This window comes from Erpetoichthys calabaricus, chromosome 7 (assembly GCF_900747795.2).
Source record: "Erpetoichthys calabaricus chromosome 7, fErpCal1.3, whole genome shotgun sequence".
NCBI lineage: Eukaryota > Metazoa > Chordata > Cladistia > Polypteriformes > Polypteridae > Erpetoichthys > Erpetoichthys calabaricus.
Window position 1 is genome coordinate 156,671,060 of NC_041400.2, and position 72,089 is coordinate 156,743,148.

The following is a 72,089-nucleotide window of genomic DNA, read 5'->3' on the forward strand; positions in this document are numbered from 1 at the left end:
AAAGAGCAGATGTGACTGCAGTAGATTGTCCTGCAGTAGGGTCAAATTGTGTAGGAGATGTGAACAGAGTCACTGACAATTCACATTGCTTTAAGGAAAGGAGTCTGGAGCCTGCCGCACACTGGTTGGGAATTGTTGGTGGCATTATATCTGCCCGTAGCTTCAGCAGCAGTTTGATTGGCAGATCTGAAGCAATCTCTTGGACTAATCTAATGTGCCAGTCTGCAATGGTGAGGTCACTTGGGGCAACCAGATCTTCTTAAACACTGCAGTTGAGATTCAGTGGAGATGCTCAATCCATAGTCTTGCAACCTTGGCACAGTTTGCTTGCCAATGACCCTCTCCCTTGCTTGTGGTTACACCTGAGGCCTTGTGGAGTGTGGCCTTTGTCTCCCTGTGACCCAAGCTTTGAATTTAGGCCTTTTTAAAAGTGACCCGATCAGGCTTGCTTGACTTGGACCTTGTTGGGAAAAGTTTACCTTAGCAAGCTTTTGTGCATGAAGTGATGCTTTTCATTTTTTCCATCAACATTTATACAGGAAACCAATCTGGCAAAAATAATGAGCTTCTGAACACTTGGTATCAAATTTGATATCTATAGTGGCAGTTTCTGAATATATAAATTCCTTTTGGAAATAGGCTTGAATATATAAAATGTAATGTAATGTAATTTATTTGGAGTCATCATACCTTATATATAGTACATGCAGTATTACTGTATATGCAGAATGTAATGTAAAGAGCACAGTTTCTCCACCAAGGTTCTGCCAACCATGCCACAATCTTTTGTGGAATTCTACCTTTATCTCTGTTTTCTTGTATCAGATTTAGTAGATTAAGAAATGAATGATACCAGCCAGCCTTATCATATAGCCAGTAGGGAATAATAATACAGTAATCCCTCCTCGATCGTGGGGGTTGCGTTCCAGACCCCCCTGCGAAAGGTGAAAATCCGCGAAGTAGAAACCATATGTTTATATGGTTATTTTTATATTGTCATGCTTGGGTCACAGATTTGCACAGAAACACAGGAGGTTGTAGAGAGACAGGAACGTTATTCAAACACTGCAAACAAACATTTGTCTCTTTTTCAAAAGTTTAAACTGTGCTCCATGACAAGACAGAGATGACAGTTCCGTCTCACAATTGAAAGAATGCAAACATATCTTCCTTTTCAAAGGAGTGCGCGTCAGGAGCAGATAATGGCAGAGAGAGAGAAAAGCAAACAATCAAAAATCAATAGGGCTGTTTCGCTTTTAAGTATGCGAAGCACCGCTGGACAAAGCAGCTGCATGGAAGGGAGCAATATGAAGGTAGCCTTTCAGCATTTTTTAGAGGAGCGTCCGTATCCTCTAGGCCAGTGTGCGAACAGCCCCTCTGCTCATACCCCCTCCGTCAGGAGCAGAGAATGTCAGAGAGAGTGAGAGAGAGAGAGAAAAATAAATAATCAAAAATCAATACGTGCCGTTCGAGCTTTTAAGTATGTGAAGCACCGTGCGGGAAGCATGTCGCTTGACAAAGCAGCTGCACGGAAGGGAGCAATGTGAAGATAATCTTTCAGCATTTTTAGATGAGTGTCCTTATCGTCTAGGGGTGTGAACAGCCCCCCTTCTCACACCCCCTCCGTCAGGAGCAGAGAATGTCAGAGCAAGAGAGAGAGAGAAAAGCAAACAATCAAAATTCAATACGTGCTGTTTGATCTTTTAAGTATGCGAAGCACCGTGCGGGAAGCATATCGCTTGACAAAGCAGCCACATGTAAGCCCAGCAAGGAAGGGAGCAATGTGAAGGTAATCTTTCATCGTTTTTTGAGGAGCGGCCGTATCCTCTAGGGGTGCAAACAGCCCCCGTGCTCACAATATATTTGAGGAGTTTTATTTAATACGTAATACGCGCTCTGGTTGGGTAGCTTCTCAGCCATCTGCCAATAGCGTCTCTTGTATGAAATCAACTGGGCAAACCAACTGAGGAAGCATGTACCAGAAATTAAAAGACCCATTGTCCGCAGAAATCCGCAAACCAGCAAAAAATCCGCGATATAAATTTAAATATGCTTACATATAAAATCTGCAATAGAGTGAAGCCGCGAAAGTCGAAGCGCGATATAGCGAGGGATTACTGTATTTAAGAAACTTAAATACAATGTAAGAATAACAGCCTATTTTATAAATGATATTTTTAGTATTACTGCAACTGCTTACACACTTTTCTTCAAACTCACTATGAAAAAAAAAAACACATTTTAAAAACATTTTTTCACTCTTTTATTTACAAAAAAATTCTTCTTGCATCTACACAACTTATAAAGGCTTCCTCTAAGCAGTCCAGACAAATGAAACGCGTAACACTATGCACAAAACATAAGAAAGTATTTACACAGAAAACACAATATATTATGACATTATTATTTCTCAAGAAAAAATTCTTAAGCTTTAAGTCACATGTTAATAATGAAGTCTGACTTCGTTTCAAGTACCACAACATGACTGATGGCATTAAAAAAATAAAATAAAAAGCTAAACCTAATCAAATTTGCCAATTACTCTGTCAATCATAAATATATACTTTTTAAATTTTGCCTTTTTTTGTTTTGTTTTGTTTCAAATCAAAATGCTGGTGTTTTTCCAGGTTGAAACAAATAAGAAAAAAAAATGGAATCACCTGGCATGTACAGTATTTTCAGGAAATCAATTTACTGTCATATCTAGAATTTGTGTGGTTTTACTGGTAAATAAAATATGAACTATATTTACATTTTGTACTTAGTACAAACCCATATTTTTAGAACCAAAAAAACAGTCTAGAAAATCATCTATGTTTATATTGGCACACGGTACATCTGTGGGCAACAGGCCCTTTCTAAAAAAATACAATACAAAAAAGCCATCCATTAATTTCAGAAAAGCTGCCACTGATCACGACTGTGAGGGCAAAGGCTGTTAAAGTAAGCTGAGGAAATACCCACCAACGTGAGAATTCATGCTCAATCCTTCATGACATAACATTTTTTGAATTATGAAACTGGGAAAAAACGATACTAGATATATACAAAATTAAAAGAAGGATTCCGTCTTTTATATATTACTTTATAATAATTCTCAAAGCTTGAGAGTTTAGTGTTTAAAAGAAAGATGTCTGAATGTATTTGATGAGTCATTTCTCAAAGTGCTTGGATTTATTTTAGGTTTGTGTATACGCAGCAGGGTTCTCTTTTCAAAGATAATTTTGTGTTGTGTATAGATTGTACAGTCTTTTAAATTATATTAGTGACTTTATAAATGTGGATTTTGGGTATAATATATTATTGTGGTTACTGTTATTTCCATATTTTTTTTAAATTTGATATTACAAATTGGTATAAATTGTTTTTAATCCATAACGGTTTAACATAACATGTTTCAACAGTAATCACATGTAAAAAATACAAAAGAAAAGACAAAATGAAAATAGTTCAAATAAATTCAAATGTGTTCCAGTTACTCGAGTCACACGGTGCTTTCCACCAATACAATCACTGTTCACTTTGAAGAAAGTTTACAAATATGTAATGCAGAGTTGGCCATCCAGCAGCAAACTTGCAATTAAATAGAAAGAAAAGTCAAAAGTCTGACAACATTGTTGAACAGCGTAGCAGCCACAAAGCACTGGTCTGTAATACTGTTTGGCGTGACGAACACTCCTGCAGTCTCAGGTTTCCTAAGGGAATATGGTCATCTTGAAGCTTCTAGGGCTCATGGCTCAATGTGTTTCTATTTGATGATAAATACAGAAATAGATTTCTGTAAACTCCAGCCAGGGAAAGAATGAAAAAAAAAAACAAAACCATTGCTTTAGCAAAATGGAAAGGAGCCACAATCATCACCAATCCGCTTTTTGCAGTTGAGCAAAATAGCCAGCAGTTAGCTTTTCAGCACAGGACAGATGGTAAGTCATCCACGTCATCAAGAAGAACCACATTGTTCCTTGGTCCCATCAATCACACAGCAGTTTGTACAAAGTTGGTCACGCAGTTCTCCATTTTCTTGGATTTGTATTTTTGTTAGCTCACACTCTACTAAGCAGAGTAGACCTGTAAAATGAATAAAGAAAGAAAAGTTGCTAAATGTGAGGAAGATAAAAAGATTCATACATATTGTTTTGTCATTGCCTTAAGTATCTTTATTACAGATGCACATCTCTGTCCAAACAGGTTTAAGTAAGATGTTTTCCATTTTCAACATCAAAATAAAAAATGTCTTTGCGAATATCAAGTAAGAAGCTGGTGTACTTCAGCACAATCATTAATGGGAGGTGAAGAAGAAGACACCGAGCCAAACCTGCTTTTGTCTTTGCTCACAATGATTAACTTACATACTTGCTAAGCTTTATCCCAAGTAAGATACGTCTTTCACATAAATCAGTCCAAATTCAATATGAGATTTCACATTTCATCGTTGGAAACACAAGCAGTGGTAACATCTGAGTTGGATGGAGTATGTTTAAAACATGATTTGTTCATCAGTGCAGAGAAGTGGCAAGTTCAAGCATTGTATTGTGGCAGTAAACTAAAGCAATGTATTATATTATAGTTAATGTAAGCTTTCTTTACATTGAGTTGACAGTGCAGGCAGCAGCACAGGGCAAGCCTCTGACAAAGCAGAATGCTGGCGTTAACATTAAGACTTAAAAATGGCTGCTTAACGATTAGCTACTGATAAGCATTTTAGTGGAATGCTTCTGATTACAGTGTTTTGATCTACTCCTTAATGTGAATACCATCATTGACAACTTTGTTTGGTCCGCGTGATCCATGGTCCATATTTATAAATAGCAAAACCAACACCACTGATTACTTGACAGAAGTAAACATGAAATAACCACCAGTGGTGAACTACAGGAGGCTAAGGTGGATGAGCTATTGCTAAGTGGACATATTAGATATCACATTTGGTAATCTGATGATATCCAAAATTATTCAGGATCAGATTATCCATTTACAGGGTTTTCACGCCAGAGTCACAAACACAAACAAACAGATCGATGAATGTATTTGGACCTGGACATCATACTCGAGGTGTCAAGTCATGTTTCAATCATTCAAATCTGTTGAATACTCAAAGCTGTAATTTTAATCCAATCACAATACCTTCTTCTACTTGATGGCAAGTGAAAAACAAACACTACATTATTCTGGCATTTTTCCCTTAGTTTTGCACATCCTGTATTTTGTTCCACCACTATCAGTTACAACGTATTTGGACAGAATACATTCCTTTTTAAATTTAGAGCACCTGTGTATAATTATTTTAATTTCTGTCAAATTAAATAGTAGACATTGCAGGAATAAACAGAAGATAGAAACGATGCATGACACAAGACTTTATTCATTATGCGTCTGGCTACTACCAATGAAATGATCAATTATATACCTTAGAGTCTTCCATCTGTCTTTCTCAATGTGGTTTTCAGGACCCTCACTTTCATACGAGGCTAAGTAAAGTGCTAAAATGAGAAAAAAAAGATGACTTTAAACCTCTAAGAGAGTTCCATTTTAAAAAAAGGGGAATCAAATCTGTTGAGCACCACCCATAACTTTTGTTTTGTAGAAGTAGAAATATACAGTATACAGGATTTGTTAGCACATTTTAGTAGCTAGTTTTGAAATTATGATAAATGGAGCTTTTTATCTGTGAGTTTCATTACGTGAAGATCTGCATATACCTATTCAGCCACCAAAAATTAATTTGCAAACTGAAAAGAAAAAAAATCATCAAGAATAAAGTACATACTTTGTTCTTACTATACATACTGCCTTCATTCATCAACGTTCACCACAAATGGTAATAATGTACAATCGCAATGTCTAGGCTGCCACAGTCTGTTTGACAGTATAGATTGTGTATCCCTAATTCAAAATGCCTGGGACCAGAAGCACTTTTTGCAATATTTACATATACATAATACAATATCATGGGGACTCCCTTGATCAAGTAGGGAAAGGCTGCCAAACTAACCAAATATAACATATTACACCTCAAAAGTGACGAATATGATGAACACACAGCATTTCAGTTCCCTTTTAAGAGGGCCAATGCTGCGTATTTGCTCTAAAGAACTGTTTTCAGATTTTGTCCGTCTTTATCAGCTATCTGTTGTCACTTCTCAGGGAACTGGCTGACAGGTCAGGAATAGCTCAGCCAATCTTCACTCATCACGCCCACTGTGCTGGAAACCATTAAAAGACTGACAAGGCAGTACATTCAGTTTTTGTATGATGTGGGTGTAAATACATATAACCTCTGTTTTTGCCAGTATGAACAGGCAATCTGCAGCAGTGTCTGGTTTTTCTAACGTAATTGGAGCAATTAAATTAACTCATATTGCAACAAGGACACTTAGCGAAAATAAAGCTGCTTTTACTAACTGTAAGTAGTGACATTTTATTAATGTACAAGTCATATGCAATTTTATTGGGGTGGTGCAGCACTTCTGAACTGCCTCACATATGTTATTGTGACACTTCACAGGGGACAAAGCTTGTTGACTGTGTTTTGTTGCTTAGTGGTGTTTGATGCTTCTAGGGGTGCAGCCCCCTCACATTCAACCCCCACTCCCCAACATTAACCAGTTGTCAATCATGTGTTATTTCTTCACATCGCGATACTTTGCCAGACACCAGAGTGTCGATCATGTGTTATTGCTTCATGGAGGATTCCCCACATCCCCATCCCACTCTGAAAGAATGAATCCAATTTGAATTTGCACATATGTTATTCACATTCAGTTTTTGGTGTATATCTATTTTCATACTCTAATCCAAGCAAAGTTTTATAGAAGAGAACCCTGGTGTGGAATTTTACACTTGTGGCATCATATTGGTGCACAGAAAAGTTTCAGATTTTATAATTTCAAATTACGGGTACTCAACCTGCATTACAGAAAAGTAGAAACAATTTGTACTTCCTCTATACGAGACAAATAACTCACCATCTTCACTGAAGACAGGTGCTGTCAACAGATACTGCAGGATTTTCCGGTCTCTCTCAAAGGGACACTCAACCAGCTTCCATGTCATGAATTCACTGACCTGTTTAGCCAGTTCCCAAAATTTCTGTAGAAAAATAAAATCAATCATAATCAGTGGGATGCAAAATTAAAAAAAAACATTTATTTGCCACTGCAAATGCTGAATTATTGCTGCCTTACTGTTGTATAAAAGAGAAGCTATTCTAAAAATAAGCACAAACAGTACAGTTGAACTTGAGACATTACCAATCACGGAAACATAAATATTGGCTCTGTTGTCACAAGTTATCATCTTTGAGTAGATCTCAAACAATGAGGAAAACACTATAAAACCTTATGCTTGACGTAAAATGAACAACTTTACCTCAAAATTGACATGTCCGTTGGGAAGTCGATTTGCACAGCCTTCATTTAAAAAATAAATATCCTTGATTAACAGGCTGAAGAAGGGAATGACAATCTGCAAAAACAGAAAACAATTGGAAATATTTTGTTAACATACCTTACATCATGAGTTAAAATAAATCAATTTTCTGTTTAGATTTTTACTACTGAAACACTTCAGACATAACAACTAAAGAAAATCTGTCAAATACCAAATGGTATACAATCGTGCACAATAGAAATTATTTTTCCTTTGAAATATCAAAATACATATATTTTTACATACAGTAATATATTTTACATATAGTGAATTTATAGGTATATTTAAATGTACACTCCTGGTTTTTATTGGATTATATACTGTATACCACTCAAAGGGCAGCGCAGAGTTGCTAGTGCTGTCTTCCTCTCAGTATAGTGCTGCTTTACTAAACATGACACAGATCTACAGTAAAATGATATAGCACACCTTGAAATACCTCAATTAGGAAAGATTAACACATAGTTTAGTAAATGCACGATAAATAGATGTGGGTTATTTAGTGGTTTTAGCTCATGTCCAGATGGCAGATGTCAGGACTCAGATCTGACATAAGAGAAATTAATTCAGGAAGGCCAGGCCAAAGCATTAACAGAAGCTTTAAGAGAAATAGATACTGTATAATGTGAAATATTTTCTGTGTGAGGTTTTCATCATGATTCTGAACACACATCTGCTTAGGGAATGGCATAGCCCTGCACTGACATACTGTATAAACTTTCTTGTTTCTATTTTTTCTGTACCACCTTAGTCCCATCCAGTGTTGCATAGCCCAGATAGTGGATGGAATCAGATGCAAGGCAGGATAATAATATGTGAGCAAGGCCAATTTGTGGCGGAGTATTCTCTCACAAAGTTTCAAACAACTAAAATGGGTCAGTAGAAACAATATCATCAAATTTACATGCTTCTGTTTTTTAAGTATGTAACTGAGGAGTAATTTATTCTTACAGCTACGTAAAACAATATGTGTACCCAAAAACTCTTATTTTGCCAATTATCGGTAAACATCATTATTAAGGGGATGCACAGTGGTTACCTGGAAGCATTGTATTTAAAGCAGGAGTAGAACCTAGATTAAATTTTAGTTAACTGAAGGGCGCAAGTCAGTCTGGGCCAGGTGGTTCTAAACATAATCTACATGCCTTTGGAAGGAAACAGAAGTGCTCAGATATAAGATGTGCAATGTGGTGCAGTTGCTAGGGCAAGGCCAGTTCAAACTTCACCTCCAACTTACAGTATAAACATAAGCAAACAACTTAACCTGTCTGTGACCCAACTGAAAGAAAGAAAACAGTCTTCCACATATACTCTAAAAAGATAAACACAAGGACTATGCTAATTCAACCAAGGTATTGGTTTAGATGCAGACTGAACCCTGATCTTTGGAGGAATGAGGACACAACATTAACCCTGTGACAACCTAGGCTAAGTGTATAAAAATATTTTTAAGATCTCTTATACTCAAAGACCCTGGAAATAAAGTAATGCTAACAAAACATTTTAAATAGATACCTGCTTTTTCTGTCTTAGCATTCTTTATGCTCCATAAAAATAAGTAGCTTGGTAAGTATAAATCTTTAAAAGGGTAATTTTTAATTGTATATGTTTTCAGGTAAAGTATAATTCAGTCTTGCAAAGTACTCTTTATAGATTCCCCAAAGCCAGTGTGGGAGGGAGGCCCAAAAACAGAAACTGGATGCTGGCCCATTTTCTCCAAGGACTTTTATAAAGAACTGAAAATAAAACAGAAGCCCTTCTGACCTGTGAGATCTTCCTCTTCTGGGAACATTTTGTTCTCAATTAAATACTGTAAGTAATGTACAAGACTGAGCCTCCCAATAAAATAAAAAGCGTATCTGTTCAGAAGTTAAAACATTACTGACTTCTATTGCACAGACTCTCTTTGTCATTCAAATAATAAGATTCCCAAATGCATAATCTCATCTTTATTTATAGAAATATTTACAAAATGATTTCATGGTAGCTCAGTGGTTGGCATTGCTGCCTCTTATCTTCAGAGTCCTAAGTTTGAATCTTAGCCTGATGATGAAGTGTGTGGAGTTTGCACGTCTTCCCTGGGTGGTGTAGTAGGAAGGCACTGTGATGTAGTGGCTGAATCATTGGGCTTAAAATTCCAAAGACTGCTGATTGAATCACCTCCACTCACTTACTGTGTGACCCCTAGCAAGTCACGTACCACATCTGTGTCTAAAATTAATGTAAAGCATGTTAGGAATATGCTACATTTCTACAGGCACTCCAATTCTGACCCATATCCCAAATATGGGCAAGTTAAGTTAACTGTCAATTCTAAATTTTCCCAGTATGAGTGAATGCAAATGTCAGCTGAAATGGACTAATGAGTGTTAAAGAGTTAGTTCCTGCCTTGTGCACACTGCAGCCATGATTGATATTAACTACTCCATGACATTGAAATGTAAGGAGTGAATATTTATAAACAGATGACATAATGTTCAGTTACCCCTTAGGGGCAGTAAAACACCCCTTTATTCCTTTGAAAGAGTCCTTACATATCATTTCAGGATCTGCCACAAACTATCATGGAAGGATTAGATTTAAGGTAACCAACCCCCCGGAGCATTAGAGGCATCTACAATATAATGCTGAATTGTAAAAATACAGATGTTGCTTCTCAAGCCTGCATACAGGCGTGCCCCTGTCCTATCCTAACGATATAAAAATGTGACCATTCCATCTCACTAAATGAAGGTCAGTATTACGGGAGGTTGTAGCCTATCCCAGTAACAACAGGTGCAGGGCAGGGGTCAACCCTGGACCGAGTGCCAATCTACATATAACCGATATTAATGTGAACATATTGTTTGGTTAAAAAAAATACTGAAATATATTTAAAAGGCAAAATGGTAGTGCTTATGTGATTACTATTGCATGAAATGATGAACCTGAAGAAAAAGAGTAAGTACTTGGTATCCTACTATTAAACAGTATATTTGATTAATGTTTTTATGCTAGGTGACTTACACGATCAGGATGCATTACAACTTTTAATAGTTATTTTTACAGTTGGAATACAGGTAGTCTAGATAACTTCCAAATGGTCACAGAGAGCCAAGAACAATGCCTGCCTCTACTTCTGCACAGTTACACAAACCACGCACATATAGAGCCTCAAAACCTTCAACTAATCTGCTCAAATGTGACACCTGTAGAGTTTGTAAAGTTCGGAAGAATGAACATTGGCTCTAAAATGTTCTTGTAAATGTTAGCCATTGGAATGCATAATACAAAGAGCACCAGTGAATGGGTTCTCACTATACAAGACAATACACACAGATGATTCCTAACATAACTAAACTATAAATACTCATGTATACTGCCATTATGAGTATGCTAAAATACAAAAAAAGAAAAAAAAACTGTACATTTCCACTGTATGACTAGGCTTTTCATTTTACTACAAGTATCATAAGGCATTTTTTCAGAAATAAGATGTAGTTAAAAATATATACATATATACAAAAAGAGTCATAGTTTCACTATGCACAACTGTACTTGGGGAGAAAACCAGTCTTTTTTAGTAGGATTATCAGATTCGTCAGGATTTCCTCCACATTCTTATCCCTGGTATAATCACAAGGATCAGTATGTGCCTAATCACTGATATAAGCTGCTCTGCAATTCCTTCATCTGCTAGTATTACTTTGGAAGTGATGTGGATTGAAATGAATGATGTTTTTACCTTTTCCCTGCTGCTGTGAGCTGTCAAAGATCTCTGCGTGGCCCCACGCAGTGCTGTTCTATAGTTGTAGAAATTACTCGAGGGATCCATCTGATGCTGAAGAGCAAAACACAAAAGGACAGAAAGGGTTAGAGAAAGAATGAAATATGCTAAACTCCCTTAAAATACAAAAAAAAGCAAGGCTCAGCACATTTGCCAAAAACAAATTCCAGTTTATTTATTTATAATTGTTTCATTTTTTGTTTTTCCCATGCTCAAAAAGAATTTTGCTGGAGCACCACCAATTTTCACAAAGGACGTGACTGGATTAAACAACCTACAATAACATCTGGCATTTAAGGATTGAAACGTAATAGAAAATCTATAATGTAGTCCAGATTTAAGCTTTTCAGCTAATGTTCTAGGTATCTTGTAATATTCTGACATTCCACAAATACAGAGATGTGATGTACTGTTTAATCACCATGAGTATAAAAATCTGTAGACTTTCAGTGCAAAAATGTAAATATATTTAAAGCATAATCTAGTTCAGGATCATGAGAGCTGGATCACACACCAGCATCATGAGAAAAAGTGAGAACCAACCGTGGAAAGGGAACCTGTGAAGGGTGCATATAAAAAGCTGGTTTGATTAGATAAAAGTATGTTATTTAGCAATATATTTTAAAAGATGACTGAAGATATAGGTAGACCTATAAGGAATGTCAAACTGCTCAGGCATATGCAACAAACCTGACTTTATTTAGCTCCCTTGATGTGGATGATTTCTTTTTAATCATTCAAGTTTGCCAACTGTCATATTTAACCAACATGAATAATCATGGTGTGCATCTTTTTGTAAAAAAGCACTTCAAAGACCCATTTCCAACAATGCTGTACCCTATGCATTGTTTAGCCTCCTTGTTACTCTTCCATTGAGTCACACCTCAAAGCCTCCTGACCTCAGTGATGTACAGTAAAGAAAGCTAACAGATCCTCCTTTTCAGAAGCTCCTACTTGTTATATGCATTATAACAAGTGACAATAATGATAAACCCCCAACAGTGAGCTTTTGTCACTTACTTCCAGAATATCAAACTTGGCTGTTTTCACTTTGGCCCAGGTTTTCTTGAGCCGAGAGACAGGACTCATGTTCATGCCAGCTGCAGACAAAAAAGAGAAACTGGTGAGCACATATCAATGCAAATTGAAAGCTGTCCTCTCCTTTATCCAAAGCTGTGAGATCTTCCCCTACAGTAAATCTTCTGGGGAAACAGTAACATTTGTTTCCACTTCACATAGTGGCAAAGGAAAAGTTTTGACATGTGGTACAAAGGCTTTTGTTTCTATCTAGTCAAAATGACTAAATGAAAGCAGCATATAAACTCATTATTCTCATTTAGGGTATGACCATGAGCTGCCTTTTAAGACAGAAGCTTTCAGGCAAAACAAGGAGAAAGTGATACTTGCAAATTTTCTCTATGATATGTTTTGAAAGGGGGAATCATGAATTATGCAAATAAAATACAATTAAAAGATATGTGAAGACCACTTTATTAATGAAAATACTCTTGAGATGTGAAGGCATGTGTAACACACAAGGGAATGTGGCTTTTACTCAAAACCAAATCAAGCTTTTAACCTTTGCAACATTTGGCAGTTTAACCAGCAGAGAAGCACTATGCTTACAATGTTATCTGACACTAAAGAATTTTTTTTAGTTTTTAATAACTACTTATGCAAATATTATTTATGTGACAAAACATATGGCATCAGATGTGATACCTCCTGTTAGCTGCAGAGGCTGGAACAAAAGTGGAATACAAAACACTGCCCCTTTCCCATGGCTTGTTTCTTCTGTTCTCCTTTATATGTTCCCTGAATTTCCCCAAGGAGAAGCTGCATAAACCACGGCCTGAGGCGAGCTCTCTAGGGAGAGGCTTGGCCTGAGACAGCTGCCAGTTTCTTCCCACATGCAGTGCCTGCCAATTTTGAATGGTGCTGTGGTCAGCACTGACCATCTGGCTCAGTGACACTGGTCCAGCAGATTCACATTTTCCTCCCCACTTTCTACTTTCTTTCTGTCTAGGACAATAGACGCTGCTGTGGACCTATTGACATCACCATTCTATGCTTATTTGTTTTTCATACTCTTTCTTTGTATCTTTAATTTGACATATCATTAAAATCATGAGCTCACTGTAAATACTGTAACACTGACTAGCTGTAACATGCTTGAAGCAACCAGCATTATCCTAGAAGAGCTATACAAACAATATATGAAGTGTGCAAAAGGGCAACATGCTGAAAAATTCAACTTTCTGATTGAATTATTAAAATTAGAATGATATAAATAAGGTAAAATGAGAAAGCTAATATGTCTAAAGGGTATATATCATTATTTAATCAGTGGTGCTGGTGAATTTTACATTTCAACGTAATGTCAAAAAAAACATTAAACAAGACTAGAACGAACCATGGATGGATCAGCACTCTGCTACAGAGCAAACTCACCCACAACTCACCAAAAAACCTAACCAATTTGTGGATAGGAGGAAACTGGAATAACCAAACTAGCAATTGACATCAGTCTCTTGGAACTGAGAGAAATAGCATACATAACTCAATCACCATGCTTCACTAACTGTTACATATTGGCTCTAAATAAATGATACACACAAGTCAAAAGAAAATAAATTGTAAATCTGATATCCTTACAAGTCCACAATTCTAAATTATAATGTAAAGTTTGCACACAATGTAAAATTTATAGGGCTATTACACATAAACTGAAATCAAGGAATCTCAGCAACATATTAAGTGATGCTTAATTATAGAAATTTATATTTACTTTTTGATGGTATGTAAACTAATTATCACAACATTGTAAGAGTTTTTCTGGTTGGCACAGTGCCAGGATGACAATTTAGTCACAGAGGTCCAAACACAAGCCCTCTCATATTCAACACCTGAATTCTCAGAGTTTCTAAAATGCTTACGTTTATAACTTGATGTCACATATTTTATTCATAAAAAGATTTCAAGAATTAGGTTACAATATCTCTGTATATTGTAACAAGGCAAAACAGATTCACACTTTACGTAATAAGGCTCAGCCAAATTTACTTACGAAGATATGCAAGTTTAAAGAAGAGCTGCTTACATATACATCTACCAAACGAATCAAACAAATGAAGAAATATGTCATTCTAAAACATTTTACAAACATTAGAAGCATAGTGTTTTGACTTTTGAGCCTTTACTTGATGCATCAACAGGCTAAACATTAATATAATACTCTGAGACCATCATCATCTGGTGTAGGTTTGCAGAGGGCTATAGTCTGTCTTGGCAGCTTTGAGCACTAGGCAGGAACTAACCCTGTATAGGAAACCAGTGCATCACAGGATCCACTATAAGGACTGATTTAGAAGACCCAATCAAGATAACAGATGTGTCTTTAAAATATGAAGAGAACTGTAGCCAGAAAAAAAGAACATTCAAACACAAGACATTTGTGCATTCCATGATAGGTAGAGGATTCCAACCCTGGATGTTTGATCCATGAGGCAGCATCACTAACTACTAAGCACATCTTTTTTTATTTTTATTACTCAAGAGTAAAATTAACTTTTACCATTTTTATCTTAATTTTTTTATGCATATTTTACTTACATATAATTGCCATTAAGGAGTTGAAGTTGCCAATATTAAAGCACTCTCGGGCCACATCAATGAAATACTCAATAACCCGAGCTCTGTGCTTCTTCTTCACGGGCTGAAAATGAGAGGAAAGGTAAGTAACTGTTAGACTTTACAGTACACTTTGCAAATAATGGATCTTTAAAAAGTGTCTAGCTTAATGGAACATTAGCAAAGTGTGAGCATCATGCAGACGTACCATGCATATTTCAGTTGCTACCAAGTAGCTAAGTCTGTTGAACCATTCCACGTATGCTTCAAGATTGCTTGTTTTCTTGTGGTCATTAAAACATGTCTGTTGTTAAAGAAGAATGATACAAAGAAATGTAATATTAAGTTATTATGTATTTTTCAAAAAAAAGAAAATTAAATAATTCATTTCAGATTTGAAAAAAAAATTCTGTGCAGATTCTATGACTGAATGAATAAATTAAGTTCAAATGGAAAGCTCTGTGTTTTTCCAAGTGAAATGTATTTTGTGACAATCACAGTATACATTAATTTTCTGCAGTATACTGTACTCTCAAATTTTTTACACATTTTTGAAGATACTGTGCCTTTTCTTGTGTTTTAAAATAGGGTTTATAGGGCACTGGTCCAAAAATGGAAACCTTAAATTTTGAATGTTTTCTCACAGCATAATGCTGATAATGGGAAGAACAGGTTTTCTTCTAGTACAGAAAACATCCCTTAATCAGATGTATAGGTCTCCAAATTATCTAACACAGAGTAATACTGGAAAAAAATGAAAATATTATGGCTATAAACATATGGCTAAGTCTTTGATTAATTTTTAACCAACAATCAATGGTGAATGCAGCCAATGCACTTACTGGACCGAAACCACGCCCCCAACATTCTAAAACTGATTGTGCCAAAGGAATTTCTTTATGTACCTTGTCATTGTCCAAGGGATCTTTTTGCACAAAAGCTTGAACAAATTCTTCCGGCCCAATGTAACTCAACCTCTCCTAAAATGACAAGAAGTGACCAGTTTTGCAAAGTTTAGTATACTTGTGAATAACTACATTGCCATTGGGTTTGAGCTCTCTGTTTTTCAAATGAAGAATCTACTTTTTCAGGTAATTCCTATAATATTATTTATGTCTTAACTTCAGTTATAGTTTATTGTATTTTATGTTTAATACAGAAGATGCTTAATCTATAAAAAAGAAAATTATTGACACAACAGAAATAAATTGCATGTTTAAATACAACAGAAAAAACAATTTCGAAAAGTAAAAAAGCTAGTGTGAAGACATTTACTTTGACACTGTATTCATATTTTACATTAGATTTGAAAAGGGCAATAATAGAACTTACACAAGAACAAGAAAAAAAACCCATTGATGTAAGAAACCCTAGTTGTAAGAAATAATATCTACTGTACCTACCTACCTACCTACCCTTAAAGGCTGTTTGCTATTCACTGAAGAGTGAATAAAGGTGATCATATATTTATTTACCCAAATTTTGATTTCTATTACAGGGTTTTTTGGAGCTATATTATATAACTGCATGACACAATCCTGAATAGGATATTAGATGAATGTTGGGCCCACTGACTCACATCCACACACCTGCTACAGTATTGACATTCAACCTAATAAGCCTGTCTCCAGAATAGTTGGTGAAAATCCTTGAGAATGTTAAAATTCAACACAAAATATCAGAATCAAATCTAACTGCACCATTATATAAATATTATTTTGCAGTACTTCTTTGGCTTTCCATCATGGGATGATTTACATTTTTATAATGATCGCTAAACCTTCTTAGACAAATCTGGAAGCTGCTATTAAAAAGCTTTAAAGCATTATAAAAATTCACTTACCAGCTCTATGTGTGTAAGCTGCTGTGCTAGAGTATATGGGTCACTGCAAATTGTCAAGACATCCCTTTGAATAGAATGGGGTTTGGTTTTCAGGACAGTAAGCCTGTCGGTGACACTGGCATTTATCTTTGCTAGAACTTCTTCATATTGGCTGAGATTGGCCAGCTTACGTATTAGATTCTGCGTGAGCTGATGCACTGTTTTGCGGTATATCTGCAAAGAGAGAAGATAAAAGTTGAAAACTTATGCAATACAAGAATCAACAAGTAGATTTTTTCTTATCAAATATAAACCATCTACAACTAAATTTGAATTATTTAACATTACAGTGCAACAACTATATATTTTGCATACTGTGCTTATAAGTGAGCCCATGTTCCTGAAGCTGGGAGACTGCAGTGCTAACCACTGTGCCAACCATTACTCATAAATGTATTAATTATGATTTATTTTACTATTTAATATTTACATTTAAACTAGTATAATAATAAACCTACTCTTTAGACTAACCCTACAAAATGTCTATAGAAAACATGTGTCAGGGAAGGTAGTGACTTTTTTGATTTTAGTCCTGAAAATAAAGAAGCTCTCTACATACACACAGTTTGGCCAGTGTTTTAATAAAGTCCTTTCAGCTACATTTTATTGTCTTTCTCTCAATTATTTAATTGATAAAAATCTATTTAAAGTATAACAACTTTGAAGATGAAAGTGTCTTTCATTATACACTACAGGCCCACAGGTTTATCTGAGTGACATGTGACGGTGTGCTTATCTTCAATCTAATTATAAGACACTATAATTAAAGATTCTATTCTTGTCTGAGTATCTGAATTCCATTCTTCCACGAGACATCAGGTCTGCTAAACAACAAAGACATAAGGAGATATTTACAAATTAGCTGAGACATATCTGTTTTCCTAACCCACTTTAGAGCCACAAGGAGCCATAGCCTATCTCAATTGAACTGGATGCAAGACACCAAAAAACTCTGAATGGGGCAGCAGTCTATCACTGGTTACATGCACTTCAATAAAGCAATTATTCATAGAAGCCTGGTTTCTAAAATACCATATAAACCTTTATTTCAGTTAGAGAATATTAGTCTCTGAGAAACACTGGTTAAAAGATAATGATATTTAATTCTTTTTTGCACAGTTTAATGACGATTACTTGCGTTAATGTTTAAGAAAATTTTTGCCTTAACCGGGTTTCTCACCTTACTCCGGTTGAGTGTGTGCACGTAAACACACTAGCCCGGTTATTTTATCTTATAACCTTAACACAAATCGTTAAGTTGTCGTAGGAAAACTTAAGTACCTGATGGATGTAATTCAAAATTAAGCCTGGGTCGGACACCGGTCTAGTAATTTTTGACTGATATAAAGTCATAATCATAAATAATTTCATTTTCAAATTCCAAATATACTTTACAAAATCTCAACAATACTGACAAGATAATATGTCAACTTTTTCATTCTCCAGACTTTCAGGAATGATTTTAAAACAATAAGTGTGTTTATTCTGAACAATTTAAAATTTCACTGAAATATATGTTCAGGAGGTAGGTGCAATATTAGTATGCTTTAGCAAAGACTATTAAGTGAGGAACTCTTAATCAATATTTGGCATTTCTGAGTCGGGGACAGAGTCCATAAGACATTTAGTAGAATATAAACCAATGTTTAAGTTCTAGAGCTCTCAGATCCTCCTGTGCCATGGCTTGGCCGACCTTGGGATGGTGTGTAACAGCAGAGTGTAGTATATAATTTCAATATACAGGCTGACTGTCTTTCATCACACATTTGCACTTCCCTTGGAATCACATCAGAACTGTAGTCAAGTTTTGTGGTACAGGCCAAAATTAAAAAAAAAAAAAGATAATTTGTGTGCAATATTTCATAAAATGTTATCAAGCTCTTGAAACATGCAACCTTGATTTAAAATGAAAAGCTTGGAAATAAAGCATTCAGAGAGAATGGCACAGTCCTTTAGCTAATGTACTGCAGAAAAGGGAAAAAAATAAATGTAAATCAGACTCCGCCTCTTCATACATCTTATCAAGCTCCACATAATAAAACTTAATATCTGGAACAGCTAAGAGCAGAAAAAGTCTACAAACCAATAAATGGCTCATTCATCCAACATGTGTTGAATAAACCAACGACCCACCATACATGCCCATATTCTTTCTGTATCAAATGAAAATTAAATTATACACATACATTGGCTTTTGGAAACTTGAGCCTTTCATTATTCCTGCTGTTGGCGTCAAACAAATGCTAGAATGACTGCAGCCACAAGAGAAGAGTGAAAAACTCTGCGGTATTTTACTTTGAATGAATTGGCTTTCAAACAGTTCATGTCTGCAATTTTTATGAATCCTCTCCCTTCAGTTGTATGCACCTGCTGCAGTGTAATATTCACCAGATTTGGTAAAACACTATTTTATTTGCTGCCTAAAACCACTGAAACTGTAATCATACGTCATCTGTCAAAATTAAAAAAAAGAAATGCTGATTGTTTAATGCTACACTGAACGGGTTCACAGAGTTTATTTAATATACACCACATGTGATACTAATCGCCATCAATCCATTCCCTCTCTAACTTCCTTAGGCAGTTTATATTTATTGGAGGCTAGTGCCTATCCTGGCATCAATAGGCACAGGGTGGGAATCAGCATTAGATAGCACTCCAGTCTATGTATTCAAAATTTCACACTGAGACAATATTGTTTCACAAGTTAACCTTGAAACAAATGGATTTGAGATGTTCAAATAAAAAAATCATATTTGTAGTAATTAATTTAATATAGTAAATTAGTAAGAAATGTTATCAATTTCTGCAGAAGATTACCAATAAATGTTTGCAAATTTTTCCACTAGAAATATATTACTGATCTAAAGCCGAGTGGTAGTGTGGTGCAATAGTTATTATAAATGCATTGAATGACTTGCTAGGCCACAGTCTACACAGAGTTTGCATGCTATTCTTGTGTTGGTAAAAGTTTTCTTAGGGACCCTTCCACATCCCACTAGAATGCAGTTAAGATTAATTCATTTCTTTAAATTGGTTTGGAATGAGCGGGTGTGAGTGTACCCCTGTAATGGACTGTCCTCCCAACTAGGGTTAGGCTCAAGTTTAGCACATGGACCAGCAAGCATAAATATGAACACATTTATTTGTAAGCATTTCACATTGATTACTGCGTAACCGAATAGCTGTGTAAAATGCACTGAATTAGCTTTGCTTTAAGCACACAGTAAATAATGCATGCTGTTTATGGTTTGAAGAGGATTTTAAAACATTTTCTGTAGATAACTGGTTTAACAGTTGACATTTACAGCTTGGGCATTGAGTGGAACATAATAACAGCTCTATTTATTCCTGCTAAATTAATTACAGATTCGTCCCTCACACTGGGCTTTGAGAAAACAAAAGAATGACTCACTGAGTGACCTTTGTTGAAAAGCAGCCCTGATTTTATCTGTGTCCTCCCTCATTTTGCATGCAGTTAGGATGCCTCATGACCCAGCCTTGCAGGTCCTCAGCATTATATAAGCTGACAGAGATCATTTTTGACGGTAAGGTAGCATACATCAGCATAAAAAGAAAAAAACAGAATGCCTGTTTGGCTTGGCTCTGAAACAGACCTCAGACTTTTCTAATATGTTTGCCATTTTTATAATTACAGCTTCTGAAGAGCAAGGGTTTGGAAGGGGCTGTTTGGAATGTGCTCTGTGCGAAACAGACATTTAAGTCTATTTTGGGATTCACAGGGCCTACTTGTGTGGTGCAACAAATCGTTATCGGAAGGAAAATTATGGGGACAGGGGCAGAATTGTCTTCAGTTGGCTGTTTGTTTCAGATGTGTATGGTTCTGAATTCAGAATTAAAATTCTGTCCAGTTCTATTTACTTCTGTGTAGTGTCCTTCTCTAGCACAGCATCACAAAGTTTATATGCATTTACAACTATGATATGGTAACAGTAAAGTACAAAAATATTTGTCCTGCATAACACATTTAGAAAGCACTTCATGAGACAGAGTGAGGAAGAGACAGAATGAAAAACTGCAAGGAATCAAGAAAAATTAGTACAGCACTCAAAACTATAAACATGAGTGACTCCTGCGATATACTGCACAATCAACCCAACCAAGTGACTTTACTAAAACAATAAAAACTAAAAGTGTAGTAGCCTCTAATTCTAAAAGTATTTTTTTAATTCTTGCCTTTTTAAAGTTTAATATACTACAGCCTGTGCTTCTTAAGAGATTTCCTTATGGGCAGTGAAATGCTTTCCTAAGTAAAATGTGTCTAATAAATAATATAAACTGCTATTTTACTACTGCCTAGTAAGCTAAACAACAAGCAAAGAGGCGCAAAGCTTATAATTGAGCTATAAATAAAATACGGTGCAATTAGAAAATTCTACACCAGTACGATTAAAGCTTGGCTTGTAAACAAAAGGCCTTTATTTTAGGTGAAAGAAAAATCACACGTGCAATAAAGGACATTGGCATTGTTTTCAAAGAGCACAAAAGAGCATTATAATATTCACGAGTTGCTTGAGACAAGTATTGTACAGTCATGACAATTACTATAAGACATGATTTGGTTTATCTTGACATGGTACAAAGATCTCAAAAATAACTTGAGCAGTACAACCACTATCTCTCTTATTTAGTCAAGTCAATATAATACATGTATTCATTTAGCATAAAAGTTTGATAAAACAGAGTAGTGATAGTTAAAATAAACATTACATGATATTTGAATCACTTACTATAGAGAATGTATAATGAAGAATAAGAATAGTACCCCTTTCAGGTTCTCCAACTTGGTCTGTACCTCAAAAAGCAGCAAGTTGGGTAGAATCTCTGTGTCTGGGAAATGAGGCAGATTTGTCTTACCTTTGACAAAAGCAGGTTGAAACCACTATAACAGCAGTAGGAATCCAAAAGATTCTAACTGTGAGTTAACAGAATTTTTAATCAATGACACTCTACATGTTATACACTGTTTTTGAACGTGTTAATATTTTTTAAAGCAGTACATTATATGGAAGTCCACGTAATAAGAATAAATTGCTTTAAATTCAACTATTTATATGGTTACTTACATTTATTTTTCACAAATAGCAATGCTGTAATAAATACTAATCTTACAGTCATATAGAGCTTTACTAAAATAAGCAATAATAGAAATGACTCCTGAAAGTGAAAGACCATAAAATAACGAGACTGCAGTTAGGATCACATGCCTGTTTGAACCCACACCATGAAGTGAGTCACCACCAACTCTGATTGACCTTTTCCTAACCCATGATTGCATTTTCATACTGTACAGGGCTAGAGTCTGGGTTTTTGGTGGTTGGGTTAAAGTCTTTTTGGCAGGCTACTGAAATCTGCCTTAGCTGTTCTTACTGTAACCAAAGCAAAAATGTAAGAATTAAAGACAAGAAGAGGGAATCTGAGCTATATGCACTGAATGTTTTGAAGTCCCAATTGGCTAACTGTAGTTTGGCTATTATAAAAGCACTGAAACAAAAAGAGTCAAGAGCATGCATGGCCAGTACATCACCTATCATGCGGAATAACAAGAACAAAAAAGAAACCAATGAGATCATGATCACTCACACAGCTGTATTTTTCAGAAGCACTTCACTTATCCAGTAGTTAAAAAACACACAAATTAAATAATCCCCTTTAACACTGCATCCAAAACTCAAGAATGAAAACTGCTTTAAAAATGAAACAGAGATGGAATAATTGCACCTCAACAGAAATGATGGACCCCAGACAACCTGCACACTTTCAAAGATAGGCTGACAGGTCATAATCAAGATTTACTTCTTAGACCATAAAAGACCTCACCCGTAGGCCGTATAATATGAATCAAGTCTCTTATTTAAAAGAAAAACTTCTAAGATGTGCAGATGTGCTAATAGGAACAAATGTAAGTGTGCCGTTCATCACTGATTTATAAAGCATACCTGTTCCTTGTCATTGTTTTATCAATAACACAATCACTACCACCACACTCACTCAAATGAACTCCAAAGCCTGACACAATCACATGCTGGTGAATATGAACTTGTTGAGTATATTAAAAGGGATACTGAAGACAGTACAGTCAGTTTCCAATTTAATCTTTGTATTATTCATGTTTCCTCACCACTTAACATACTATAAAAATAGAAAGATAGGAACTGCTGACATTGACGCAGGGAAAATACTAATCACCACAGCCATATGAACTTTCACAGCCTCAATGACATTATGTAAGCTAAAGTCATGTGCAACTTTATTCCTAAATAAATTCTTTTTATGTTTCAAAACACATTAGAAAATATAAACACCTAGGATATGAGAAAAGCAGTAATATCTCTTAAATAAGGGTTAGTTTGGAGGAGGCTTGTGTCAAACAAAATTTGTGTATTTAAATTTACTTGCAAAGGTGACTTTTTTGTTATGTGTTTACTATTCAATCAGTCTATAACTGTATAATGCAAAAGGCAACTTATTTCAGTTCATTTAGAACCCACTTAATCTGCTTGTATGGGTTATGGGCACCTATAAATCATCCCTGGAAGGGTCAGCAATCCACACTAACACACTCACTCATGCAGGGCCAGGTTAGCACTGGAAGGATACTGGATTATGGGAAGAAATATCCACACACACAGAAAGAACATGCAAAATTCAAACTGATTATAATCCAGTCTCCTGAAGTTGTGAAATATATGCTACCCAAGAGTATGTACATTTGTTTCAGGAAACAATTAACAGCACTTACTTCCTTACTTCCCTGAATTTCTTTAGCATAATTCCAGTGGATGAATGTGATGAAAATACCATTACTCAGGTGAAACTAGTTACTAAGAATGAGTTTTTTGAATAGCAACATATACAGTGTTTAAATTATCTTCATTTTATATCACTTATGCAGAATGCAAGGTTGGTTCCCACTTGTGTTCAGGTGTCCTGGGATTAAATACCAATTCCCCATGACCCATAACTAGAGAAGTGGCTTGGAAAGCAAATGAAAGGATGTGTACTGTTATAGTGCAGTCTATAAAACATCAGAATTGTAAGGCATCTTACTTCTTCCACACTGGACAATCTGTGCATTAGCTCCTTCAGGCTTCTCATCATCCTCTCATCTCTGAAATCATAGGGAAAGGTTTCAGTCCACTCTGTCAGCAACTGCAGAATTTTCGGGGCAATCTTTCTAATTCTGTTCTGTGGATTGAAGAAGAAAACAGTTAAGAAGTCAGGTGATCACTTATATTATTGTATTTATTCATATGTAACATTTGGATGCTCTCCACAAGTGGTATTCTAGACATGACCTGCTGAAAGAAGACTCTAGACATACTTGGAGGATTTATATCTGTCAGGAAGTCAAGCACCAGGGAATTACCCTGATTTATCAGGTGACTGTTGTTTAGAAGACAGTGGCCTGACCTGGCATGTCTGATGTGGTACCTTGCCAACACAATCTTCACCAGGACAAGTGGATAGAGAATGAGGGAGTGACTTATTGAGTAAATACACTATTGCTTAAGGATGTAAACAGTTCAGTATCAAGGCAGTAGTGAATATAAAACAGAAAACAGCTTTGGACAAAACCACAGGTCTGTCACAGGGACCACTCACACACACACACAGTCATACACACACAGTTATACACAGCCAAATTAGAGTCACCAGTTACCCTGAGTTAGAAAAGTGATTTTAAACAATAAAAATATACTAAAGATACATTTTCAAAAGAAGTTTCTTTTCCCAGTTCTTTAAACCAATTTAATAATAATTCAGTGATAGAGCACTTTTTAACCCTTACCTTATCAGCCCCTGGTTCACTTAACCGCTGCTGCTCAATACATAAATGGCAGACTTTAGCCATCAGTTCATATGGATGAATGAAAAGTCGTGAGCTCAGCAAGAATGTAAATATATATGTTCTCTGGGGAGGAAAAAAAAGAATGTATTTTACTCAACTTGAGCCATGTTTAAATTTCAGACCTGTGTACTCAATTTTTAATACAATATGGTAAGCCTGAAAATAGATTTTGAATTTACTTTGGACATCTACTTTAAGAACAGAGGTATTTCTTCTCTTTTTCAAAGGAAATATTTTCAGCCAACCACAGTACAGTATATGCCTCTACATCCTTTAATGTTCAATTTATCACACAGTGCTTTTTTTTTTGAAGTTGCTTTAAGTATTCTTTTGATCTGCAGCACACTGCCAATACTTGGTGGGCTGAAAAACCAACAAGATCAAATATGCCATGGATGTAAGGGCATTTACACAAATCCAATCTCCAGAGCACCATTCAAACTATGTTATGTAAGTTGCCCTTTTTAGCTGCCTTATCACCAAATGTCACGCTGCCCTACTAACTACTGAACTCTGCTTGAATTGATACTCTGATATTTGTTTTTTGTAAAACTGAGGACTTACATCAGGATAATAATCAACATTAGGAACTAAATGCTGAATGAGAGCTTCCAATGATCCTGAGACAAGATTGTTATCATTGTAGAAAAGGCCTCCACAGTTGTCATCCTTGGTCTGGAATAAATTCCGATTGTACCCACTGGTGTTTAACATGGCTGCAAAAGTTGGTGTTTGTGGCATACTTTCCTATAAAAAAACATGAAAAAGATAACAGTTAAAGCCATTAATCAAAAAGAAAACCAGATAGATAGATAGATAGATAGATAGATAGATAGATAGATAGATAGATAGATAGATAGATAGACAGACAGACAGACAGACAGACAGACAGACAGACATCAACCACAGGCAGGCAATGATCTCCCTTTGCACCATTTAGATTGGACAAACCTGCTCCAGTACTTAATTTGTACTCTGCTATGTGCCAAAAACAGGACTGAAATAATTAGGGTCAGTGTATGCTTAACTGGGCAAGCTGCCACTTTAAATGGAGTGCACAGGATTACACAACAGTCAGCACTGTGAGGGAAAAAAGCAAAAAAGGCATTTGAGAAAGTAGAAGAGTGGTTACAAGTGCATGTGTGGAGACTATAACATCTGGGGTTAAAATGCAGGATGAGAGAAGGAAGTAAAGATTACTACACTAGGGGTCAAAATAATCTCATGTACAAAGGCACAGGACATCCAGAAAAGAAAACTACCCACATGTGCCTTCATTTTTTAATTGCATGTGCAGTCAGCTACTCTGTTACCATTCTTTCACTAGCTGTACTTGGAGTGCATTGGCAGTGGTGTCTATACTATGCTAAAGTGGTTAAGTCTTATATGATATCAGTAAAAGTTTAGAAAATATAGTACTGATATTTAAACATTTCTATCTCCAAGTAGCTACTAGTTCTATTGCTCATGATTTTCTTCCATCATAGATGTGATTAACAAAGTAAAGCCATGTGAAGAGCAGTTCATTTAATTCATGGAAGCTCATTAATAATAATAATAATTATTTGCATTTATATAGCGCTTTTCTCACTACTCAAAGTGCTCAGCAATTGCAGGTTAAGGGCCTTGCTCAAGGGCCCAACAGAGCAGAGTCCCTATTGGCATTTACGGGATTCAAACCGGCAACCTTCCGATTGCCAGTGCAGATCCCTAGCCTCAGAGCCACCACTTCGCCATTCTTTCATGCTATTAAAATATAAAATAAGGAAATTGCCCCAATAAAATATTCTCCAAAGAAAAGAGAGAGAGAGAGAGACTTAGATATCTCAAACAATCTGTATTTTTTCCAATACTTATAAAGCCTACACATGTAATTCTTCACAAAGTTGTAATTAAAATTACTCCTGATACACCAGGCCAATATTTATTTAAACCACTGCAGTGTCCTATATATGTATAATACAAAAACACTATATGTATATTTTAACCAAACTAGAGTAGACAGCTTAGTCTACTAACAAGGGTATAGAACATCCTATAAGCGGGTGGTGTCCCCACAATAACTCATCCATTAAGCATACAGTAAGTAAAACCAACAAACACATTTGATTAGATTGAGTATACACAAACATTTCAACATCAATAAAGAAGTACAACCTCTTGCATTCAAAGAAGGCAGCTAATATCTTCCAAAAGCTAACTAAACCGTTTTATTGTTATAAAAAGGAAATGTACATATTTTATGAACTAAAAATTCTCTGGTCTGTTAAAATCTCACTGTTACATTAAGCACTTGAGGCTGAAGGAAGCTTATCTTCATCGTTGTGCTAGCTAAGGCTCCAAAACAAAGGCCTGTTTTAAGAAAGTAGTCAGGCCCTTAAAAGATTGACAAGGTAGTTTAATGAAACAACGGCAACAGCAGAATGCAGTTACAGCTCTGGTTTACAGTAATGAGACTAAAAAATAATTCATTGTTCAAATGTGGTTCTTATCAGGCTTTGGTAAATATGTTGCCGAACAGGAATCCACAGCTCACATTTCAGCTAACTATAGTAACGCACAAGACAAGTTCATAATTACACAAATTATAATCAGCACAACCTGGACAATCTGGGGGGGTTTGTATAGCATTCAGCATTATTTCCAGCTGATCTAGGCCAGCACCGGCTGCCATAGTTTCCCAATAGGTATTACTGCATGATACAGTACATGAATTATGTGAGGCTTGCTACTTTTCTCTTTCTGTTCAGACCCAAGATGCTAAGCAAGATATAAAATTTGAAGAGAAGCAAAGAAAGAGCTAATTATAAATTTGTATTAAAATGATATTGTGCAGACTGTAATTTTGTAATGAGTAGCAATTATCTTGTTAGATCCTCCACCTCCAAGTAATGCATCAGTGCACAGGGGAGAATGGCTTGTTGAGCAACCGCAATGTTAATTAATTTGTTTTCATTTCTGAAGTCAGCATGGGAGACATTGAAAGGCGAGGCATGTTTACAACAGTAATTGTTGAAAAACAGCAAGCTTAATTATATTTTGTTGGTACAATGCCCTATACTATACAAAAATACATATAAATAAATAAAACACAAAAAAAGATGAGCCCCAAAAATAAAAAGGTCTTGTGAAGATAAGAAGAAATACCATTTGAGGGGAAAAAAAACAAGTGAGAGCTGGACCACAAGAATGCAAAACCAACTCATCACTCATTATCACTAGATGGCACTACTGTGACCGCCTTTTCATCTGCTCTTGAACATTTACATTTGTTTAACAGTCTATGTGATCATTAAATGCGGTATGTTTCCCAAACAATGGACACAGAAACTTTGACAAGCTTAGATGTTTACATTGCAAATCATTTTATGTTTTAATGATTTTAAACTGGGCAAATACAAATATTTACCATCTGCAAAGTAATTTATCAGCATTGGCTCACAAAAATACACATATTATACAGTATACTGTACATGTAAACAGCATAGTAACTTATTCATAACAATAAATGAATAGTAAAATACTGACAAATTGAATGTATACAGACAATTACCATAAAGAAAAGGAAAACATAAAAATAAGAGAGGCCATATGAACAGGTTTTGGAGCTGACCATGTTCTATGTATCAACAGCTTTTTACTCCTCTTTCCACACTGTCCCTAAAAGTAACCTTTGAATGGCTTACTACAGATTGCTGCCTCCTAATAAGACACCTGATTTCAATGAGGGTCAGCAGCAGCGTGCCACCGAAGTATTTACCATTATCTTTCTGACTGAGACTTTTCAGCAGCTTGAACAGTGGGTTTTCACATGGGATTTCGGTGTGTGGTTTATTAAGTGATTACACAGATTCCGAGGGATAGGGTGCAAAGCAGAGGGCCGAAGCTTCTGGCAACACCTTCACACAATAGCTGTATTCAGTGCTGAACACTGGGCACGAGCTTTTAAACAATGGCAGACACCAATGTTAGTCTTTGGCTGGAGGCATAAGAGATGTACGGACGCACAGAAGAGTTACAGCCATGCAGACCACATTAATCCGTCTTTTCACCATGTCATGAGAAATTTGCATCAAAATGAGGGATTGCTTGGTGCATGAGAAGCCACAGCATCAGCCTCTCTGCATCTGTTCCACCATGTGTTAGGCTGCTGTCCCACCGTGGCATATCAACCTCATATAATGTAATAACCACGCTCTAACCAAAAAACATTGTGATTCCAAACAAACAACAAGATAATCCTGGCAGGTGCAGCAAATATATCAGAGATTTATTTGCATTTGTAAAATATTGCAGTAAAATCCTGCCCACACACCTGGTGGTACAGAGGAGCTTAAGACATTGATATTTAAATCAAACAGCAGAGGACAATGTGACAGTCATGAAAAAATATTTCTGGAACTGTGATAATAATAATAACAATAATAATAATAATCAGCAACAGACCAAATGCATCAGTTTAACACTGTTGCCTATCTGTATGGGTTCAGCTTCCCCCATGTTTTTTGTGTAGAATTTCTAATTTTCCCTGTATCCATGTCTACAGTTATTTTTCCTCCCACACAGAAGACACTCACTAGCTTGACAAGCAACTCTGACTTGTCCAAGTATGAGTGAATAACGGTATATATGTGAATGTGTCCTCTGGAGGACTGATACATGGTTGATTCCTGTCTTGCCTCCAAAGCTGTTGACTCCCTTCTGCCCTGCAATGAAAAGATGGGTTCAAAAACGGATTTTAAGTGTTGGATGCCCAGAAGCACTGAGAATGACAAAGGGACTACTTCTGGATGGGACATCAGTCCATTTAGAGCGCACAATCATACACACAACCACTCTCTCTTGTGCAAAGGCCCAGTTTAGAGTTACCAAATACAACATAACATGTGCGTTTTTGTAAAGGTGTAGACAATCCAAATACCAAAAACAAACCATATAAACATGTGTAGAACTGCAAACATTATAGACACAGTGCTAGGCAGGTAATTGAAGCCAAGACTCAGGACCTTTGCAATAGCACTGCTGATGACGTACAATGATGCCACCTTAATAATAATAATAATAATAATAATATTGTGAACAAATACAAGAAACAAAGAAGCTCATAAAGATGTCCACATGTGCTGACTCTCTGAAGAAATGATACCACCAAATTTGGTTCTTGTCTTGATGATGCTGCTGTAATAGGCCCTGGCCACTACAATTCTATATTAAGCAGGTCTGAAAATGGAGCGCTTGATATTTTACTGATTACTTGTTCCTCATGTAATTAAATACCTCGAAAACATTTAATATACATGAGTTTTATGATGAAAAGCATTAAACTAAGAAATATTGTAAAGCTCATTAATAGACAACATTGCAAAAAGAAACAAAGAACAAATGTTTCTACTTTATGTGAGGTAATTATTAGATAATTGAATACTTACAGAATTAAACACAAATTCAGCCACTAACTGATGACATATCACAATGAAATTTCATGTTCACTTAACTTGAAGGAAAATTAGTTTTAATTTATCATCAACACATCAGTTATCAAGTTACAGCCAGATGCTATATTTGTGTTTTAATAATGTGTGAAGTTCTCCTGACTCTTTTTTTATTATTCACAAGGAAGGGAAAACTATTGTAGAATAGTGGAAACTGACTGTGTGATGGCAATGAATGGCTAAAAGATAGCTACAAATTAGGTGGGAAAGAATGGATTACTGGGATTCCATTATATAAATAGAGCTGTTTAAAACAGTAACCAAATTTAAAACAACTAAATCATTATCACTGTATATTGTCATACCGAAAACCAAAACACTCAAATGACTGAGGTCTCCTGGTCACTCAAGCATAAACATGCAAGGGGACAAATTCACTTTTCAAAACACAAGTGTTTTCACTTGCTGGGGTATTCCTAAAGTTTTTTTTCCTTAGAGTGGCTTTACTTTATGGAGACACTTACTGAAAATAGTCAATGCACATCCACCACAGCATGGGTGTGAAAGGACATGCTGTACCAGAGTCTTGATAATGATAAAAGCATTCAGACACTAATTTTTGGCACCATCTGAATGTTAGGATCTGGGAAAGAGCCACTGTTTGAAAGTGCAAACAGACTTGTGCATTTAGCACAATGTAGCCACCCCCAACCACACACAAACTCTCTTCCCCCAACTTCTTTTTCAGTCCCTTTTCTTCACATTTACAAGACAGCTGCACAAGCAAGTAGTCCAGCAGCAGCATAAAACAAAGCAGCAGCTGAAGGTTATTGGAGAAATCTGAAACTATTTGTTCTAGGTCACAGTTGGCCAATTTGAATAACATATCACGTCCATAGTGCGCCAGGCTTGTGTCAGCAGTCGGGTTTATCAGCTACTGCTATTAGATTATGTTACCCCTTTTAGTTCCAGATAATTAGAGGATGATGCTGCTTCATGTGTGAAAAGCTGGTACAAGTTTGAGCAGTAAGATGCCTAATGTTTGCTGGCTCTTGATGCAGGACTTTATTGCACCATAGCATTTAATAAAATTTAAATCAACACAAATAAATAACAAGCTACCACAGTACAACTAAACCAAGGCAGCAGTAAAGGAATTTTAAACACTCAGGCTGCTCTTTCAAACTTGAGAGTACTAGGTAATTCAAAATAAATACTGTACCTTAATATTTGCCATGTTCAAAAATTTTTAACAGTAGAAATCAAAAATGGAATCACATGCATTATATTAATTTAGCAGGTAATTTTGTGCAAACTTCCAACTGTTAAGATGACAAAGACCATTTTCATTGCAATTATACAAGTGATAAGTAGAACACAAAAATTTAAGAAACACTAGCAGAGAGCAATTTGAGGAACCACTATGTCATTTTCGGTTATACTGCTATTGCTTAACTTATATTTTTGTTACCTGTTAAGAGACATTCTGGATACAACACTAACCTGTTAAATGCAGTCTTATCTGTACACTGATGCTTTAAGATAATGTGTCTGAACCTAAATTACAAAATAAGGTGTAGACACTGAATGCTTAAAGAGGTGTCAACTATACAATATGAAAAAAGCTGCAGACAGAAAAGACAATAGGAACAGGAGACAGGAAATTATTCCCTCCACTTACTACGGGTCTAGTTGGGACACTCCTGTAATGTTTCAAGTCGTCCGCAGATTTGCATTTGCAAGCCAGGGAGAGCAATCTGTGGCATTCATTTACAAATCTTTTGGGAGCATGGTCAGAAGGGGTACAGTTAAATGTTAGCAATGTTTTACCATTAGCAATTTGTAAGAAGGAACGCTTATATAAAACAGAAAAAGACTGCCTTAATCTATACAGCAAAATAAAATCCTTCTTTGTTAGAAAATTTCAAATGCTGGTTTCCTGTTTCAATGAGAATAATATTTAACTCCGCCCTCAGTATTCAATGATATGCTAATGAAAGTGGCACACAGTTGAGGAATGACCCGCCAAGTAGGTTAAAGTCAGGAAAAATCCAACCCCCGAGTATGCTGGCCACGCTATAAAAAGTGCATGCTGAGAAAAAACACAATAAAAAGTGAAATTTATATCTTTACCAACCACCGTTTTTCTGCTAGTCCGTGCATTTAATCTACGTTCTACTAGTATGACGGGCAAATTCTGAGAGCTGGTGTGGTGGAAACTTGACACACTAGATAGATAGATAGATAGATAGATAGATAGATAGATAGATAGATAGATAGATAGATAGATAGATAGATAGATAGATCTTTCAAAAGATTTCTTCAGCGCGCCAAAAGCACTGAGTACAATGTAGCCTGCCATTGCATTGTAACGCCTCCTGGGGTCTCCTAGACAGCGCGCAAAGGAGTGCATTCAAAAGCGAGCAACCCAACCCCCAACGAAATTTTTAAGGAATGTCACATAATATTAACTTTTTAAACCGTACATGCCTTTTGATCATGATATTTAAAACTAAAAAGCGGCAAAGTGAAACTCGTTCAGCAATGCCACCGACCCAGTTTTTCCACAAAATAGTTACATCGTTATGAAGGTGTGTTCCTAGGTGTTTCGATTTTGTCATACCTTAAATAAGATCTGCCAGTTTTCTGAACACGCTTTGCTAAAAGTCTTTTGTCCATTTTCGCAGCTTTTTATAATACGCACATTACACAATGACTGAACAGCAGCATCGTGGCCCATCATACATCCTTGATTTGCTTCGCGCATTCCAAAACTCTTTTCTAGTAAATGTAATATACAAAACCAGAAAAAAGATTAAAAAAAATAAACACATGTTGCATATTGCAATATCGCGTAGTTTTCATTTCTGGTCATCTAACAGGCGTGAAATGAAGCATCACTCAAGTGAATTCCTGTCGGTAGCACATATAATATGTGCTCCGTAATCTTATTCCTTCGAAACCTGAGTTATTTATTTAACCAGTTAATCTGTTGTTAATTTTGATTGGACAGACGACAAAAGTAAAAGGAAGTACTTAGACCGACCCCTATTATATTTATAGAATAATCGATTTGTGTATTTATTCTATATAAATTTATATTGGTACAGACAAATGATACGTTAAATATAATATACTTCAAAAGAATTGGTGAAAATGATTGCAAAGCTTAAGACTCAAAGAAAAGTTAAAACATAGCATGTCCACTATTAAGATTTCATAATGTGTAGATTAACAACCGAAACGCTCTACTTTATATATACTGTATGTCCGAACTCACTTTTACTTTTCGGTCTATTGAAAAGCTCTCACTTACTTTTTGTTTTTCTCGACAGTAGCCACGCCACTACAGCTCCAGTCTAGCTCTATACGCCAGACAACACATTCATTTGAATATTGCTCCCAATCACAACAAGCGATGTTATGTAATATGCATGTTTATGGCTAGGGGCGTCTGACAGCTTTTAACAATCAACGAGTGCCAGCAATGGTATTTTGATTGAACTGCGTAAGTCCAAAAAAAAAAGTAAAATACATGAAATGAATTGTAAGGGTAAAAATATTACAACATTTGCATGACAAGTATACATTAAATAGCATTTAAACACTGAACATCATTCGGCGTACACTATCGTCGGGAGACTAAAACATCAATATAAAATAATTTGATTCATTCCTTTATTTATTTCCTTTCCTTTAACACAATAAATATAAACAAACAAAAATAGAAAAACTCACCTAAATAATACTTAAATAAAAAACTCACCTAAATAATACTTAAATACAATCTCAAAGCGAAAACATGCTAAGGTGTTACACTTCTGATACGTATACAACAGCATCCTTTTAGAAATAGTGGAGATCACGAATGGTGTTTTCCGAGGGAAGTACCAAAAATCCCACACTCAATTTAAAGTGCACACTTTTGCAGGAAGAATTTCCCTTTTATTATAAAAGGAAATACAAATTACTGAGAAGAATACATTGTTACACTTCCTTACAAATACAGTTGTCTTACAAATAAACTTTACAAGAACAAAATGATTCATGATAGCCTGGATCTTTTCTCCCAGAAAGAAGTAAAAGAAAGCGCTTCACTTGCGATGCAGCAAACTGAATGATGCATCCGATCGCTGTTCTAAGCTAGTCCCATCGACGGTAAAACTCGCCTTACTTCCAAAAAGCCCAAGTATTTACCATTGAACAAAAGTGTTTAAGCGATTTTTAACCAGCTTTAACAAGCAAACCTCTAGCAAAGCCAGACACGCAATGCGACTATACATCATATTGCACTTCTTACTTACCAAAAATTTAAATTCCAAATGAGTTTCAGTCGTCTTCGTTCCACAAACTCCAAAATCTGAATAAATAATATTTCTAAATAAATCACAAGAAGTTTATATATTCCAGTACTCCTTGATTGTGCATCCAGTATTAATGTCGCTAATACGCGCAGCAGAGAGACGCGTGTCACCGTGTCCCTGATGCACTGGCTGCTCTCGCACTACTGAAGCGCGTTGCCTCGTTTGCGTATGTTTGTTTGTGTGCCGAAACGCAACGCCCACTGGCAGCCTGCATGCAAATTGCCTCCCCGCCCCCTCTAGGCAAAGTCAGCTGCGCGTTCCGAAGAGCTCAGTGCTTCCCTAATAGTAGAGCCAGCAGACTGCGCTTCTGATAAAACACAGGGAGACGGACCCTGCTTGTTTTGATCTCTTCTGTTATCTTACTGTATTGTGGGATCCCAGCTCCTTTAGAGAGGAAGGGTGGTCCTGCGTTTAAGATGAACCGAAACAAATAAAAGGTGGGACAGCTGCCTGGGCTACTTTCGCAGCAGCCGATAACAGTGTGTGGAGCAGGTGGCTGAAATCTGTATGAAGTTGGGCGCAGTATTTTCACAAATAAAAAACGCCAGTTAATGAAAATTCTGTCTTTTTTCATATGCGCCATCACCCACAACTGGGATCACGCAAAACTGGGATCTCTTTGTTGCTGTGTACAAAAAAATAAAAACTTTACCAGCAAAATCACCAGGGTTAAATTAGTGTATACATTAAATGTGAGTCATCTGTACCAAGGTCATATAAGTCATAATAATACTGAATTTACTAATAAATGTGACAATGTTGAAATACTAACGAAAATACTCCATTGTGCCATCTTTCATCTCACACCTGTATAGTGGCGTTTTTAGTTTGAAAAATCAGGTGGGAGCATACCAGAATGTTCTTGTATTTGTGCAGATACTCTTTTGTTACGTTTACATTACAAACATCACTGCTCAATTTCGATTGTTTGCTAAAATCGGATTTGCCTTTCTCGACGGTTCACACTCTGTGACAGACGACCAGCTATGGACTCCGGTCGTCACCCCCAGGCCGCTAGGAGGAGCCCTCCGGACAGCATATTTGTGCCCCGAGTTCCAGCAGGGCCTCATGGACTTTGTAGTGTTTTGACACAGCCCTGCTGGATACCTTGGGGGCCGCCAGGAGTCGCTGTAGGGGGGCTAGTGGGCTCTGGCATGCCCTATAACCCGGGAGTGCATCCCAGTCACGTGACTGGAAGAAGCGATGTGCTCCCGGGATGAAGAAAAGGACTTTGCCCTGACCCGGAAGGAAAACGGACTTGTGGGTTTGGCTTGGAGCCACTTCCGGGTCAGGGGCTATAAAAGAACTCTGGGAAGCCCAGAACATTGAGCTGAGCTGGGAGGTAGGGTGGCGACGTGTCTGGGAGAGGAGGAGTATTGTTTAGTAGAGAGTATTGTGGTTAATGAGTGTGGTGTGGAGAGTGCTTTGTGCACCGTATAGTAATAAAAAGAATTATTATTATACTTTCACCTGGTCTCAAGAGTGGTACCTGAGGGTTCGAGAGGTGGACAACACGCTTAACTGCTACAACTCATAAATACAAGTGACTTGTATCTGACTGTAACGTGAACGCATCGTTACACCAAAACGACATGCATACGCACATATGATTAATTTGTACACGAGTTATTTGCGTCATCAACAACACAAAACGCCATATTGGCGAGAGATGACTCATGCAGGTACCTAAGGCAGAGCTGGAAAGTCGCAACTGCTCATTTGTGACCTCCACGCGTTTGCGCTACCAAAGTGGGAAAGTGGATGGCTCCATCGAAAGGTTGCGCTTCAGCAACAAATGTAGGCTAGTAGTTAAATTGTATGATGAGCAAATGAGGCGCAAAAAATATGTAGTCAAAAATATGCTATTAGCCACGTCAAATAGTAAAATTTCTGTTTGAAAGCTGCACACCGCAACGCTGAGCGCAAAATACGAACAGTAGCACGAACCAGGCTAACATCTAGGCTAACATTAGTTCGTTAGTGTTCGTTTTGGTAATATTAATGTTTACCTTTTCAATACTTATTATGAATTATGGTGATTCCACTGAAGTAAAATTTTCGTAATAAACAAATTAAACTAAAGTGTTACTGTACTTCCTGGTCGTGGTGTACGTCGCCATTTTGGATTTTGACAGAATAGGCCCGAGGTTGCGAGTAGGAATTCCGAGTTGGCGCGTCTTCAGTTTTTTGAGTCAGAGGTTGCAAGTTACGAGTTCCAAGTTTTCATCGAATACAGCATAAAAACCGACAAAATTAACACGCAAGTAGCTAGTGTATGCATCGCACTTTGTACCGGAGATCGGCAAAAAGTTCGTCAGCTGTACATGGCTAAGATGGCGAAAAAAAGCTAGGTGGCTAGCCTTTGCAGTTTTCGTGGCTATTGCTGGTGGCACTGCAGTACCAAGAGATGTGCCGGCATGAGAAAGGAGCCAGCAATGGTGGGACTGTGACTGTTGTCACAGCTGTATCTTTCCTCCATTGTTATTTGCTGATGCTCGCTGATGACAGCAACGCACAAGCCATGCGTTTAGAAAAAGAGAGAAAGAAAGAAATTCCAATCTGACCATTCTCATTCATGTCGCTTGGCCATGATACATATCCGATCAAGGGCCGCATATGAAAGTGACTCAAATTTGATTTGAACATGTACACTCACATCCAAAAGAATAAAGATCACTGCAGGGTCAATTTGTTAGCTCCTCAGCAGGAAACTGGCTTGCTGCACTTGCACAAAGAAAATTTCACATACTAGAAAAAGCAAAATATTTCTACATAAGTAATTACACTCATCATATTAAAGAAAACTGGAGAAAAATTACCCAAGAATACAAAGTTGAGGTTTGTTATAAACATTGTAACACTATGTTAAATTGCTGATAGCAGTTTGTTATATTACACAGCAGCTGATGGGGTTGTTCCCACATGGCAAAAATACCACTGCAGCTGAGTGCAGAGTATTATCAGCTCTCACAGTCATGCGTTCATTATTCAGAGCGGGAAAATCATTAAAAAAAGGAATGTAGTTTCAACAATATATGGTGACTGAATTTCTTGTGATGAGAAAATCCTCAAGGCTGGCATTTATGAAGGACTCATAATGGGCACTAGTAGTGTCTGATGATGAGTAAAGCACAGGATGTTGTATTTCAGCCAGGTTTCATCCTCTGGCTGGGGTTCAAAAATACAATTTTTATGACTTCCTTGTTTATTTTTGATTCCTTTGTTTATGTTAGTATGTTAATATTGTTGGTTATTTAGTTTACTAGGGGGCTCTGCCCCCTGCTCGCTTTGCTCGCCAACCCCTGTGTTTGGTTAATCCATCCATCCATCATCCAACCTGCTATATCCTAACTACAGGGTCACTGGGGTCTGCTAGAGCCAATCCCAGCCAACACAGGGTGCAAGGCAGGAAACAAACCCCGGGCAGGGCGCTAGCCCATCGCAGGGCTTGCACACACACACCAAGCACACACTGGGGACAATTTAGAATCGTCAATCCACCCAACCTGCATGTCTTTGGACTGTGGGAAGAAGCACCTGGAGGAAAGACACGCAGACACGGGGAGAACATGCACACTCCACGCAGGGAGGACCAGGGAAGCGAACCCAGGTCTCCTAACTGCGAGGCAGCAGCGCTACCCACTTCGCCACCGTGCTGCTGTTTGGTTAATCGGATATATGATTTTAAAAGCTTTTTTTTTCTTTGAAATTGTTTCAGTTTCATTAGTTGCACTTTTAACCTTAAAGGTTTATTAAAAACAGTATTTGGAATTACTTTTTCTTCAAGATCGCATAGAATTTTTAATCCGTTTTTGGAGTTACAATGTGACAACGCAACGTATAATCGCCCGTGAGTGAATATTGTTTCTGTTTCTCTAATAAATAATCCGACGTTTTCTAATGGTTGTCACTGTGATTTGTTAATTGTCATAGCAAAAGCTATTCTCACGGTAAACTGTAAACATTTTAATATGAATGGCATATCACAATCTCCTATGGTGTCTAATGTTATTCGCGGAATATATACATCACCTTTCTTGTCACCTGTTAAAATTTGCATCGCTTCTCCGTCATAAATATACACCTGACCGAATTGTGTATTCTTTGAAATTAAACTTGTCGTTGCTTTAACTGTTGTGGGACGACCTTGCTTTGTCCTGCTATTTTTTCAATTACACCTAGCTCTGATGATTAATTACCTTTTGTTTGCGCTAATGGAGATCTTTACTATCTTTTTTTTTGATACTGTAGCGACTAACGTAATAAAGTGTCACAAAAGTTTTACTTGAACAATCGCCAACTTCGTAACCCCAAACACAACTGCCTAGCACCCTCTCCGACCCCTCCTCCCCCGGGTCTCGCCTCCCCCTTACCGCATCAATCAGTACCCCACTATCAGTCTACCGTGCTGTACTCCGCCCCCCTCAATCGGACCTATCAGTCACTTAAAACAAAAAAAGCTTCAACCTGCTGGCTAGCTGCCTGTTCTGCTTGTCGCATGTCGTTGTTTTAAGAGCTGGGAGCACATGATGTGTGTCTGCCAAAAGCAATCCAACAACTGCTTAGTTAGATGTCTGTGGACTTGTTTTAAATGATGGCTCACTGACTTATCTCGCATGACGTTGTAAAAACAATAATTGTCCTTTATTTCCGGCCCGGGCGTGGTTAAATCTCTTTCTTGCAGGACGTATAACGCTGCTCCCGTTTATGAAGTTCTAATCTTTAAATTCTGAGCCCTATTGGACGTGCTTTGTTTTCAATTCCACTTGTTCCGGGCTGATTATCACTTTCCTTATTTTCTAAATTTGCACCTAGATTATTGTTTTTCTTTTTAGCATTTTTTTCTCTCCACCACTTTTGGGTCTCTTTTCTCCGTGCTTTTCTTTCTTCTTCGTTTAGTTGTCGACGTTTCATTTCTACCCTGTTCATTGCATTTCTACCGTATTGACCTTATACACTTTATATGCACTGAGAACCATGGAGCTGTGTGTGCTGCGTGACTGCCTTTACACTACTGATTTTGTTTTTCTGCCCGTGGTCTTATCTTGTAAGTAGGGCGTGTCTTGCACCGTGGCAAGTCTCTTTGGTCTCGCGGGTCTTTAAAATGTCTTCCGAGAGGATCACGTATCATAGCCTTGCTTTTGCTTTGCTTTCCAGGATTTCCTTTTATAATAGAGAGATATGTACCTGTGTATCTTCTTTTATGTTCAGTGTGTTTGTGGGTGGTCCCGAAGAACCAGGGCCACCTACTCATTACCACCAAAGGATTGCCCTCAGCCTTTAACACACAGTGCCTTGAGGCTCATTGTGAATGAGATTGTGGTTTGTTGACTTCTCTTGAGTTTATTTTAGCCTTTTGTGAACCTGTGCTGTTTTTTTTTGACTTTCCAGTCTTTGGATCTTATTTTGTTACAGATCACTTTTTTAGATTATTAAAAAAACCTTTTTATTTATAAAAAAAATCTTCCTTGCTGTCTTGATTAGTAGCTGGATTTGATGGCATTTCCCCCTCTAGAGGGCATTTTAAGTCATTGTTCAGGACTTTATACTGGAGAACTCTTTAGCTGATAACACTGGAAAGACTGAAAGGTAGACATTGTTTAAGAGCTCTGCATGGGGTGATCCACGAGTTGCCTTATGTGTAGTATAATATAATACTGTCAATCTTAAGTCAGGAAGGGCCAAAGTCTATGTCACCAGCAATTGGCACAAGGCAGGAACCAATTCATAAACACACCCATATTGTGCCAATTAAGAATTATCATTTAACCTGACATGCATATCTTGGAATAAACCTAAGTACCCTGAAAAAAATCCATGCAGATACACGGAAAATGTACAAATGCCACACAGAGAGAGACCAGCCACAAAATTCAATCTCAAGATACCGAATCCAAGAAGCAGTATCACTGTTTACTACTGAGAGCAACAAAGAAAAGAAGGATGGCACAGAATGAGTATTTGAAAATCAGAAATGGCTGCAGACTTTGAGGTAGGGCACTATGTAATCACTATAAATTTAAACAGTATGTTGTCAGCCAATTTCTGTAAGTCAACCATGAAGCAGAAAATGTCATTTTTCATTCAGTTTTAAGATGATAGATGGGGTTAATAATTATGATGTTATGTATTTCAATATTGTAAGGCATTTCCTTAGTAATTTCAATGTGTTTGTTACTTTTGGCAGAAACCTTGCATTCAATTTGAAATCTTAACATTATAATTGTTTATTTTTTTAATTTTATTTATCAATTTTATTGTAATCATTCCATACAAATAGATCAATTTATAAGAAAAAAAAATTGAAGACAATTCAAACCCCACCCCTGCTAACATTATAATTGTTAATTTAATCCTTGTGTTTTTGCTTCATATAATCCCAATGGGATGGAACTGATGGGGGATCGGTCCCATAGTTAGCTACATGGGGGGATATTTAGATAGCAAGTAGTCATTCCTAGGTCCCTTGGGGAGCTTGTGCTGGAGAGCAGCCTTGTTCCCTCAGCTAGAGGTCATTTTTGGATGAAGAAAACCTTGAAGAAAGTGTGAGGACACTGATACTAAAGATTGTGTAGATATAGCAAATATTTTTGATTCTAAACATGGCATTTTCTGCCCTTGAAGTCAAGAAGTGGCCATGGTAACCGTGACAGGCCCACATCACAGTGCAATATTCCAGGACCATTTGCTCTGAAATGATGAAGGAATCACTTTGTCACACACACATACTAAAATTTTAGAGACACCGATTAACCAAACCTGCACATTTTTGAGATTTGGTATGAAACAGGGAAACATAGAAAACTAATACAAAACGCAGGGAAAAACTTGATTTGAAAACAGATAAAACAATGCCCTCTTAAATTAGTTTTTGATAGGAATAAAAAGATTTTTTTTCCATAAAACAAGTATAATGGCAAGGTAGAAATAAAATTTCTCTGAGCTTCTAAGTACAGAAGATGTGAATGAGGAGTATGTTGTAAAAGTGAACATTGCAACCATTAGACCTCTTAAAGCATTGGAAGAGGCTAAGAAATTAATTCACACCTTTGTTTTCAGTCATCTAGATTATTGTAATGTGCTCCTAACTGGATTACCGAAAAAATAAACAAATTGGTTGTAGTTAGTTCCGAATGCAGAAGCAAAAACTTTAAGCAGAAGAAAAAGTAAAAAAAAAAAAGTAAGGAACTACTTAAGAATATTTATGTTAGATAGAATACCCAGTTGGGGCTGGGAGGTCCCTTGGCCTTGGAACCCCTGCAGATTTTGTTTTCCTGAGGTTTTGTTTTTTGCTGTCCTCCCAGCCCTCAGACCCTATCATTGTACTCATCATTAGAGACTTAAAATTAATTCTATACATAAAGACACTACTTCTCTATTATTTACTTATCTATCTTACTATATTCTTGCATGTTTTTTATTCATTATTAATCTTATTTAATTTCAATTTGCTTTTCTTTGTTTTAACTATTTCTTTGACATCTTTTAAAGCACTTTGAGCTACATCCTGTGTATGAAAATGTGGAAAAGAAATAAATATTGTTGTTGTTGATGTTTTGGATGACCCTAGGGGGAGGAATTAATAATAAACTCAACAGCTTACTAAAGAGCATGGTTTCAGCAGTGGTATTGTGACAATAACTGAGATAAAACTGGTCTTGAAAAACAAAAAAAGGGGGGGGGGGGGGGGGGGGGTCAGCTAGTCATGATGGCATTGCTCCTGAGATGCTTAAATATATAGGAGAAGCTGAAGAAGAACTACTTTTCAAAGTCTTGAACTGGCATGGAGAGAGGTTAGAATCTCTAAGGACTGGAAGGTTGTTTTACTAACTCCAATATTTAAGAAGGAAGGCATTTTTGACTGCAGTAATCACAGAGGTATCCTTTTTTCTGTGACCCTGGGAAGGTATACTCGAGGATCTTAATGATGCATGTGAGGCAAAAGGTCAAGTACTAGCTTCGAAGAGCCTCAATATGGATTTAGGCTAGGTCACAGTATGAAGAACTTATTATTTACTATGAGCCAAATAACTAATAAAAGTTACTGAATTTAGAAAGTCAGCTGATGCGTACTTTTGACAATGTGAGGTAGAACCACTATAGAAAGTATTTTAATAAAAGACAAGTTAGCAGACATCTTCTAAAAATTGTGAAGCTCTGTCAAAAATGTTTGAATTATGAGAGAACAGCAAACTCCATATCAGAGGAATTTACCACTAAATTAGGAGTTAGACTGAGGGGAATTTTAATCTGTTGTCTTTTCATCATCTTTACGGGCAAACTTAATAGGAGGTGTAAAGATTAGTTTAACTTGAACTTAGTCTGAACTTAGTACTATTTGCAATATTGGTTTAATATTGGTTTGCAATATTGGCTGATGATGTTGTCCTTACTTGTAGACTCAGTAAAGAAGCTTCAGGGTGACCTAACTATACTAGTAGAAGGGCTGGTCTGGAGGCCAGTACAAACAAAACAGTGCTGATAAGCAGACAGACCATCCAGCCTGAAATTCTCATAGGTCAGAACATCCATACATCCATCCATTGTCCAACCCGTTATATCCTAACACAGAGTCACGGGGATCTGCTGGAGCCAATCTCAGCCAGCACAGAATTTAAGTGCCTAGTACAGATGGTAAACTCGACAGAGATATTAATGCAAAAATATCAGCAATAGACAAAAATTACTTTGCTCTAAGTAAATCAGGAAAATGTGTGAGCAAAAACAAAAACAGCTGTCTTCAAAACAGTATTTGTACCAGTACTGACGTATGACTGTGAATTATGGGCTTGTTCAAGCATCAGGCCCAGAAAGATATAGGCAGTGGAGATGAAATACTTGTGAAAGGTTGTCAAAAGACCAGATGGGTAAGAAACTTAAACAGATTATTACAATTCAGTTAAAGATCCATCCATCCATCCATTTTCCAACCCGCTGAATCCGAACACAGGGTCACGGGGGTCTGCTGGAGCCAATCCCAGCCAACACAGGGCACAAGGCAGGAACCAATCCCAGGCAGGGTGCCAACCCACCGCAGGACATTCAGTTAAAGATGCTTGAAGAAAACACAAACAGGGCTAAATATAGGTGGTATGGTCTTGTCATTAGAATGCCTTCAGACAGGTTTCCAGAGCAAGCCCTGGGAGCTGAAGTCAGGAAAGATGCCAAAAGGATACAGGGCGATGATCTGGGTGGATGCTATGGAGCTGCATCTCTGAGGAACAGGCCAAAAGGAAGCAGAGACAATGGTGAAAGACAGGACCCATTGATGATGTCTTTGTGTATCCATGGCACCAAGAGGTACAAGCATTTCAGATTAAGTATAGAAGCAGGAGTGTTAACCACTGTGTTTATGCTAATTGAAGTTCATTATGTTGAAGAAAGTGTCACATGCTCTTTATTATAGTATGGTTTTCCAGTGTCTGTACAAATCTCTTACGAAATAATGAAATATCTAGATTACTGAGGGCAAAGTGTTACTAAATTTAAGGATATTTCATATGTGAATTTCCCATTGGGATTAATAAAGTATCTATCTATCTATCTATCTATCTATCTATCTATCTATCTATCTATCTATCTATCTATCTATCTATCTATCTATCTATCTATCTATCTATCTATCTATCTATCTATCTATCTATCTATCTATCTATCTATGTATAAATCTCTATCCACACAGCATTCATTGAAGAATACTCAAATATTTACTTTATAAATAAACACTTAAGTATATTTCAAAATTACTGCAATCTGTGATATTCTTATTATATAGAAAGGGTGGTCAGACTGACACTTATAGGCTAGATTGCTTAGCTTGTATAACAACAACAACACAATTAATGAAAGGTAATACCAAACAGCAGTTACAGAAACAGCTATACAACACTGTGAATCATCAGAAAGGAGCAGTTTAGATGGGGATGGTTATATGTTACTAAACTACTTATAGTTTATCAGAAGGGATGAAAAACATTTGACAATTGTAAAAATTGAAGTACAGTGTCCATAGATATTTTGCCTGGAAAGAGTAGTCAGTGCCTCATACAGTTACACAATTGATGTCAAGCATACGGGAAACAGCCTGTGACTGGAAAATGACTGTAAACCTTGATTAAAGGCTAATATTTTCACCAGAGATAGCCAATAAAACCCTCAGACCAGATTTGGTTTTGTGGTCTAGCAGTTTGAAGGCTATATTAACCTCAGAGCTCACAGTGCTCTGGGAAGATATAGTCTGTGAGGGATATAAGTAGAAACATCTCAGATACACTGATTTGGCCACAGATGCTAAGCTGCATGGAGAGAAAGTGCAAAATTTCCAGTTGAGATTGGCTGCAGTGGGTTTTTGGCCACTTCCATAGTCAGACTGCTAAAGGGGTTGGATGTCTGAGGCCAGGACCAGCAGCAAGGTATAAATTCGCTTTCAGAGACAGCTGAGTGAGCAGCCACTGCTTATGGATGAAGAGGAGTGATGGCAGCTGGGCCACAAAAATATCTGTGGGTATCTATGGTTGGTCAGATATGGAGTGGGGGAGTGCACCTGGGATGCCAGGGTGCACAGTTGAACCGTCTGGAGATGTAGTGGACTTAAATTATTTAAACATCTAAGAAATGAGGTTCCCATTTGATGTCCCCTAGGAAGCATCTGACACCCATCAAACCCACCTCAAGATGCTCATGCTTTGTCCCAAGCTAAAATCTTCTTATTTAAGGGACTGAAACATATAGTGCTTGAATTAATTACCTTCATTTTCAAACTGTTTAGATAGGTATTCCATGAGAGGCTAATAAAAATAAAACAACTACAGAACACTAATTCAGAGAGTGGTTTGTTGCTAGGTAGAAAATTGACTTAAACAGAAAAAAATGTTATGGTGCAAGGAACATTTTCTGTATGAGAAAATTTCAAATGTGGAGTTTCACCAGGATTAGCGTAGAGGTCATTGCTGTCTTCATTTACATAAATGATTTAGATAAAATATGATACTAATACATTGGTAAAATTTGCACATAATGCTGGAAAAAAACCCATTTAACCATTCAGCAGAAGAAGACGATTTTAGAAAAAAGGAGGATGATGGAATGGATGTTATGTACGATATAAAATTAATTTGTGTATTCATATTTTACTTATTAGAGTGTTAAGTGTGTTGACAAATATATTTATATGAGAGTCACTATGTAAGATAGATAGATAGATAGATAGATAGATAGATAGATAGATAGATAGATAGATAGATAGATAGATAGATAGATAGATAGATAGATAGATAGATAGATAGATAGATAGATAGATGTTGACAGCTCATCAACAACTTGGTAAAACAGAAGAGTAAGCCATTCACTATACAAACATTTCAAAGACATACTACATGTTTTAACGTGTCTACTTGATGACAGCTCCTGTTAAGAGAAGGGTGTAAATGCAGATCTTAGAGGGTTTTCCTCTCTTTCATTTTGCAGCTTTCAAAAGAATAGATGGGCAGATATGCATTTAAATGTGCCCTACTGTCTGAAAAAAAAAATCCCTAGGTGAATAGTAGCAATTTTCCCTATTTAGAGTCCCCATTACCCTGACATTTGAAAACAGGTTTTTGGATGTATGTCATACAACTGAAATGTGAAGAGAATGAAAGGGCACTAAAGTTAGACCTTTTCTTTGAAGTTTTCTGGCCTTTCATTATTGTTGTATGATCATTTTCTTTTTAAATGTATTAAAATTTTGTTAGTGGCATGGTTATTATTTTGGAATAAATGAATGAAAATTAATTCTAGAATGAAAAATTAAAACAATATTACATACAAAACATTTGGTCATTTACTAGAAAAAAATAATTATTAATCAGAATATGAACATGAATTTCACTGCTATTAAATAAATTGACAACATTAGTGGTTGAAAATGCAGAAGCATAAAATTACATATAAATATAGCAATAGTAAAATATAGAAAATAATATTTAAGTTAGTTTAGCTGTACTAAAACCAATAAAATCATACAGATCTAATTCTGGTTGGCATGGTGCCAGTCAGTTCTGGAAGACTGGATTTGAATCTCAACACAGTCATGGTGTAATTGTACGGTTTGCACATGCTCCCATGTCTGTTTTAATCCAGACTCTTTGGTTCTCTCTCAGGTTACATACTTGTCTAATTAATAACTCTAAATTATCATGGGGTGAGTGAGTGAGTGAGTGCAGAGTAATGCATCTTTATGTTCTGTTATGGCCTGGCATCTCATCAAAGGTTGGTTCATACCTTCTGCCTAGCATTGCAGGGATTTAAACCATCTTATTGTGACCTCATATTAGAATAAGCAGATTTAAAAAATAAATATGTAACTCTATATCATACTCCTATGTTCTTTTTATACTGAGGAAAGCATTGTTTTATTTACAACATATTATATTTTGTAATATTTATGTGGAAATGTTAGGCAGCATCATGAGTTTTTAAATGTCTTAGCTGATAATTAGCATATCCAAACAAATGAGATGTTACAATGTATAATTATAATATGTAAAGAAATACTCTAAAATTTGTATTCCATAAGGGTAAGAGTATAGTTTCCTGATAAAAGCAGACAAGGTGTAAACTCTAATTAAACTTAAAGCACTCTTTAAATGTTTCAGTCAAAACATCTACGTTGCCTCCCTTTTTTACTCATTGAAAAATAACTGGTTAGCTGTAAATTACAGTATTTACTATGGTAAACATTCAGTACTACATTCAGTTTCCAATCTAGAGAGGCAGATCAAAACCCATCATGGAAGCAATGTAAAGATCCCATCTTTAAAAAGTCATGAAGTATATATCCATCCATCCTTTATCAAAAAACCTTAGTCCTGTTCATGTTGGCAGTAAATCAGCTCTTGATGTTGTATCCTGTTCGTCAAAAAGCACACTCACTCATATGGAGCCAAGGTAAAGTTACCTGTTAAATTAACTTGCATATTACTAGGTTACAGAAAAAAAAGACATGTGGGCATAAAGAAAATGTGCACACTCCACACTGACAATGGTAGACTGAAACTCAAACCCAGCAATACTGGAGTCTGAATTTGCCACAGAAACCACTGAGCGACAATAATTCCATTTTGTACTTATATGTACTTGGGGTTGATTTCTAGCCCAGGTTAATGTCTACATGAAATCTATGCATTTTCCATCCATCAACAGGAATTCTTTTCTGGGTGTTGCAGCTTACTCTCTAATCTAATGCATGTATACTAAGTTGATTGCCAACTCTAAATTGCTGTTGTAAAAATGATGCTGGGTGTGTAAATTAATGTGCCATTCAGTCTTCTAACATTCCAACAATGACTGGATTTTGCTATCATGATAGACTTCCAATTTGTTACAACACCATAATGAAAAAAAGTATCAGAAAATGTGTGTATAGTGTATAGGTAAGTGTGTATGTTGACCACTATAAGCTAACACTTCCAGAGGCATGGGTTCAGTAGTTACTGTTTGTGTGGCTTTAAAATTTTCTCCACAGATCTGCCTTGGTTTCATGTAAATATACCAGCTTCCTATTGCACTGTATGGAATAGCATGAGTCCAGACACTAAATAAATATGAAACAATAGGTTACTTAACTGACTGTGTGGTGCCAATGACAGATATGACGATGAAGGAGACCTTAAGGACAGAAAACTATACTGGGTTCTTGAAAACTCACTCAAAAGCCACCATGGGTGTACAATGTATTGTTAGAAACAGTGGCTTTGGTAAATAAATAAACGTCTAAGAGTAACATTCTTTGGGACAGCAATTTAAAAATGACGAACCAGCTACAGTGACATGACATGTTATTTATCACTTTAGTTAAAATGTTACTAACGGGTGTGTCCAAAAAAGTATTACTAGGGTTCTGCTACGTATAATAAATAGCAGACAGGTCAGGAATAGAAGTTTGTGCTTCCCTCTGTAGTGATTTTTATTTTTCATCAATATGGCATAACTGGAGCAAAAATTATAACAAGGACAAGAAAAAAAAACAATGTAGCAGTGACAATGTTTGGGATTTGGCACTGCCAGTCCCTGTTCTTGGAATTTACATACATACTCCTTGTGCTAGTTTAATTTGCAGCTCTAAATTGGCCACATGTGAGTGTGTGTGAATATGTACAGATAAGTAGAGGTTTGCCCTGCAGTGATTTGTTCTGGGAGGGTGTCTCCCTTGCATCTAAGGAATGCTGGGATGACCTCTGTCTCTGTGATACGTTGAATTATATTAAGTGGAGTTAAAAAATGTTATGTACAAGGAAAATCCAAAATTCCCTCCCCATCCTGCTCTTTTGAAAGGCAACCCACAAAATCAATTGAGAAGTAAACTGATGCCTTCACTTCCCCAACAGTTCAACATACTGCCTGACCCTATTATTACATCACAAGTCTAAGGATACAGTGGAACTTGGTGCTGCTGTAAAGATCTTTGCTAAGACAGCCCCAGGACACGCTGGTTAGAATGACTGGCAAGTACAAATTGTCTCCAGAATGAATGCGAGTGAGGGTGTGGGTAGGAAAGACACCGGCACTTGACTGACGCCCACTGCTTCCAGGATATGCTCTGGCAACTCCTTTACTCTGACATTAAGTGGATTTAAGACAAATGGACTGACTGACTGATTTTAATACATACAGTATTTAAGTAGTTTTTAACTTTGAAATTTCTGCTCAGTTTGTGTATCCCTAAACCTCAGGATTCTGTTATCACATGTACAGATTTTCTTTTAATGTACAGTGGACCCTTGACTTACGAACTCAATTCGTTCAGGAGGACTGGTTGTAACTCAAGTTGGTTGTAAGTCAAGACTATTTTTCCCATAAGAAATAATGGAAATACCCATAATGCGTTCCGAACCTCCCACAGCAACACTTACTTAACCTTTTCATAATAAAAAAGGGTTGTATAATATGCATAATTGACCAAAAACACCAATAATTTTTCTAATGTACTAACCAAAATGTTATAAAAAGTGCCTAGCCTAACAGAAACAACAATTTTATACTGTACTCACCATTTAAGTTGACATCTTTGGCTTGCAGGAAGGGAGGAGGAGGAGAATGAAATGGAAGGTGGTTATTGTTTGGAAGGAGAGCCCCCTTCCATAAGAACATCAGGACTCTGGCTCCCTGGTGTTCTTTCTCTCCTTGGCAGAGGCTGTAGCTCACTAGGACCTGCTTCTGGCTCACTAGGTCTCAACCTTTTCGGAAATAACAACTGGTCCAAGGTTGTCTGTTTCTGTCTTTTCTTCAACACTGTTCTGTAGTATGACATGACATTGTCATTAAGCAAGTTAATGCAACGATTAGCTTTTTGTCTGTCTATGAGGGTCTTCTCTACAAATGTTTGTAGCTCTGTCCATTTCTTCTCTACAAATGTTTGTAGCTCTGTCCATTTCTTCTCTACAAATGTTTGTAGCTCTGTCCATTTTTTCAGGATGTCCTTTATTTCAGAAGAGGAAATTTGCTGCACTGATTGTTGATCCTCCCCCTCCTCTTCAGAAAGCTCCTCAGCTGCCATTCTCTGTTGCTCAGCCAGAAGTTGCTTGAAGTTCCTCTGTAGACAATTCCTCTGAGTGTTCTTCCACCAGTTCCTCAACATCACCACTGTCTACCTGGAAGCCTATGGACTCAGCTATAGTGACAGTGTCATCAACCACAGGGTCAGTTGCATGTTCAGGCTCCTCTACAAAGCCTTCAAAGTCTCTCTCCTCTATAATTTTAGGCCACACTTTCTTCCAGGCAGATCTCAGTGTCCTTAGAGAGACATTGGCCCAGGATTTCTCTATTAATCCCGCATAGGAAAGGATGTTGTAATGTTCCTTCCAGAACTCTGTAAGAGTCAAATCTGAGACCATGTGGAAGCACTTCTGGAACAGTTCCTTGGTGTATAGCTTCTTAAAGTTAGCTATAACCTGCTGGTCCATAGGCTGAAGTAGAGGAGTTGTATTAAGTGGGAGGAACTCTACTGTAAGCCATGGGAATTCTTCAGCCAACTCCTCTTCCAAGTCTCTGGTAAGCCTTTGTCCTCTAGATATTTCTTAACAGCAGGACAGAAAACGTCCCTGATCCACTCAAGAAAAAGTTACCCAGGCGTTTGTGTTAGATCTCCACATGACCCCTAGCCTATTCTTCATGACTTTATGTTTTCTGAACAGTCTAGGGGTCTCAGAGCTCTATCCAACAAGCAAATGAGGATAATCATGCTGAGGACCTTCCTCAAAGAGGCCCTCATGGGGCACCACCTCAAAATCTCATTAAAGTCAGTCGACAGATATGGCCTAGGAGTGTAAAGAAGTCATGGAAGCCTCCATGATTCAAGGCAACTATGAGATCTGGCATGCCAATAACCCCACAAACAGGCTGAACCTAGATGCCAACAAACTTGCAAATGTCTGCTATGATATATAAGGAAAGACTCACCAAAGTGGAGCTGCAAACCATCCAAAAAGAGACAGGTGTGAACTCGGGTCCAAAGGAGCAAAATGATGATAAGAGTTATGAAAATGAAAACAAAATAATGAGTCAGTCAACCATGAACCACCAAACAGGGATAAACAAGAAAAACTGAATGCGATGATAGAAAGCATCCTTTAAAAATATGAAATAGCCAAAGAAACTCCAATAGGCCAGAGACTACCAATCCCAAAGATGAAAAGTGATCAGCAGTCAAGATCAGCCATAGAAACAGTAAACAAAGCCATCAGCCAGACAAAAGGCCAACTTCCAGAAGTGCTATCCCTCACAGGCATTAACAACCGAATCTATGCAGCTGCCTGTGCCACCACTGAATCAATAGGAATAAACCAAAGAGGAAATAAAGACCAAGAAGAGACAATCAACCAAAATGGAAAACTGAAAATCAAATGTGAAATATGCAAAAAGTATCTACACTAAATGAAATCAAAAATGAGAAACGAGTCAAAGAAAAATGAAAAAGAACACTACTCAAAAAGCAGAACATCAAACATAAAGACCAAATACCAACAGCCATTGAAAAATTGAAACAGCAGCTACAAGCAAAAGCCCAATGAATGAGAAGGTTCAATAAGAGACAGAAGTTCTTTCACCAGTACAAAACTTTCAAAGAACACACAAAGAAATTATATAGAGAACTAGGGAAAAAGTCAATTGAGATCAAAGAATCCCAAAAATTGATCAAGTACAGAACCTCTGGAGCAACCTATTGGGAAAAACTAAAGAAGTACAACAAAAATGCTGAATGGATTGAACAAAGACAAACAGAGAACATCCAAACCAACCAACAAGAATAGCCACAAATAACCCTAGAAGAAACAACATACAGAAGTCCAGTAACTGGAGAGTCCCTGGGAATGATAGGATAACGAACTTATCATCCTTACATCAAGATCTGACAGGTGCCTACAATGGGTGCATCAGCAACTCAGAAACCTGCCCTGAATGACTCACAACTGGTATCACCTACCTTCTTCCCAAAATAGAAGACACCAAAACCCCTCAAAATTATCACCCTATCGCATGTCTCCCTACAACCCATAAGACCTTAATATTTTACATCACAGAGAGAGTTTACAAACACCTGGAAGAAAACAACCTAATTCCCATAAAGCAAAACAGGTGTCAAAAAGGAAGCTATAGCTGAAAAGACCAGCTTTTAATAAACAAGGCCATTATTGAGCAAGTGAAAACAAGAAAGAACAACCTGGATAGATCTCAAGAAGGTGTTCGACTCTGTGTCCCATGACTAGATATTACAATTCCATGACATCTACAAAATATCACTAATACTCATCCAGTTTTTAACAGTATGAACCAGTGGAAACTAACCCTTACTCTAATCCACACAGATGGAAAGCTATATTCAAGACAGATCAACATCAATAGCAGCATATTTTAAAGAGATTCTTTCTCTCCCCTCTACTTTTTTCATAGCTCTTGCTCCACTATCCTTTCTCCTAAACAACCCGACCTATGGTTATACTACAGGCTCATTCATTATTAAGCATTGTGACGGATGGCTGGGGCCCATGCCTGGCCGGGACGCCCCTTCACCACATCTGCCAGGGGGACAAGGGTGGGAAGCCCAGTATCTCCCCCTGGACGCTAGATGGCAGCCTCCCTGGGTTGCAGCGGTGCCTCGGACTCCCCCAGGGCTTCATGGGGGTTTGAGTTCTGTGCAGCTCTGTGGGGTTCCGCAGGCGCCACCCGTGTGAATCTGTGTCAGGTCGGGCGCTATATAGCGCTCTTCTTACAGCATCTATGCTGTATGGATGACTTGAAAACATTTGCCAAGAATGACCACAAATAAGCTAGCCTTTTAACCATCTTAAAAGACTTCAGTGACAACATCAAAGTGGAGTTTGGACTAGACAAATGTCCCAAAAACACATTCAACAAAAGGAAAATTTACCACCACCAAAAACATCCAAATTGATTTAGACATCACCATCCCAGACAACATACAAATACCTAGGAGTGAATGAAGAGGAGGGATACAACATGCCAAAATGAAAGAAAAGATCAGAAAAGAGTACTATTGAAGAGTTCAAATGGTAACAAAATCTGGTAACAAAATTAACACCCTGGCTATACCAGTCGTAGCTTACAGCTTAAACATTGTCAATTGGACACTAGCAGAGACCAGAAAACTTCACAGAAAAAAATGAGAAAAATGCTCACCTTAGAAAGGATGCACCACAGAAATTTGATGTAGACAACTTATACCTCCCCAGAAACGAGGGAGGCCTAACCCAACTGAAAACCCCCTACAAAACAACAACAATAGGCCTAGACACTTACCTTAACACCAACAATGATCTCCTCCTCATGATTGCTACAGAGCATGAAAAGCAAAATAAAAAGCCACAATCTTCAGAAGAGAACTCAACCTCCCTGAAACACTACAACTTGTAACCAAAGCTCCAACCATTCATACCCGAAATCTCAAACAGAAAGCAAAGCATCATGCCCAAGAACAAATTAAACAAACACTGGAAGAGAAACAAATGCATTGGCAATACCCAAAAAGAGTAGGTGAGAAAGATGTAGACCAACATATGAGCAACCAATGGCTAGAAACAGCTGTGCTAAAATCTGAAACAGAGGGCTTAATTATCGCTGCCCAAGATCAGGCCTTCAAGACCAACTACTACCAGAGCAAAATCTTCAAAGATGGCATAGACCTAGCGTGCCAGATATGTGGTCAATTCCAGGAAACCATTGACCAAATTGTGGCAGGATACACTGAACTGGCCAAATCTGAATACCTTCACAGACACAATAAGACAGCCACATACCTTCACTGGAACACCTGCAAAGAATTCAACATCAGTACAAAAGAAAAACGTTATCAGTATGAGCCCCTAACAGTAACAGAAAAAGATAACATCACAATCCTGTGGGACTTGCCAATATAGACAGATCATGAGATAAAGGCCAATAAACCAGACATCATCATTGTGAACAAAAAAGAAATTGATATGCCCACCCCGATTGAAAGAAACGCTTCAGTAAAAGTAACTAAAAACTGTCAAAATATAAAGACCTTGAAATCAAGATTGAGTGAATGTGGGGAACATCAAAATACAAGAATTACCGAAGATCACACTACTAGGAACATGTCATATCCTAAGAAAGGCACCATCCATTAAATAGACTTTTACCTCATTCTAACCCTAGGCCCAAGGAATGGACCCATTATTATGTTGTACTATGGCATGAACTCATATGGACTAATAATAATAATAATATGTTCATTGCTATAATGCTTTGAATCTGGAAGATACAGAATATTTAAGAACATGTTTCTACCATCTTTGTAGTAATTTGCCTTTCATCCATCCATCCATCCATTCTCCAACCCGCTGAATCCGAACACAGGGTCACGGGGGTCTGCTGGAGCCAATCCCAGCCAACACAGGGCACAAGGCAGGAAACAATCCTGGGCAGGGTGCCAACCCACCGCAGGACAAACACAAACACACCCACACACCAAGCACACACTAGGGCCAATTTAGAATCGCCAATCCACCTAACCTGCATGTCTTTGGAATGTGGGAGGAAACCGGAGCGCCCGGAGGAAACCCACGCAGACACGGGGAGAACATGCAAACTCCACGCAGGGAGGACCCGGGAATTGAACCCAGGTCCCCAGATCTCCCAACTGCGAGGCAGCAGCGCTACCCACTGCGCCACCGTGCCGCCCATTTGCCTTTCATGCCTTTATTAAATATCAGTTCTACTTAATTTTACAAACAAGTCTTTCATATAACCTGTGCTTTTCACAGAATTACAAGTACATAAAAACAATATTTAAGGCAAACCACACCTTTGGGTTTGAATAAAGAGAAATATTCTGTGGGTGTGGTTGTGATCCACATTCACAAACCTGCACAGTAGACAGAAGATTTAAGTTTACGTAACAAATGAGGTCTGAGCAAGGTTACACAACATATTGTGAAGTTCTGCTTCTCAACATATGTTTTGTTTTTTCCTGGGGCAGTGGTGAAATTAATAAAGTTTTTTTAAAGAATATAGCGCCAAAGATGGGAGTGAGTCTTAAAATAACTTTATTATATATAGAAATTCACCTTAATTTACATCATCTGGCAAGATAAGGAAGAAAATAATTTTACTAGCATTTTAATATTATTTTTAGGGCTGCACTGTGGTGCACTGAATAGAACTGATGTCTCCCAAGTCCAGTACCTTGGGTTCATAAGGCATGTCTAGCTAGCTGTTGACTGTGTAGAGTTTGTATATTTTCCATATGTCTGTGTTTGTTTTCCTCCAAGTTCTCCAGTTTTCCTCACACATATCCAAAAGTGTGCCTATTGGGTGAATTGACCACTTCAAAATTGTTCTGTGTGAGTATGAGTGTGGGCATGTGGGCCTTTTGCTGGACTAGTGCCCTGTCCACGGCTGATTTCTGTCTTCATCCTGATATTACTTGGATGGGCTCAAGCATTTAAATTAAGCTATTTTGTGGATGTTACATTATAAGAATGAAATGTTAAGTCATTCTTTTATTGCCTTTACCTACCACTTTTCAAAAGCTGAAATACATTTAGCAATAAACTTTAGATATGGAAAGCATACCCCCGGACACAGACAGACACACCAGAATGTCCAAAACACACTTCTTTATTTCCTTTTCGCGCCACAATGCCTTCCTTCACCAACTCTTTCTTCTTTCTCATTCTCTTTCTCACCACCTCTCCCCTCCTCACAAGCTTTGTCTCCTTCCTCCCAACTCTGGCTCAACTTCTGGAGGGAGGCGGTCCCTTATATACTGACCCGGATGAGCTCCAGGTGCTCCCCTTGATGACACTTCCTGGTGTGACGGAAGTGTCAAGAGAGTCCCCGGAAGCACTCCGGGTGCCCCTGGGAATTCTTCCGGCAGCACTTCCTGGTGTGGCGGAAGTGCTGCCATCCAGGACTTCACGACTGTCAGGGCGCCCCCTGGTGGTGACCACGTCCTCCGGTAGGGATGAGCTCCGGTCCAGTGGCTCATAAGCAGACCCGGGCGGCTGCCCCCTCGTGGCCCAGGGGAGGTATTGTCCATCACGGGGACCATCCAGGCGTCCCAGCTGGGTAGGGTCCCCATCCATCTGGGACAATATATATATATATATGCACATAGTAGATGGTTTACAGGCTCAAATAGTGTTATATCTCAGCCGGAGAGGGGGTTAGTGCTGTCACCTAATCTTTTCTCCCTTTGTCCTTCTGCAGACCATCCAAAGCACCTGCCTTTCAAAGATATCACCATCAGTCCGACCTCTGTTGACATCACTTCCGGCATATTTATAGATTAGCATTCAATATGTTTGTCAGTTCTGTTTTGGACTCCTGTCTGTAAAGAAGTGTTTATTATTTTCACTACCTTTTTTCAAATATACGGGGTGGCCATCCCCAAAGCTTTTTGTGACTCCTTTCATCCTTATTAGCATACTAGGGGGTTCGCCCCTTGCTCGCTTTGCTCGCCAACCCCCACTAGACTTCGTGTCTCTGCTGCTCGCATTGTAAAGGAAGGGGCTGAACGCACCCCAAGGAGATGTGGTCGCTCCTCCGAAACCCCCTCTTAAATGGTGATACAATGGGAAACAAATACAGTTTTATTTTTACCTCCTCTTTGCTTGATCAGCTGCTGGCTTGCTGCTGCTGCCGTGCCATGTGATCTGCATCTCACATGGCGCTTTGAACATTTAAAAGCCTGTACAGCAGCTGTCCTACTCTTTGTCTTTTATTTCCGGCCCTGGCCATGGTTAAATCGCTTGGCACAGAGCCTCATCTTTTTTAGTTTATAATTTAGAAACAGAATAGGAATCTGAAAATCTAGTAACATCACATTAAAGTTCAATAAATTCTAAAAAGAATGATACCAAACATATATATGTAGGTTTTAAAATAAGCCCAATTTAAAGTGTGACAAAAAAGTCACATAAAATCGTTTCACTTTTAGGCTTTGGATTTTATATATAGAGAGTAGATGTAAATTCACAATAATTCATTTTTAGAATGTATATTCTAGAACTACAAATTCTAAAGCACAAACCCTTAAATTAGACTGGAAAGCAATGCCAAAAATCTAAAAGCAGATGAACTAAACCTGAATATTTAACACTTGAGAGCAGAACCACTGGGAAGCTGCAATAACACACCATGCATCCTTTGATTCAGCCACAGCTGGCTTCTTTAATCAGCAACGCACCTGAGTAATTGGTGATAATCAAAAATGAATTGTAGGTCCCTCCTTATTTGGCTCAGTTCTGAATGGGAAAAGGGAAAGCACTTAATAAAGTTTGTGTCTCACACAAATCCATCCACCATTTTGAATCTTATGAAGAGCCTCTAACACACTCCTATAGTATGCATGTGTGATAATTTGTACAGCATATGTATTTTGCCACATACGCGAGCATCAGGTGTGTCTCATGTGTTTGGGTCCATTAGAAACATGGAGATGATTTCAGTGTGACACTGCCATTAACACAATATCCATTTGCTTTAGAATAGAGGTGAACTTGGTGGAATGCTGATGATGCAATGTTCTATCACAACATCATGTACTCCACCTCTTCTGCTTCCTCCATCTTATAAACTTTTGCCACTGGTAGTCTGTCATCACATTGGATCTGATGTCTGACTGAGAAGGACATCTGCAGTGAGAAATCATTTACATGCTGCAACAAGCCCTAAAATCGATACTAGTGATGGATTCTCTTTTTTTCTTTTCTCTTTTCTTTTTTCTCTTCCATTTTTAAGCATTTAATCTCTGGACAGTAAATGGGGTGGTAGCCTGTGGTACCTCAAACCCTTCTCTTTTTATTTCTCTTTCTTTGGAAAAATATATGTGTTGCATGTGTGTGTACAGGAAATGCTTTTTTGTTTGCATTTGCATGACTGAATATAGCACAAATTAATCTCAAATATATTTTCTCTTATATGGTAAATCAACTTGGGATAGATAAAAGGGGGTAGTTAATAGTACAGTAGCTGAAATGAAGATCCTGTTCACAGTGTGATTTTTGTTTTTTTCTCCTAAAGAAACAATTGTGAAGCAATGCAAATCCTGCAAATATAATAACCTCTGTAGACATCTTTCTCTGGTACTGATGGATTAAAAAGTCCTCTTTATAAAATACAGCCTCTTTTGACAATACAGGTCAATAAGTCATTGTGATAAAGGCATAGCTACTCTGGAAAATATTTGGTTACCCATTGGAAAAGGGTGTTCTTTGCATTTTTCCTCTTCAGGAAGGTGCTAACTATTAGTAGGTTTTTAAAATTACTTGGCCATCTGGTTTAGGCCATCTGGGTCATAGACCTCTTTTCCCTATTGTACTTGAGGGAAATTTCATTATTATAAGATAATTATCAGGGAACAGTGGAAAGGAGAATGATTATGACCAGAGGAGAGTGCAGTCAGGAGAAGCAGAGAGTTTGGCTATTGTGCTGTAACCTCATTAAAAGCTGACCATTGTGTTGAATGCCTTTGAGCTCTAATGATTATAGCTAGAAGCATGAAGAAAGTAAAGAGAGAGAGAGAAAGAAAAAGAAAAAGAAATTCAGCTCCAATGGATAGAGTCAGAACTTATAGAGGAAACATGGAAACAGAAATGCTATGCTTTTGTCTGATGTTGATGTCTAATCAGTATTTGGAAAAAAGTAATGAGAAGAATCCACATAAAGACCACATAAAAGCAGTCAACATCCAATCATTCTTTAAAATATTAAACCGAGTTCATTTTTATAATGATCTTCTTTGAAGACAAGCTAAAGGGTGCCTACTGCATTTTTTACATCACTTATGTATTTTATTAGAATCTTTAAATAAGTGATTGTGTGAAAAGCTCTGGCATTCATAGTTAGAAAACTACTACAGACACACATTTAGAAATGTAACAGTAATCTGGCAATCAGAATATAGCCTTGGAAGTCTGAACCTTGAGGATTCTCTTGATTTTATATGTGCAATAAATAAACTTTTGTTCATTGACTTCATTGTGACATCAGGTTGCTGACAGTCATAAATATTATGCAGACAAATTACTTCTAGTGAAAGTAAAACAGATAAATTTGCCAAAGTGGAAAAGCAAACTAAAAAAAATACAGTTTAATTAATTTCTTTTTCTATTAAAATTAAACTGTCAGGTCCTGTTCACGTTTGCAAAAAAAAAAGTTTTTAAATTGAAACCATTTTAAAAAATGAGTTTTGAATGCGTAATGCTCCATTAATCTGCAGATTCCTTAACAAATATCTACATTATAGAGGAAGCACAGCATCACCATTTGAAATTTGAGGACTGGATAATACATCCTGTGAAATGTCAGCATATATTCACATGTCACTAAGAGGACATCTGCAAGTTTAAGAAAGAGATAAAATTTCTAGTACCTAGCCTAGAGTTTGTTTTGTTTTAAAATAACCCTTCTGTTTCCCATATATTTTTGGATTAATACAGTCCAAATTTATTAAAAAATGTTAGCTAATAAAATAATAATGATCATGTACATCTGTTTAATCAGATCAATGTGATTGATTCATGTACTTCAGAAATGACAAGACAAGCTGCTTCTTTCATTACATCATTTTAAAGTTTTGATTGCCGGGTAAAGTAAATGTGCTGGTTATTGTGCATTATTTTCATATTTAAATGCACAAACTAGAGGATTGCACAGATTAATCACTGTAAAATGTATGCCAGGATATTTTATTCAAACATCTAACATAATTTCATTCATAAATATCAATCTACAGTAGTGAGCATCAGTACATGTGATTCAATATCAAAACATCCTGAGTAAAATTACAGCTAATCCAGCACAGACACTTAATCAGTTATTACTAAGATTACCTTTTCATATCACAAGGATCAGAGGAGCAGCAGTGGTGGCTGAATCAACAGCCCAAAGCTGCAAATTGCTAATCGTCACAGGATCTGGCATTGATAAGCATCTGCTCAGATCAACATCCCTTGACTATGTACATTGTGTGTGTGGAACAGTTTAAAGGGGATATTACTCTTCAAACAAGCTTTCTGGGTAATAATATCACTTGGAGCTGCTGATTGACTTGTGTGGCCACATGCAGCCTGAAGTCTGCCTCAGATGATCAAGTTTCCTCTCTCTCTACAGAAAATAAAGTCTGTCCCTCTTTCTGGGATTGAATGGGAGGTGAGTTGGGCAAAGCCTCTCTGTCAGAGAGGAAGGAGGCCAGTCGTAATGACAGAGCTTGAGATGGAGAGAAAAAGAGAGAGTCAGAAATTGAAAAAAAACCCATACATATATACAAGCTGTGCCTAAATCAAAACACAGGCTTACTTTTCCCTAGAAAATAACCTACAGTATCTTTTTTAACAAAGAACATCCCATCCTTTTAAGGCTTCTGTTGATCTAAGACCCCTGGAACATAGACTGCTGTGTATGCAACTTGAAAAAGCCCCTCATGAACTTTAATAGCCTATAATTAAAAATACAAACTATTAAGCAATTAAGGAAGATATATTCTACTGTAAACTCTGCAACAATCTGTCTATTTTAGCCAAGTAGTGAGATTCCTTAAAATAGCGTCTTTATCTGATAATGTGTCACCAAATTCTGTAACGGCTTAATTAGTTGCAACAATTCACAATCCAGGGAGTGACTATAGAGGTGGTGCACTCCCAGAAGTACTTGGGGGTCCACATGAATGACAGGGTGGAATTGTCTAGTAACACAGAGGTACTACATAAGAAAGGGCAGAGCAGGCTTTTTTTAATACATTACATTATATACATATACATTATATACATTAGATTCATATAGACAATAATTTTAAAAATACTGTATATTTTATATGTATTTCATTTTTGTAAGGGAAGATTTAAAAGGAAACTGAAATACTTATTTTAAAAAAGCATTATAAATTCTTGTCAAAGTCTTGAACCATTCCAAACAGAGTATTTTTTAAATTTAAAACAATAAAAGACATCAGTTACCTGTTGAGGTATGCAGGGTGGGTTATTATCCCAGATAATATATTTGTAATGAATTTTTGTAAAATAGTACATTTCAATAGACTTTTATTCCATAACATTTCCCATTTGATGTTTCTCTGGGGTTGGAAATACTTTTCAATTCAAGGACATCTAAGAAATATAAATAATTTACCCCAAATTTGTAAGAGTTCAGAACACAGGCAAAAAATATGACAACTCAAGGTGTGTACTGCATGTCTTCACAATTTAGAGCTTGTCCCAGATACATTTTAGACAGTTTTAATGAGACACCTGTGAACGTTTTCACTATTTTTACTATATTATAGCATTTTTTACATAAGTTGAAGAAGACATTATAATTCTCGTAAACAAAACTGGACATATGCCAAAAAAGATTCTGAAAATTAATGTACAGATGGATGGATGGATGTATAAATCTTTCCCATATATGATATTACTTTACAAAGATAAAAAGCCATGAGAATAGCTTATCAAGAGCTCGGAGAGCTTGACCCCCAAGCTAGACTCACTCATTTTTGTATAACACAGTTCCAAGAAATGTAATTTCCATAATTAACCATTATACTTTATCTAAATAAAATTTCTTGTAAACTCAAAATAAAGCAATGACTTAAGTTAATTTTATTAAGATGCATTGAAATTTTTGCTCTTGTGTGGCATTTGGGATAAGCACACATGGAGGTTGTTGGTATTCAAAAAAAGTTAGCTTCAATTTCATGTCCAATTGGTTGATAGCTGGCTATCATGTGACACGTGTGGCTTTGGGCCTTTGCTGAGTAAACACTTGGATATTTTGAAACTCGATGCTGGACTTTTCCCTTCTGAAATGAACATTTCAAGTGGAGGGCATGTGAATGTAATTCAGTGTAATCTGGCAAATTATCTGAATTATTATTGTCATGTACAGCCTGCCTTACCTGATAGAACTGCTTCTTCAATAAAAAAAAGTATTTTTGTTCAATTGCTCTTCAATTATTTTGTGTTCCACAGTGTTGGAGGATAGCTCCTCAAGCTTTGTACCACCTCACATTGAATCAGATTTGAAAGCAAAACTTGTACCAGAGGATATCATTACTGTGTATGCAAACAGAAAAGAGAAATGTATGGTTTTACATTGAAAAAGTAATCTTAGTTTGTTAAAATATTTAGACTATTCTGTAAACTGGTTAATGGAGTTAGAGTTATAATTAAACTATGGCGTAATACACTTTTCAGAAGGTTGTTTGTTTTTGCAAATGGGTTACCCCAGATGCTACAGCTATGTAGAAAGCCTGGTCTGGTAATAAACCAGAAACAGGGACGTGTTGAACAAGATCACCGCGGTAGCAATGCAGACATGCTGGTAATTAAGCTCGAAAACACTGCCTTTTAGGCGAGCCTCAAAACTATTTCAGCAGCAAAGCACCAAAAGAGACAATATTATCCAAAGGAGTTAGCAATGTTGCTATTTATGTAATGAATCAAAATATTTTACCCACAATACAAAACTCAGTTCCTGTAGTTGTATATCACAATGTTTATATTATACATTACACATACTGTGTATATTTAATGGCTGACCTTAGTGCTTTGATTTTTGTATGTAAATACGATTATTTCGCATAATATTCAGGGAAATAATTTCACCTCAAATCCTTATTAACAATCTTCAATTATTTAAATAAAAAAATGAAGCTTATCCCACAATCCATTCATCACCATGCTTCTTGGAAAAGTAAATTCTCACACACAAAAAAGTAAACAAAAATAATACAAATGCATAAATAGGAACTTAACAACAGATAAGGAGTGAGTGATGGGCCCCCATTCCAAATTTCTGAAATGACAGGTCAAAGGCCAGCCTAGTGCATGGCTGACCTCCCCAAGGTAAGTTTGACTTCAGAAGAAACTGTTTCAGTCATCCATTCATTCATTCCTTCCTTTATTCATCCTGACAACTTAAAACCTTCACATAAGACATTGTCAGAGAAATATGAAGCCCCAAGCTCAGCAATTAAAGGCTTTTTCAAACTCAAGAGGGAAATCTAATGCTTTAGAAGCTTCTTTTTGGAAGGTCAACAGAAATGTTGATATAACTTAAAGCTCAGGCAGAGAGGAGGCATCTAATTAGAAATCTCTACTGGCAAACCACCTATCAAAGATATAATCCATTCTTCATGAGTTTTTTCTGTCAGTATTTTGTCAGTTAAAGACAATGTGTTTTTCAACTTTTGAACTACTATGGTATGTGTTTAAGGTTCTTTTTTTTTCTAATTGATTCCTACTCTTCATTTATTTTGAATTTGTACTATTTTATTAGTACCATGGCATGGATCCCAAGTAGTAAGAAACAGTCACTTATTCGTTTACTTTCACATTTTTATAAGTACTAAAGTAAAATCAACAATATATTACAATTTTCATTGACAAACACTGCTTAATAAAAAGTTACACACAAACAGCTTGTGATACTTACATACAGTACATACCGTATATACTGTATAGGCATTTTTATTATTTTTAAAATGAAGATATTTGAGGTTTCTAATAATAATATGTGAAAAAAGTAATACATAAATTATAATTCTTCTTAATAATTAAGAAGAGGAAAAAATGCTTTCTAAAGACAACAAAAAGGATAATGTACCATAAATATAAGACAGATGATAGTGTGACTGGACTTCCTATATATTCACCCTGACCCAGAACAACGAGTACCAAAGACATCAAGAGGAAACTTTAACAAAGAGCTAAATACATAAGGGAGGGATGATCAAAGGGAAATCACACAGAGTCAGAAACAGAACAGAGCACACATTATAGCTGCTCCAATAGGCCTGACCAGGCTTGATCCTTGACTTTCAGGTGGGGTGTCTAGTCCATCCAAAAACAGTGCCTGAAGCACTTCTCAACAATTTACCACTCACTTCCCACTGTCACCAAAATCTCTGTGTATTAGCTTTGTTCCAAGTCTCCTTCCATCACCAAGCTCAAAGGGCCATTGACAGGGAACAGTATTTGATCAAACCTACCCAGGCATTGCTTTTTCTGGTGCAACCCCTGGAACAAAGGCTGGATGTACTGTAGCTAAGGCAATGTAATGTCTCAGGGCCATCCCATTACAGCTCCTTTAAAGAGCTAAGGTATACCTCTACCTCCTAATTTTAAATTAAAGAACAGGTGTCCTCAATATGCTATGCTCATATGCTATGAGAATTATTCAGAGTTCCCACTGGTGATATCTCAGCTTCCCACTCAACTGTGTCAATTTCTGATCAGTGTTTTGTGAGAAACTTGCATCCAATTATCGGCTGTCTGAATTTCATAATGTTTCTAGCTCTATATCTGTCATAGGTGAAACCCTTCTAACTACACTTAATGTTTATAGGTGTTCTTCTGGCATTCCTCTTCAACAGTTAGTTTAGTTGAGTTGTACCCATTTGTCCTGGGTATAACATTAAACAGCTTCCAGCCCTGCAAGTGGTCCTCCAACTTCCAGGGAAATCATGGGGGCTGGTGGCAGAATTGGCACTCCAGCCACCATAAAAAAACTTCACGCAGCTCTTTGATAACAAAAAGGACTCCTTTCTGCTCTCTGCGGGAGTAGCCCTGCTGCAGGAAGGCTGCTTACATTATGAAGAGGATGGGGGAAAGCCAATCAGAGTCCCATCCCTGGGAGAGTTAAAACTGTCGGAGTGCCAATGGGGTCAGGCCTGTTGTGGATCAGAACTGGTATGGTGCTGAGGCGTCCAGGATCCCGAGCTGTTTCATCGTGTGGTGGGTGCGGCCATGTGTTGTACCAGTGCATGCTCCCTAACCTGACCTGACCTGACCTGCAGCTCAACATCAGTAAGACAAAAGAGATTTGTAGACTTCTGGAAGGTCAAGCCCACTCTGCCTCAGGTTCTTATTGATATTGAAGATGTGGAGATATATTAATATCTCAGGATGAATCTGAACAACAGGCTTTAGTGGAGCACCAACAAGAGGATGTATGCAAGAAAGGCCAGAGTTGCCTCTATTTCCTGAGGAGGTTGGGGTCGTTTGGTGCATACTGGGCATTCTTACATGTTTCCTACCTGTCTGTAGTGGTCAGTTCAATTTTCTGTGAGTCTGTGTGACAGGGAAATAGCATTAATGCAGGGGATACCAGCAGAAGAACTAAACTGAGTAAAAAGGTCGGCTCAATCTTGGGAGTCAGAATAATCTTTCCAGAGGAAGTAGTGGAATAGCAGCCACTTAGGAAGCTGCTTACTATCCTGGACACTGACTCTCATCCCCTGTATATGAGGTTTTGGCTAAACAGAGGAGTACATGCAGTAAATAACTGCGACAACCCAGACAATCACATTGCTACAAGGAGCACTATGTAAGGTTGTTACTACCCACAGCCACTAGTCTGCATAATGAGTCTACCCTTAGCCGAGATGGTATTGTTTCCTGTGTGCTGAATGGTATTGAGGTTCACTAGCAGACATCTTAACAGGCAATTATACTATGTTTAATATGCAGTACTGGGCCAATATACATAACATGCTAAAGACTGACATTCTGTACTGTGAAATCATAACTGATAAACATGTGCAAATAATCACTTTACACTTAGTAAATACCAACACTTTGTTAATTTACTTATAGATAATTCTTATTATATGTGTAATTGTGCCTTGTTAGTATACTCAAGAATATGATCATTCTTGTTATATGTATATTTGTGCCTTTTGTTTTGGCGTGTTGGTGGGTTCTTATCAGCACGTGCACCCACCATGTCTCTCTCTCTCGGTCTGCTCCTATAACCCTGCAATTTCCTTCTGGATTAATAAAGTTTCTATCTATCTATCTATCTATCTATCTATCTATCTATCTATCTATCTATCTATCTATCTATCTATCTATCTATCTATCTATCTATCTATCTATCTATCTATCTATCTATCTATCTATCTATAATGCACCATTTAAATAAACATGCGGTTCAGTCTTTGTTTAATATCACAAACAGTTATCCCTATTTAAGTCACCATTCTATCGTATCTTGGTTAATGTTAACATCTGACATTTACAATTCTTTAAAATTAACATCTTGAGGGATAGAATTGAATTGATTTATTGGTTAATAGCTGTAAGCCTCCATTTTAACTGTACCAAAAATTATATTTTTTCTTCTTTTCTGAAAATGATCAGTGGGCAAGAAAAGCTATGGATAATATCAGGAAAGCATTCAAAGATGGAAAGATGTCGTCAAGATGTGTGATTGTTTAAAAAGTGCAGTAGATTGCAGTTGATTCACGAATGACTAGTGGGGGGCAATTAGGCTACCTCATGGAGTTAGCAGAATAATAAAGAGAATTGCAAGATATGGTGTTTTGTGGTTTTCCCAAAATACTGCATCAACAAAATGATTTATTTCAGAGAATATGATACTCATATTATCCAACATGTGATGACTATACCATCTTTAAGGGGACTGATTTAAAGAGGACACAGAAGGACAGTGTTTGTGGTTACTCAGGGAATCACATATCTATTTCCTCCCCACAGACCATCCACCTGCCTTACTTGGAAACTGGACCATTTAACACCCATGCTCATTCTGTTGTCAGAAGAGCCGTTGAACACATCGCAAAAAAGATGAATGCTGACCTCTGCACTGGTGTCTTGAAGCTGAACTTTTATATTACCTCATAGTACCTACGATTAAACAGGGATTTCCATCTGGTTACTCTTTTTTTTTGTTTAACATGCCCTTTCTATTTTTATAATATATACTAAAAGACTACTTTAATTTAAAAACAATAGTAACAGCAATGCTATAATAATATTAGAGGAAGAGGAAGAGGAACGGGAATGCTAAATAACTTAATATCATGCAAAGATCTCCAAAGGGGACACCTAGTGTGCCGATGTCTGCTACCCATTCATCAATTTCATACATAATCGCAATTAGAACATTCGAACATTAGAACACTCTAGACGAGAACAGGCCATTCAGCCCAACAAAGCTCGCCAGTTCTATCCACTTATTTCTTCCAAAAAAACATCACGTCAAGTTTTGAAAGTCCCCAACGTCTTACTGTCTACCACACTACTTGGTAGCTGATTCCAAGTATCTATCGTTCTTTGTGTAAGGAAAAACTTCCTAATGTTTGTGCGAAATTTACTCTTAACAAGTTTCCAACTGTGTCCCCGTGTTCTTGATGAACTCATTTTAAAATAACAGTCTCGATCCACTGTACTAATTCCCTTCATAATTTTAAACACTTCAATCATGTTACCTCTTAATCTTCTTTTGCTTAAAACTGTATAGGCTCAGCTCTTTTAATCTTTCCTCATAATTCAACCTCTGTAGCCCTGGAATCAGCCTAGTCGCCATTCTCTGGACCTTTTCTAGTGCTGCTATATCCTTTTTCTAGCCTGGTGACCAAAACTGCACACAGTTCTCAAGATGAGGCTTCACCAGTGCATTATAAATTGCGCAAGTCTCAGTGGGGGACCACCTATTTCATCGTTTTCATATGTGATCACGAAGCAGATCATTTCCAAAGGGAACCACCCCACCCCCTGGCCTGTCTGTGACCCTCTTCAAATTTTAGTATTTATGGATTCATGTCAACTGTTGTAAATCTCCTTACTTGTTTCTTAGTTTTCGCCTTTCATTTTTCACTTTTTGTACTTTTGTTGATTTCATTTCAATTAAGTACTATTTAGATATTTCGTTTAATTGCTTCTTTCAGACTTCTTGTTTTTTGTATTCAAACTAATTCAATTTTACGAATTGTAATTTTTTTATTATTTTGTGGAATTCTTTGATGCCTTTTTCACAATATATGCATTTATTTGGGATTTTTTCCACCCAATGAAAATGTATAATTTTTTTATCATTACTACTGTGACAATGTTTTGTTTTATTATGAGCTCCTCCATTTTCTGCAAAGTAGTGTTGCTTACCCAGAAGGCATGAGTGGAAAAACTCTAGAAAGGTTTGTGTTCTTATATCTTAAGTATCCTAAAATGAATAAATACAGTGATAGTTAGCCAGTCTTCAGTGTTACCATCTCTGCAGTGGTCTGTCTTCCCATCTACACTTGTTCTTGCCTTGCACCCAGTGCTGCCAGGTTTGGCTCCAGTCTCTGTAATCCTTGTGTAGATTTAAAGAGCCGGATGATAGATAGGTGATTGGAGTACAATTTTAGGATTAATAACTCATCTATCTAACCCAGCCACAGGGGATGTACAAACCAGTGTGTTTCTTCCTGCCGGTCCCAAGCCCGGATAAATGGGGAGGGTTATATCAGGAAGGGCAGCCAGTGTAAAATTTTGCCAAATCAATATGTGGACAACACTACAAATTTCCATACCGGATCGGTCGAGCCCCGGGTTAACAACGACTGCCACCAGTACTGTTAGCCAACAGGGTTCTGGTGGAAATTGGGCTACTGTTGGCCAAAGAAGAAGAAGGAGAAGAATAGGGGGGAGACGTGTCCAGAGGTAGGAGGAGAGGAGGAAAGTAAGGAGAGTGGAACTGAGGGTAGGAACTTTGAATGTTGGCAGTATGACTGGTAAGGGGAGAGAGTTAGCAGATATGATGGAGACAAGGAAGGTTGATATATTGTGCGTGCAAGAGACTAAATGGAAGGGGAGTAAGGCCAGGTGGATCGGAGGTGGTTTCAAATTGTTCTATCATGGTGTGGATGGGAGGAAAAATGGGGTAGGAGTTATTCTGAAGGAACAGTATGTCAACAGTGTTTTGGAGATGAAAAGATTGTCAGGCAGAGTAATGATTATGAAGCTGGAAATTGGAGGTGTGATGATGAATGTTGTTAGTGCATATGCACCACAAGTTGGGGGTGCAATGGGTGAGAAAGAAGGGTTTTTGGAGTGAGTTGGATGAAGTGATGAACAGTGTACCCAAGGGACAGAAAGTGGTGATTGGAGCAGATTTCCATGGACATTCTGGTGAAGGGAACAGAGGAGACGAGGAGGTGATGGGTAGGTATGGTGTCAAGGAGAGGAATGAAGAAGGTCAGTGGATAGTGGATTTTGCCAAAAGGATGGACATGGCTGTGGTGAATACGTATTTTAAGAAGAGGGAGGAACATAGGGTGACGTACAAGAGTGGAGGAAGATGCACACAGGTAGATTACATCCTAGGCAGAAGAGTCAATCTGAAGTAGATTGAAGACTGCAAAGTGGTGGCAGGGGAAAGTGTAGTTAAGCAGCATAGGATGGTGGTCTGTAGGATGATGTTAGAGATCAAGAAGAGGAAGAGGGCAGAGCCAAGGATTAAATGGTGGAAGTTGAAAAAGGCTAAATACTGTAAAAGGCGTATGATGAGTGTATGAGAGGTTGGACACTAAGGAGGGAGAAAAGGACCTGTACCGATTGGCTAGACAGAGGGACCGCGCTGGGAAAGATGTGCAGCAGGTTAGGGTGATAAAGGATAAAGATGGAAATGTACTCACAAGCAAGGAGAGTGTGTTAAGCAGATGGAAAGAGTACTTTGAGAGGCTAATGAATGAACAGAACGAGAGAGAGAAGAGGTTGGATGATGTGGAGATAGTGACTCAGGAAGTGCAACGGATTAGCAAGGAGGAAGTAAGGACAGCTATGAAGAGGATGAAAAATAGAAAGGCCGTTGGTCCAGATGACATACTTATGGAAGCATGGAGCTGTTTAGGAGAGATGGCAGTGGAGTTTTTAACCAGATTGTTTAATGGAATCTTGGAAAGTGAGGGGATGCCTGAAGAGTGGAGAAGAAGTGTACTGGTGCCGATATTTAAGAATAAGGGGGATGTGCAGGACTGCAGTAACTACAGGGGAACAAAATTGATGAGCCACAGAATGAAGTTATGGGAAAGAGTAGTGGAAGCTAGGTTAAGAAGTGAGGTGATGATTAGATAGATAGATAGATAGATAGATAGATAGATAGATAGATAGATAGATAGATAGATAGATAGATAGATAGATAGATAGATAGATAGATAGATAGATAGATAGATAGATAGATAGATAGATAGATAGATAGATAGATAGATAGATAGATAGATAGATAGATAGATACTAGTGAGCAGCAGTATGGTTTCATGCCAAGAAAGAGCAGCACAGATGCAATGTTTGCTCAGAGGATGTTGATGGAGAAGTTTAGAGAAGGCCAGAAGGAGTTGCATTGTGTCTTTGTGGACCTGGAGAAAGCATATGACAGGGTGCCTCGAGAGGAGCTGTGGTATTGTATGAGGAAGTCGGGAGTGGCAGAGAAGTACATAAGAGTTGTACAGGATATGTACAAGTAGTGTGACAGTGGTGAGGTCTGCGGTAGGAGTGACGGATGCATTCAAGTTGGAGGTGGGATTACATCAGGGATTGGCTCTGAGCCCTTTCTTATTTGCAATGGTGATGGACAGGTTGACAGATGAGATTAGACAGGAGTCCCCGTGGACGATGATGTTTGCTGATGACATTGTGATCTGTAGCGATAGTAGGGAACAGGTTGAGGAGACCCTGCAGAGGTGGAGATATGCTCTGGAGAGGAGAGGAATGAAGGTCAGTAGGAACAAGAATACATGTGTGTAAATGAGAGGGAGGTCAGTGAAATGGTGAGAATGCAGGGAGTAGAGCTGGCGAAGGTGGATGAGTTTAAATACTTGGGATCAACAGTACAGAGTAATGGAGATTGTGGAAGTGAGATGAAAAAGAGAGTGCAGGCAGGGTGGAATGGGTGGAGAAGAGTGTCAGGAGTAATTTGTGACAGACGGGTATCAGCAAGAGTGAAAGGGGAGGTCTACAGGACAGTAGTGAGACCAGCTATGTTATATGGGTTGGAGACGGTGGTACTGACCAGAAACCAGGAGACAGAGCTGGAGGTAGCAGAATTAAAGATGCTAAGATTTGCACTGGGTGTGACAAGGATGGATAGGATTAGAAATGAGTACATTAGAGGGTCAGCTCAGGTTGGATGGTTGGGAGACAAAGTCAGAGAGGCAAGATTGCGTTGGTTTGGACATGTGCAGAGGAGAGATGGTGAGTATATTGCGAGAAGGATGCTAAGGCTAGAGCTGCCAGGGAATAGGAAAAGAGGAAGGCCTAAGCGAAGGTTTATGGATGTGGTGAGAGAGGACATGCAAGTGATGGGTGTAACAGAGCAAGATGTAGAGGACAGAAAGATATGGAAGAAGATGATCCGCTGTGGCAACCCCTAACGGGAGCAGACGAAAGAAGAAGAAGAACTCATCTATCTAGGTAAGCAGTCATAAAGACATGCAAATAAATCCTGTGTATGTAACTAAGAAAGAAAGACAGAATGAAACATTAAGAGCAAGCAAGAGGTATGCTTGACCAAAATTCAGGTCATTTTTGAAGAAGATCCTAATGCTCATCACAGAAATGCATAAAAGGCTTTAGCAGGATTATGTGAAGAAGTCAACATTTTGCAGTGCTACTGGAGACCCTAGAAAGAGACGTTTCCTTTATTTGCAGAAAGAGTCAAACTGCAGTTGAATTATGCATTTGAACATAGATTTTATTTGATCTCTTTGGATTAAATGCTTCATATTTGTCCATTCAAAATTAATCTCTGGTCTTCAAACAAAAATTATTTTTGGTACATCAGTTCATTAATATGAAAACTAGATCTGCTTGCCTTTGTCCTACATTATTTAAACTAACAGAAAAAAAATCACAAATTCTAAAACCAATCTGATTAAGTTCTTCATGTATGACTGAAAAATACATATACACACATTCTCAAACCCACTTTAAATCCTTACTCTGAACAAAAAAACACATACTTTACTTGTGCCAGTCCACTGCAGAGGTCACTCATGCACATGCATGCATACAGGAATGCACAGTCTCAGAAAATGTGCATATTAAATCATCCTACTACATGTATCTCAGTCTGCAGACAAGCTTAATGTACTACATAATATATACAAGTATAATGATAACACTCGATTGTGATGTTCCCAGCTGGATCAAAAAAGCAATTTAGAGAAACACTAGGAAGCCATATGTGGAGGGATTATCGTCTTTCAGGGAAGAAAATAATTTATAAAATCTAATCTGAATACTTTGTGAATCTTAAATCTTAATAATTATTTTTGATAAAGCAATTCAGAAAGTGAGCACTTGTCTCAAATACTTCAATTTTTTTATATCTCTTAGAGTAGCTCAAAAGCTTCTCAGGGATCACTTAACAACAGTTGTTGGTGATGGAAGATTCATTCATTTTAATACAGTAT

At 37.4% G+C, this 72,089-nt stretch overlaps 1 protein-coding gene across 1 annotated transcript; it reads right to left on the bottom strand.

Annotated features, from left to right (window-relative positions):
- Window positions 1–2,232: 2,232 nt before the first annotated feature.
- rasgef1ba (RasGEF domain family, member 1Ba) lies at window positions 2,233–34,531 on the bottom strand. Its single transcript, XM_028805609.2, has 14 exons — window positions 34,316–34,531; window positions 25,144–25,326; window positions 24,520–24,642; window positions 23,778–23,915; window positions 16,668–16,880; window positions 15,730–15,804; window positions 15,033–15,128; window positions 14,807–14,909; window positions 12,215–12,294; window positions 11,153–11,248; window positions 7,369–7,464; window positions 6,966–7,089; window positions 5,408–5,480; window positions 2,233–4,068 (listed from the first exon to the last, which is right to left on the bottom strand). The coding sequence occupies exons 2-14, from the start codon at window positions 25,318–25,320 to the stop codon at window positions 4,044–4,046; spliced, it is 1,419 nt and encodes a 472-aa protein (XP_028661442.1). The 5' UTR covers window positions 25,321–25,326; window positions 34,316–34,531; the 3' UTR covers window positions 2,233–4,043.
- Window positions 34,532–72,089: the final 37,558 nt, after the last annotated feature.

Coding starts and splice junctions, on each gene's coding strand:
- rasgef1ba (XM_028805609.2), bottom strand. CDS start 25,320: ATGCCACAAACACCAACTTTTGCAGCCATGTTAAACACCAGTGGGTAC. Junction 23,916..24,519: donor GTGAACCAGGGGCTGATAAG/GTAAGGGTTAAA, acceptor TTCAATCCACAG/AACAGAATTAGAAAGATTGC. Junction 12,295..14,806: donor CTCCTTAATGGCAATTATAT/GTAAGTAAAATA, acceptor TTTTGTCTGCAG/CTGGCATGAACATGAGTCCT.